Here is a 70,055-nt window from a genome sequence, read left to right on the forward strand (position 1 = left end):
GTGGCTCGATGGTTCCCCAGCAGCTGCTGGAGGTGGCATTTTAACCAAGGGCTGCTCACATTTGCTTTCCTCAACTCAGAAAGTGAAACCCAGGCTCTGACCAGGCCTCCCCTCAGTTACCACTCCATATTCCAGAGGGAGAAGCTAAAAAAAACAAAAACCACTGTTGGTGAGTTGTTCATTTTTTGGGGATTATTTGGGGGAGTGTCCACTCACCTCCTAGGCCCCTGTTGAAACAGCAGGGGTTTCATTTTTATTTTGTGTAATCCAGTGGAAGATATTCCTGTTATCCATAAACAGGAGTGCTGGGTTCTTCTTAATTGCTGGACTCCATCTGTGGGATTCACACAAATCTAATGCAAGAGGAAATTTAAGAGGAAAAAGGACTGGAAAAGGCTGTACAGGGTTTGAGCCCATGGTTCTGGGGGGTCTAGCTGTGTCAAATTCAATTCTTGGAGCACTAAATCCAGCTTCATCCTCCTTCCCTGGCTTGTCCTTGGGATTATCAGGACCCTGAGGTCCTTATCTGTTGCATTTCCATCTGACTGATGTGTTTTCTCTGGCTGTACTTCCCTCTGCCACCTTTCACCCGGGGAGGGCAGGTTGGAAAACTGTAACACTCCAAAATTAAACAAACAGAGCTGCGTGTCTGTCCCTGAGCTGAGCACAGGGGGACACTGAGCACGCACAAACTCCAGTCAGCAGCAGAACTCTGCAGCCTCCATCAATGTGACATCACCAACATGTCCCTCCTGTCACCTCCCCAGCCTGACAAACAAAGGCTTTTAAGGTTTAAAAGCTGCACTGAAGCCTGTGCCCACATTTGGGACAAGGCCAGGTATTGAATAATGCCCAGGATCAATATCCATAACCAAGCACTGCGCCTCAGCCCTGCCCTCTATAGCTCCCCATATGTCTCACTGGAAAAACCTTTCAGAAGCTTAACCAGGAGAGTGTTGCAGTGAACGTGGAAAAAAAAAATAATGGGAGGATAAGCACAAATGCTCCAGAGGCCTCGTAGGGTCTCTGCTCTTAAAGTAAGCTCTGGGTTTTAATGGGATCAGATGAAACCCTCTTGGTGGGGGAGTGGGACAGCTGGTGAGCAAACACCCCCAGCATTCCTGCTGCCAAGCACTGCCCAGACAGCAAGGACCTGAAAAATCAACAGAGAACTGCAGCTCTGGGCGAAACTGGGCCCAGCTGGGGAGCACTTTGCCATCCACTCGGGGCTGCACCTTGATGAAACAGCAGCAGGGCTGGGGGAGAGCCCAGCGATATCAACGTCTCCCCAAGGACAGCCAGTGCCAGGAGGAAGGGCAGGAATCAGCCCCGGGGCTCGGCCCTGGCTGCCCACAGCAGCCCTGAGCAAGGGACGGAGCCACGGCTGCTGTGCCTGAGAACTGCACGTTCTGGGAAGGGCAGGACACACATTAGAGCGAGTTAACGTTGTCAGAGGCCATTAGGGATGTCAGATGTTGCCGAGAGGGACGTGAGAGAGGCACAGTCCGGAGCTGGGTACCGGAGCTGCAGACGTCAGCAGAGCCTGAGAACACCCAGCTCTGTGGGCTGGGACGGGGATGTGTCACATTTGTGTCACATTGGTGTCACATTGGTGCCACATTTGTGCCACATTGGTCCTGGCCCCCACCAGAAAACTGGAAATCTCAGAAAAATGGTGCTTGCAGATGTGGTGGAGGTACGCCATCTTTTAGGAGACTCAACTTAGCCTCCTTCAGTACAACAGGGGAGGTTTAGGTTGGCCATCAGGAGGAATTTCTTCACAGCAAGGGTGATCAGACACTGGAATGGGCTGACCCTGGAGGTGTTTAAGGAATGACTGGATGTGGCACTCAGTGCTCCGGTCTGGTTGGGATGGTGACGATTTGGCACACTGATCCAACCCTCAGCGTTACACAGCACATCCCAACAATCCCACCATGATCCTGAGAGCCTTTTCCCATCCCTCCTGGAGCTCTGCCATCCCTGAGGCCATGACCATTCCCAGGGGAGCATGTTCAGTGCCCCACTGCCCAGACAGGCTGTGGAATGTCCCTCACCAGTGATATTCCAAACCCGTCTGGACACAATCCTGCGCCATGTGCTCTGGGATGCCCCTTCCTGAGCAGGGAGGCTGGACCCGACACCCCACTGCAGTCCCTTTAAACCCGCCCCATCCCGTGACTCTGCAATTCGTGTCCTTCACGTATAAACCCTTCACACATCCCTGCAGCTGGAGCCTCCTCACCGTCAGGGAACACGCGGCTGTTTCCCCCTGCCGAGCACCGGGGCCGCCATGGCGGCCGAGCCCTGAGGCAGCGGGGCCGGGGCCGCGCCATCTTGTCGGGGGCGGAGGAAGAGCCCGTCCCGCCCCGTGCTCTGCCTGCCGGGGCCGCCCGGCCCCGCCGCACTCGCCGCGGAGACCGAGCGGAGCGGAGCCGCAGCCCCCAGCGCCATTGCCGCCCTCAGCCCGCCATGGCAGGTGAGCCCGTCCTCCCGCTGCCGCCCGGGGGGAGCAGCCCTGAGGGAGCGCCTCGCCGCCGCGCTCTCCCTTCAGCGCTCTCCCGCCGCGTTCTCCCGTCATCGTTCTCCCTTCAGCGCTCTTCCCTCGGCGCTTTCCGCCCCTCGCCTCCCGCCCGCTGTCAGCTCCGTGCCATCCCCGCTGCTCGCCCCTCGCTGCCGCGGGCCGGAGGGTCGCGGCTCCCCGCAGCCCCCACCATGTTCGCCGGCCGCGCTTCACCTTGGCCGCCGCGCCGTCCGCACCTCTGCGCTCCTCCTCTCCCTTTCATTTCGCGTTTGCGGGTTAAATAAATAAATAAATAAAGCTTCCCCCGTGCTCCGCGCCGCCGTGTGCCGGCTCGGCAGCGTCTCCAGGGGATGGGGAAGGGGCGCGGGGGATGCTCGGGCTGGCACCTGCGGCGGGGTCACCTGCCCGGCCGGCAGCACCGCTGGGCATCCATCCCGGGGTGGGGGCTTCTCTCTGTGCCGCTGAGGTCATTATATTTTTTTAATTAATTTTTTTTCCCCTTTAATCGGAGACAAAATGGGTGGCAGAGCCGTAAGCTTGCGGATGGGATGGAGAAATGCAGGTTAATTCTCCCCTGGTCCTGAAGGGGTGGCCTCGCTCTTCCTTGATCCTGTTCTCGTGATGTGCTTTAAACCTTTTTTTTTCCCTCTTTAAAAAAATTATTTATTTGCCTTTTTATTTTTATTTTCCAGTGCACGTCGAGGCAGGAAATATTTAAATTTTCTGGTTTTAACTTGCAAGCCCCGTTCGATACCGTGTGTGGTTTTCTTTTGTTTTAAGGTACATTTTGGGTAGGAAGAAGTGATGTAGGTAGTGCAGGAAAATGCCTGAACAAAGCTTGTTGCAAGCCGTTTAGGGTTCCTAGAATAAGGACTAACCACTGTCATACACTCCTGTTATTGGTGCCTTTTTCCTTTTATCCATAAAAGCTGCGAATGAGGCAGAGGCTTTCCAGTTCTACTCCCATCCCTTCATTTTGGAGCCGCGGTTCTCATTTTGTGTGCAGGGAAGGGCAGCCCCTGAGGCACTTTGGGGCTCTCCTGGCCAGGTGAGTGCGGGCTGGGCTGACCCCAAAGGCAGCACAGGGCCGGTGGAAGATTCTGGCAGGGGAGGAAATCCCCCGAGGTGTTTCAGACAAGGTAAAGACCTGGCCTGTTCGTTTTTTCCGCCTTGTCATTTCCCACACGCAGCTGACTCTTGGTGTGAGTTCAGTGCCAGGTAAACGCCAGGCTCTCTGTTCTGCTGATGAGCTTTAATTTTCGATAAAAACACCAAATGCTCTGTATTCATGGGGAACATAATATGTCTGTGTGTCCTCACTGCAGTGTAGCACCGCCAGGCTTGAGCAGGCTTTAAATTACCAGTTTAAGCTTGAAAAAAGAGCTGGTTTGGGTGGTGTTTTTCCTGGCAGGTGGAGTTTGATGCAGGCTCTGAAACGAAGTGGAGAAGCAGAACAAATGCTGGAGTGATGAGCAGCTGATGGGCTGCACGGTGCCAGAGCCAGGCTTAACTGCACACCTCCTCTGCCAGGTGATTTCAGTGTAGATAAAGGATTATTGCAGCAAGGAGCTCAGGTTGGCAAGCTGGAAAATAATCTTGAGATGTGCGGAACAATTGGATTAATTGAGGAGCTCCTGCACCCCTACTCCTGGCTCCCAGTCATGATCCAGATACCTTGAAATTAGAGCAGTGTTAACACGGAGATGCACTGAAACAAATTCAACCTTGGGCTAGCAAGGAGGTTAAACAAGCCCTGAGATTTCTATCATGGATTTAAACAAGCCTTTGGTTTAGTCAAGATGCAGAGAGAACCTGAAAATGTCGTGTCAGAGCCCCGGGGACAGGAGGAGATCACTCAGGGGTGGTTGTGCTCCTGCTGGGGCTTAACAGGCCGAAATCAAATGGTTTAAAATCCATGCCAGGGCTGTGAGCCCTGCCCTGAGCCAGGCTTAGCTCTGCTGAACTCTCTGGAAGCATCACACAGCTCTCAGCAGATGGAAGGAAGGAAGGAGCAGGATGGGATCCGCTTCTCAGAGCGCGGGCCCGTTGCTTCTTCAGCATTTTCAGCACGGAAAGAAAGGATTTGGAGGAGAAGCAGCTGCTCAGTCAGTGCAGGATTTGGTGGGTTCATGGGTGACAGCTCCCATCCCTCAGCCCCTGGCAGTGTCCCCTGGGTGCCCACAAGAGCCTTGTGTTCCTATGGCAGCCACGTCTGTTCAGGGAATTTTCGTGCTCTTTGCCCTCCCTGGGCCCAGGCAGACCTGGGTGCTGTGTGGGTGCATTTAAACCTTGCTGGTATGAGAATTTCTGTCTCGAGGTCGTCTCGCAGGGAGTTGAATTCCAGTGGAGAAGTAGAAATAATTTCTTTGTTGGTATTACTTGGTTGGAGACTTCTTCAGGGGAGGCTTGAGATAATGGCAGTGTTGGAGGAGTATTTCTTTCTGGACAGAAAACTTTGATTGGGAATTTCCCCCACACTGTAAAAAACGCTGCATGGGTATGCAGCTCCTATTCCAAATGCTTTTTAAAAACTAAACTGAATTTTTAATCTTCAGTTCTGCCTGTGTGTTCTGGTTCTGCTGGGGCTGCTCCTGTCAATGTCTCTGTGTGAGCCTCCTAAGAAATCTCATGCTCCAGAAGTTTCTGTTTGGGCCATTTCTTCAATAGGTTTATTTTGCTTTCAAACACTTCTTTATGTGTTTATCCTTACAGGAGAAAATGCAGATGGCTGCACACAACCCTTCTACTTCCATTGGAGCTGATGGTTTATGTGTTGCTGGAAAATCTATTTATATCAAGTGTTATTTATGAAGCCTCAGTGGTCCTGACATGGCCTGACAACAGTTACCATGGGGGTTATTTTACTTAAAAGCTGCAGGAAGACAATATTGACAGACAGGATGAGTAAGAGACAAGCATCCTGATGCAGGGAAGGCAGGAGTAAAATAAATCATTACAAATGAAAGTTCCTGCTGTGTTCTGCAGCCTTCCCGGGGGTGAAGCGTGTTCAGCTTCGTGGGGTGCACGAAATATTTCTGTCACTGCCTGGGAACACATTTGCTTTATGGGCAAATGTTTTACTTGTTATGAGCTGTCTCAGGACAGGGTTTCTTTGACGGCAGGAAAGAAATCCGATGATATTTGGCTGTTTTCAGGTTGTGGGAAGGAAATGTTTGCTGCCTGGATGTTTTTCTGCTGGAGATGAATCTACACGGGGATTTCTTGCCATGGTGATTTGGCCCGGAAAGGAGCAGAGCTACTTCCTTGGAAAGGCACTTGGGGTGTTGGGACATCGCTGGCACTCGCTGGGGAAGGGAGGAGGAGGGAGAGCTGGGCTTGGAGAGCTCCTGGTGTAATTTCATCCCTTCCACTCTGAGTTCGGCTCAGGGGTTGTGTTTTGGGATCATCGGGAATTCCCGCAGCTCTGGGGTTTCTCCAGGGGGACCTGGAGCAGAGTTTGGGTTTTGTGTCCCCACTGTTGTCCCCAGTGAGTCACCCTGGGGGCTGTGACTCTTCCTTGGCCCCGGGGCAGGGCTGGGCTTTGAGAGCTCTGGGGTGGCTTTGGGAAGGGTGGATTGGCCCCAGGCTGCTTTTGGGAAGGATGGAATTGGCCCCAGGCTCTTTGGGAAGGATGGATTGGCCCCAGGCTCTTTAGGAAGGGTGGAATGGCCCCAGGCTCTTTGGGAAGGGTGGAATTTGCCCCAGGCTCTTTGGGAAGGGTGGAATTTGCCCCAGGCTCTTTGGGAAGGGTGGATTGAGCCCAGGCTCTATGGAAGGATGGATTGGCCCCAGGCTGCTTTTGGGAAGGATGGAATTTGCCCCAGGCTCTTTGGGAAGGATGGAATTGGCCCCAGGCTCTTTGGGAAGGATGGAATTTGCCCCAGGTTCTTTGGGAAGGATGGATTGGCCCCAGGCTCTTTGGGAAGGATGGAATTGGCCCCAGGCTCTTTGGGAAGGATGGATTGGCCCCAGGCTCTTTGGGAAGGGTGGAATTTGCCCCAGGCTCTTTGGGAAGGATGGAATTTGCCCCAGGCTCTTTGGGAAGGGTGGATTGAGCCCAGGCTCTTTGGGAAGGGTGGATTGGCCCCAGGCTCTTTGGGAAGGGTGGATTGGCCCCAGGCTCTTTGGGATGGCTGGATTGGCCCCAGGCTGCTTTTGGGAAGGGTGGAATTTGGCCCAGGCTCTTTGGGATGGCTGGATTGGCCCCAGGCTCTTTGGGAAGGATGGAATTTGCCCCAGGCTCTTTGGGAAGGATGGAATTTGCCCCAGGCTCTTTGGGAAGGATGGAATTTGCCCCAGGCTCTTTGGGAAGGATGGATTGGCCCCAGGCTCTTTGGGAAGGGTGGATTGGCCCCAGGTTCTTTGGGAAGGATGGAATTTGCCCCAGGCTCTTTGGGAAGGGTGGATTGGCCCCAGGCTCTTTGGGAAGGATGGATTGAGCCCAGGCTCTTTGGGAAGGATGGAATTTGCCCCAGGCTCTTTGGGAAGGATGGAATTGGCCCCAGGCTCTTTGGGAAGGATGGAATTTGCCCCAGGCTCTTTGGGAAGGATGGAATTTGCCCCAGGCTCTTTGGGAAGGATGGATTGACCACCAGGCTGTGCCCAGGGGCTCCCAAAGCTCCAGGGTTGGGTGTTTCCCTCCTGGGATGAAATTCTCTGTGTTCCCATAGTTTGATTGCTGGGGAATGGCTGGGCTCGAGGTAACTGTAAAACTAGTATTTTAATGAGTTTATCATTAGAAATTCAATGATCTGATTCTCCCCGTGTCTCAGTTCTCAGGCCAGAAGATGCAGGTGATGGTTAAGGAGGGGACAGGGAATGCTCTTAACATCCAAGTGTCTACCCTTACTTATTTCATTTTAATATTATTTTTAAATAGCAGCTTCAAGCGAGAATAAACTTTATCCCGTTTCACTGAAAGGGAATTTCCAGAGTTCCTTCTCAACACGTTTGGGCAACCAGAACATTTAATTATTCCCCCAAAACATACATTACTAGGAAGTAATGTATGTTTTGGGGGAATAATTAAATATTCTAATAATTAAATAATTAAATATATTCTAATAATATTTTCTAATAATATATTATCTTATAATATATAATATATATATTATATATATAATATATATATTATAATATATATAATATATATAATATATAATATCTTCTAATAATATATTCTAATAATTAAATAATTAAATATATTAAATATAGGAAGTAACAAATAAATGTGTGTTTTTAAGAGTGTCCCAGGCACCTTGGGATGGATTTTGGAGACTGATACATCTCTGTCCTCGGAGCCAGGAATGTTTTGATGTTGGACTTGTGTCGGCAAACAAGCTTTGTGTGATAGTTGTGTTTTTAGGAGCAGAGGAGTGCGGTTGTTGTGGTGGAGGAGCTGAGCTGTCCCACAGTACCTGGGAGTATTTCCCAAGCTCTGATAACAACATCTGACCTGCTTTCTGTGTGTTTGGGTTACACAGCTGTGCCCTTCCCCACCAGAGGGGCTCTTTGCATTTGTCACCCACTCCGTGCTCACTGCAGAGTAAAGCTGCTGGAAGAATGGCCTCAGATGAGCACTGGTGGGTGATGCAGGGGCACTGACTCATTATTTGTTGGTTTTGACTGTTGGGAAATGTGAGTCACCGAACTGATTCGGAATTTGATTCTGAATGGCTCCGTGTCCTTCAGTGCTTGTCTGAATTTATATTTAAATCAAACTGTTGCAGGGCTCGTTGGCTGAAGCATTTTGGGAATGCAGGGCAGTGGGAAAGAAAGAAAAAGAAAAAGAAAATCGATTTCAGGGGGGCTCTGAGATGCTCTGACATTCCTGGGCATTAACCTGGGTGTGAACCCAGCGCTTGGCGCTCTCAGTGGAGCGACACATTTTAATGGGCTTTCCTCGTGTTTTGCATGGCCGTGAAACGGCAGCCCAGGGCAATCATGTCCATTTTAGTGCTTTGCTGGCTGTTACCCGCTTGTGAGATTGTAAAAGTTAACAGAACAAAGTGCAGCTTTAATAGGAAGGCACCTTAAACACCAGTGCACTTGGCAGTGTTTATGTGCTGGGGCGGTTCATGGGAATTATCCCAGCCCTGTGCAAATCATGGGTCTGCAATGGCAAGGAAATGCTGGAAGCTTTGCCCACCAAGCCAAATTTGCTGATTGCCCTGTTTTCTAGCCCAGAACCCACCATCTGAAGGGCTTCCTTTTTTTGTGACCTGTTTCCACTTACCTGGAGTGGTTTGGATTCAGCCTCAAGCTGAGTCAGGTGCTGCTGTGTTGTATTTTTACAGGGAATTGTGTGTAACTGTGCTTTTATTGTGTGTAGCTGTGCTTTTACAGGAATTGTGTGTAACTGTGCTTTTATTGTGTGTAACTGTGCTTTTACAGGAATTGTGTGTAACTGTGCTTTAATTGTGTGTAGCTGTGCTTTCACAGGGAATTGTGTGTAACTGTGCTTTTATTGTGTGTAGCTGTGCTTTTACAGGAATTGTGTGTAACTGTGCTTTTAGAGGGAATTGTCCTTTTACAGGGAGTTTTGTGTAACTGTGCTTTTACAGGGAGTTGTGTGTAACTGTGCTTTTACAGGGAATTGTGTGTAACTGTGCTTTTACAGGGAATTGTAACTGTGCCTTTACAGGAGTTGAGTGTAACTGTGCTTTTATTGTGTGTAACTGTGCTTTTATTGTGTGTAACTGTGCTTTCACAGGAATTGTGTGTAACTGTGCTTTTAGAGGGAATTGTCCTTTTACAGGAATTGTGTGTAACTGTGCTTTTACAGGGAATTGTAACTGTGCCTTTACAGGAGTTGTGTGTAACTGTGCTTTTATTGTGTGTAACTGTGCTTTTACAGGAATTGTGTGTAACTGTGCCTTTACAGGAGTTGTGTGTAACTGTGCTTTTACAGGAGTTGTGTGTAACTGTGCTTTTATTGTGTGTAACTGTGCTTTTATTGTGTGTAACTGTGCTTTTATTGTGTGTAACTGTGCTTTTACAGGAATTGTGTGTAACTGTGCTTTTATTGTGTGTAACTGTGCTTTTATTGTGTGTAACTGTGCTGTTACAGGAATTGTGTGTAACTGTGCTTTTACAGGGAGCTGTAGCTGTGCTGTTACAGGGAATTGTGAGTGAATGTTCTCAGCAGCACCCAAGGTCACCGAGGGGATCTGATGAAACGGGCACGTGATTCCCATGTCGTGACTTTCACTTTTTATTTAGGGGCTTGGGAGGGAAATAAAACCCTGCCCTGCAAAGTTAGCAGCCTTTCCTTTTGTGTGCTGGGTGAAACCAAGCTGTCTCGGAGCTAATAGCACTTAGTGGACTCTGCTCTGGGAAGGTTTGAGTTTTTGTGGGGTTTAGGAGTTCCTGTGACAGGAAAAAACAAATTTTGCTCTGTTTATTACTTGTCCTTTTTGTGGAGAATCCTGTATCCAGGCGCTCACCATACCCAGGCAAAGGAAACACATCCTTGTTTTTGCAGGCTTTAAAACACCAGCTCTTCACAAGTTACAGCAGATTTTTCTTCATTTTTTGTGCAGAATGAATTGTTTCTGGAAGGTAACTAAGTCTTCTTGATGCAAGCAGCATTTGCTTGGTCATATTTTAGCAGGTTGGGGTTTTTGATAAAAGCTGACAGATCATGGTTTCCTGACGAGCATTTTGTTGTGTTGAGACCAAACCTAAGGAGTCGTTTGGATTGAGACTGGCAAGAAAGGAATTGGAGCTGCAGGTCCCTGTTCATAGGCTCAGAGTGCAGGGAGTAATTGCTGTGTTCTCACACTGTTCTGTGTCCTTTCATCTCTGGGAGCAATAACAGTTAGCAGTCATTTGCTGATATTGGATGTATTTGCATGGGTGCCATTTAATTTGGTGTGTGTGGGATTTTGGGAGGTTGTGCTGAGCAGGGTCATTATTACCAATATAATTTCACAGGGCTCTGGTCTGCTTTATTCGGCCTGTTGGACACTTGTTATTTGTAATTATTTCAGCTCACCGAGAGATGCTTTTAAAGCTAAAAAAAGAAGAAAAAAGGGGGGGAAATGAGGGAGAGGATTTGGGTTTTTCAATACCCGAGTGTTGGGGGTTTGTTGTAGTCCTGTCAGATGTTTTCCTTGTCCATCTGTCCTGTTGGCAAATAGCGGGAAAGGCAAAGGATGGAGGGCTGAGCTCCTCCTGGTGCAAACACGGTCTGCAGCCCCCTCCTGCAGCATCCCTGTAAACATCGCTGCTAATGAGCTGCTCTGCCTTGGAGGGGATCAAACGCTGCTGATGCTGCTCGTGGAGATGCCTAATCAGGCACAATAGAGCCCGGCCAAGCTGTCAATTAAAGCTCCTATGAAATTGCTGGCTGTAAATGAGCCCGAAGGCACAGAGCTGTCTGAGCTCCCCTCCTTGCCTGTGGGGCTTTGGTAAAGATTTTGTGATCAGTGCTCGCCCGGGTTTGGAGCTCGCTTAGGTGCACTCCATCTGCATTGGGCTTTTTTCCTCATTATTCAAAGGGCAAAATGTGTGCTCGAGTGCTGTTCCTTCGGAGAGCAGCAGCTAAGAAGTCTTGCATTTATCTGATGCCAATTAAGTACGAATAATTGAGATGATTTTGTTAAAAGCAGTGCTGAAACACATCTGCCAAAGAGCCCTGAAGATGAGGCAGCCATTAAGGCACGGTATTAAACCCACAGTATATTGGTTAAAAAGGATTGGTTTACTGGCAGAGATCACAAAGGTAAACTAGAGGTTTATTTTACTAAATTTTCCAAAGAGCTTTTTTAAAAAAAGTCTTCCCAAACCCAAGACATTTTCCTTCAATAACCTATATCTGTTATAAATATTATTGTAAGCAGTGTGAGCTCTGAAAATCCTACAATTCTTTGTGCTTTTCCTGAGCAGCCAGCTGGGTGTTAAACTGCCTGTTCCATTTCTGTCCCTTCGCTTGGAGAAGCCACTTAACCTCCTTTACCAGTTCTGATGCTCACAGGGACATTCAATGCATTAATATCTATTTATTGCATTAATATCTATTTAATGCATTAATATGTATTTAATGCATTCTTAATTACCCTCTCACACAGGGAAACCTTCAAAGCCATGCACTGAGGGACATCCCCGTGTCTGCCTGGTGGCAGCTGGGTCCTGTCCCCTCCAGCTGCCCCATGGAGTCAGGGCTGCAATAAAGAGTCAGGGCTGCAATAAAGAGTCAGGGCTGCAATAAATGCACATTTCTGAGGGGGCTGGTGCAGGAGCTGCTCTCACCTGAGCCTGCCCAAAGGGGAGTGACCCAGCAGGTCTGGCTGAGCCCAGAGCCACTGCCAGGCTTGTTGGGAAATTAATAAATTAGTAATTGCTTGGCTGAACGTGTGGGAATCAAACCCAGGGCTGCTTACGGTTGTTTGCTGTGTGGGCAGGGGAGTAAGGAGTGCTGCTTTGGCTTCAATGTCATTAATGGCAGTAATGATTTAATTTTTCCCCAGTGCCTGTGGGAAACCAAGCTGGGCTTGGTGACCAGAGCTCCTGGGGCAAACAGCTGGGCACCAGTTAGTGCTGGCAATATCAGTTTATTATTGCTAATGCAGTGAATAATGGCATCTGTTGCTGCCGTGTGACCCCAGAGATGCCCTGCCCGTGCCAGCTCCAGCTTCTGCTGCTGCTTTGGGTTTGGCTCCAGGTGAGAACCCCAAAGCCAGAGTGCTCTCAGAGCAGGGACTGCACAGCAAAGGATGAAACGTGACATAGTGATGATGTTTGCCATATGGAAATTGAATTTTGTAACTTTGGCGCTGCCCAGAAAATTCTGTTAATTTTTTTCTTCGCATGTTGGGCTGCTCTCTGAATGAGCATTAGTTTTTATTTTTAATGGTGTACAGGAACCCTTCAGTTTTAGGTTTTTGAAAGGCTGGATTGCAGGAAAAGCAGAGACTCCTGAGAGTCCCCCTGGCCCTGCCCTCAGCCCCAGGAGCCCTGGGACGTTTCCTCTGGAAGTGCTGTGAGTTCCCTGATTATTCCCAGGAAAGATTGTGCAGTAAATCCCAAAGGAGCCAAAGGTCACTGAGCAAGAAGGGCACAGCTCTCCCAGCTGGATAATTAAAACGAAAATTAAAAAGTGTGCTAAGTTGAGATTGACTTGTGGCCATGCTTTGAAGATTAAAAGGGCTTTTTTTCATTTCGGATGCAGGAGGTTGGGATTGGTGGGAGGAGGAGGAGTTGGGCTGGGAATTACTGAGCTGTGAATGCCAGGTTCACTGCCCAAAAACGATGGATATCTGCTCTTTCCCCCCTCTTTTTACAGCATTTAGTCTTGCAGCTGGAGCTTTCAGCCTGGGTGATGCAGGGTGGTTTTTAGGCATCCGAGCAAATGACGTCTTGAATGAAAAAGTAAAGAAATGATTGTGCTCAGAAGTGTTTTGCCTTTGGAAAATTAAACCAGCAGCGGCTTCTGCTGAAGGGTGGCACTTCCCATGGTCTTTGTACTGCCTGCTGGATTTTTCTGTGCAGTTCTGAAGCAAAAGTAGGGGCAGAAAGGTGAAATCTGAGTGTGCAGAGTGACCGTGTGCGGGATTTGGAACGGGAGGGAGCTCCGAGCCCATCCAGACCCACCCCAGGCTGGGCAGGGGCAGCTCCCACCGTGCCAGGGTGCTCCAGGCTGCCCTCGGGCACTGCCAGGGCTGGGGATTCCGGGAATGGAGGGTAATGATGTGTTCAGGCTAATCTGGGAGCACACACGGTAATGAGTTCAGGTTCACTGCCCTCGCCCTGCCTGCTGCTCGGGCTTTGCTCCTGTCTTTTCCTGCGTTTGAGCTTTTGCCTGTAATTACAGGAATACCTGGAGCTCCAGGAAAGGAGTCTGGCTTAGTTTATGCACAGGGTGGATACAATAACAGGTCCCAAAAATCACAATTCTCTCCAGTAATTTTGGAAGTGCTTTGATCTGTGCCTGTGGAGTGCAGGGCTTTGGCTTCACTATTCTTCTGTTGTTCTTTCTTGACAATGATTCTTTATTTCTTGCCCAGAAATCAGCCACAGGTATTCTTAAAGGCACTTCCCTCTTGTAATGACCTTTTTTACACGAACTCTGTGTGTGCTTTGATGTACATCTCAGATCCTGGGTTCTTCTTACAAGCATTTAAAAATGTACTGTGGCAGGAAAAGTTAAAATAAACACCTTAACAATGCAGGCTGTAGATGAATTGGGGATTTAGGAACTGAAGCTGCATTGTCCAGCTGGAAACGTGGAATTCCTTGGCCATGGGTTGCCCCAAGGTGTCCTTTCTCTGGGGAGGGGGATTTGTGGGTTCAGGGGGACAGGGCTGGGCATCGCTCCCTGCATTACCTGGGGACTCTCAGAGCAGTTCCAGTAATTCTGGTGTCGATTTGAGTCAGCACTAGGGAAGAGCAGTGATGTTTTCATGTTACGGCAGATCTTCTGGTAAGTGCTTTTTCAATTCGTAATTCAATAATTTATAAACACCACTGGAAATTCGAACTCAATAGCAGAGTCTTTCTGCTGTTCCCAGTTGTGGGTGGAAGTGGATCTATTTATTGTCTCGTGTGTGATGCTATTTTCTGGCTGTGCTGTGTTATGTTAAGTGTGTTCTGGAGGATGTTCAGGGGAGGCTGCTGATTAAATAAGCTGATGTAAAAGATCACGAATTTGCCGTGGCTTTGGGAGGAAGGATCCTTAAATTGGGAGATGGCTGCAGGGCTGTAGTGAGGGGGCTCATTGAGCTGTCAGAAAGGAAAGCTGTGCCTCTCCCCAGCACTGCTGGCTGCATCTCCCTTCCTTTTGGGGCTTTTTCTTGTTCTTTCTGAAGGATCAAAGGAGGGGTTTGGTTGTCAGCTGTTGGCAGTGCCTGGCTTGCACTATGGTCGTTTTGGTGCCACCCCTGTGCAGGGGGAATAGGGGACTTCAGAGAGGGATTTTGTCTGCCCAAATGCTGCAGAACTGCAGAGAAGAAATCCTCAGAATAACTATTCCAACTCTGAACACTGAGTTGGAAAACCAGAATTTTCAGCTATTCTGGTTTAGAATTTTCAGCTATTCTGGTATAGAATTTTCAGCTATTCTGGTTTAGAATTTTCAGCTATTCTGGTTTAGAATTTTCAGCTATTCTGGTTTAGAATTTTCAGCTATTCTGGTATAGAATTTTCAGCTATTCTGGTTTAGAATTTTCAGCTATTCTGGTTTAGAATTTTCAGCTATTCTGGTTTAGCATTTTCAGCTATTCTGGTTTAGCATTTTCACTAGTTTACCAGTGTGTGTCCAAGAACGAACAGAACTTGGCTGAAGTGTTGGTTCATCCTCAGAATGAACACTTGAGTGTCTGAGAAGAAGGCAGAAAATTGCATTTTCTCATCATCATCAAAGTGAACTCCTCCTAGGAGTAACATTTCCAAGCAGTAGAAGTGCTTCCAGCAGTTTGCATTTCAGGTATTGAGCAGGAACCAAAAGCGATGAGCAGGGTGGGATAAATGCTGTGCTGTGCAGCCCCAGAGCCCCGAGCTGTTCATCCCCACCTGGCTCCACACTGTGCAATATTCAGTGCATTTTGGATGAGCATTCCCTGCAGTGAGGGCAGCCCCTGCTCACTGCAGGGAATTATCTGTCCCCACATCAACCCTGGCAGCTGGGATTGGAGTGGAGGCACCCAGATTAGCAAGTGGTTGCTTTGGATTGAGTGTAAATGCAGAGTAATCAGAAATTAATTGTTTGAATGTTGAAACTCTCTCCGCTCGCTGATGATGAATTTTGGAGCGATTAGTTTTAATTGCAAGGTAAATAGACGAGTCTTTGATTGCATACTGAAGAATTTTAATTGCATTGAACTCAGTTATACTTTGAACTGTGATGTTCAGGGCAAGAAGTGTTTGAGCCCCTGGCATTGTTTAATCCAGCTATTAAAAAAAACTAGTTGGATTAAACAGCAGTTGAACGTTGGGGTAAAAAAGCAAATGGATTATTACTTCTTTCAAAACCTAAAGCTTTCCTCTTGCTGTTGATCACTCACTTCTTTAGCTCCCTGTGAGCACATCAAATACCTTGAATCTAAAACAATTTCCAGCACTTTTTTCCCTAAAGTGTTACAGATCAGTGCTCTTCAGCCAGTCTGGGTGCAGCAGTTGGTGTTTTGTGGTCTTAAAGTTTGGTGATGTTTGTGTTAAGGTCTCTAAGGTTTCTGAATGTTGAAATTGAGATATCTGTGTGAAAATGTTTGGGAGTCAGAAGGAGGGAAGGGGAAGGAGAGGAAAGGAGGGGTGGTGGCCTGTTCTGGTTATGGCCTCAGGATCAGTTGTGGGGTGATGGTGTCTCATTAATCCTTTGGGAAGGGCAATGGGGATGAGGGAAATGACCCAGTGATGTTCAGGAGTGTAAGGACAGCCCGAGGCAGGGCTGTGCTCCCACACAAGAGTAATGGGGCAAGGAGATCCATGGGAAGCAATTTTAGAATGCTGGAATTGTTTAGGTGTCGCTGAAAGACACGAGAGAACACAAGCACACCACCACTCAAGGTGAAGGGAAAAAAAGGAAGTTTTATTCTCTGACTCTAATATTTATAGCTTTACAAAAGTGACAGTGGATTGGAAGGTGACATTGACACCTCTGCAATGTCACTGGTCAAACCAACAGTCTATCAACTCTCTCTTCCTCCATAAAGGAATGTAAAACAATGAGTTATTTACAGAAAGTGTGTGAAAAAATTCACTCCAGGAATGTCAACATCAGAAGGCTTAGAAAATCTTAAAAAAACAGGGTGACATTTAGGTTGGAAAAGCCCTTGGAGATCAAGCCCAGCCATTAAGGCAGCCCTGAGCCATGCCCTGGATGCCACATCCCCAGGGCTTTTATTCACCTCCAGGCACAGGGACTCACCCACCTCCCTGGGCAACCTGTCCTAGTGCTTGGCAACCCCGGTTTCATTTCTGGCTGGTTTTGTTGTTGCTCCAGGCTTTCCCCTCTGCTCCATCTCGCTGTGCCATCACTGTTACTCAGCGTTTTGCCCTGGGGAAGTGGAGGAGCCCCAGAGCCCTGAGGTGTTTCGGTTCCCTGGGAGCCTGTGGGTCACTGACCCTGCTGAGGGTTTGTGCGGTTTGCTGCTGCAAACATCCATCGGGAGGCTCGAAAATCAAATCCCTGTCCTGATTGCAGCTGCTGCTGGGAATCCTTGTGCCATTTTCGGGCGCTCTGCCGGGGTGCCCTCCCCAGGATTCGCCGCTTTGCGTAAACCCAGCGGAGGCGTGGAGTAACGGGGGAGTAACCGAGGAGTAAGCGGGTGCTGCCTCCTGCCCTGCCCTTGTGTAAGCGTGGGCTGGGAGCAGTTACACAATGGGCAGGTACAAAGAGAGTATAAAAGTGCTCCTGGGGGATGGATGGATGTCTGCATCCTCCAGATGCTGCTGCTGCTGCGCCTCCGAGAGCTCGCTGCAGGTTTGCCTTGCTGGGGATGGTTTGGTTGCAAAAATTCACTTGGTTTGGTGTCAGCATTATGAAATAAGAAACTTAAAAATGTGTGTTTGCTGGTGTTAATAACTAACTTTGTGTGTCTTAAAGTTTTAAAGGCTTAATTTCTCATTTTAATAAGAGATATTTACTATTTCCATAGTATTTGCTTTTTTTCTGTCTATCTGTAAAGTTTGCTTTCCTTTTAATCTTTAAAACGGGAAAAATTTATATGATATTTATAAAAGAGATTTTTAAGGATAAAGATATTTATTTTTATAAATATCTTTAAAAAAGATATTTATAAAAGAGATATGATATTTAGTAAAAGAGATTTTAAGGAAGCTTGAGCACAAAGGTACAGCATCTTGGTTAGTTTCTGAAAGTTTGTTAATTCCATATCTAATAAGTGATGCTAAATGGAAGTGTTTATTTCAGACAGGTCTCACTGATAACTCGGTGTAAAACTCCTCAAGTGTGGGATCAGTTGCTGGGTTTGTGTTGATTACTGGGCTCAAGCTGTTCCCTTTCCAAAGGAGCCACAGCGATGCCTCAGCCCTTGGGAAGAGCTGAAAAATTGGCACATTACCTCGATTTACTTAATAAATGGAATTTTCCCTGGATGAGTCTCCAACTCCACCTTTGTTTTAACGTGATTAAAGTCTTGGAAAGAAGGGAGCTTTCATCAAAGTGCCAAGTCCAAGTACAAAGCAGGCTGAGAAAGGAGCCAGTGTGAGCTCAGGTTGCTTTGAGGGCCGTGAAGGAGCTTAACGAGCTGTGCATTAATATTGGTAATAACAGCGAGGTATTGGAATGCCCAGATTATTAATTCTCCCCAGGGACACCATAAGGACTCCATAGCATTATAAATAATCAAATTACTGTGTGCCATACACTGAGGTGTGCTGAGCTCCAGGGCACTGAGACAGGATTTAATTTTTATTTACCCTGTTCTTTGGAATTTCATCATTCCTGCCCACTGGAGGGGTCTCTGGGAGGGTGGCAAATGCAGTGCACAGAATTTGGGCAAAACTGCTGCTTTTGGGCCAACAAAATGGGAATAATGGGGTGAAAGATGAGTGGGAGCTGCTTGGCCAGCAGTGCTCTGATCAAACAGGGTGGGTGATGCTGGAAACAGCCAGTTTTGTTTAGAATCACCTATTCTGGTTTAGCATTTTCAGCTGTTCTGGTTTAGAATTTTCACCTATTCTGGTTTAGAATCAACTATTTTGGTTTAGCATTTTCACCTATTCTGGTTTAGAATCACCTATTCTGATTTAGAATCAGCTATTCTGGTTTAGAATCACCTATTCTTATTCAGAATTTTCAGCTAGTTTGGTTTAGAATTTTCACCTATTCTGGTTTAGAATCACCTATTCTCATTCAGAATTTTCACCTAGTTTGGTTTAGAATTTTCGTCTATTCTGGTTTAGAATCACCTATTCTCATTCAGAATTTTCACCTAGTTTGGTTTAGAATTTTCACCTATTCTGGTTTAGAATCACCTATTCTCATTTAGAATTTTCACCTATTCTGGTTTAGAATCACCTATTCTGATTTAGAATTTTCACCTATTCTGGTTTAGAATCACCTATTCTCATTTAGAATTTTCACCTATTCTGGTTTAGAATTTTCACCTATTCTGGTTTAGAATCACCTATTCTCATTTAGAATTTTCACCTATTCTGGTTTCGAATTTTCACCTATTCTGGTTTAGAATCACCTATTCTCATTCAGAATTTTCACCTATTCTGGTTTCGAATTTTCACCTATTCTGGTTTAGAATCACCTATTCTCATTCAGAATTTTCACCTATTCTGGTTTAGAATTTTCACCTGTTCTGGTTTAGAATCCCAGCCTAACCAAGCTCTCAGTTAATAACTTGACTAACCAAACCTCAGTTTTTGGAAGCTGTGAGATCCTTTGGTAAACTCCTCATTCAGCTGGATTTGAGTCCCCTTCTCAACAAGCTCATTCACACAGGGAGTTAATGAGATTTAGCTAATGTGCTTTAAATACGTGGAAGGTTTGAGCTCGGCATAACTTTGCTGCTTAGCTTTGTGTAGACTTGCCCTAATAACGTTGGTCAGTTATTAAAGCACCGCTCTGGATGGCAGTCAAAATACCAACTACTTAAAAATTCATTAGTGCCTCCAAAGAAAGAATTTGTTTGTGCTTTGAAGAGCTGAAGAAAGAAGCTTCTTAAAGCGCCCATCAACTCTTTTTAAAGCCTGAATTGAGTTTTTTAGGAGTCTGATGTTAGGAAGTTTGGGTGTGTGGCAGCATTTTATTGTCTCTGCAGCAGGGAAAGATGAACTGTGTGGTGTTAGGGTGCCCATCAACTCTTTTTAAAACCTAAATTGAGCGTTTTAGGAGTCTGATGTTAGGAAGTTTGGGTATGTGGCAGCATTTTATTGTCTCTGCAGCAGGGAAAGATGAACTGTGTGGTGTTGGGTGAAATTTGGAGTCTGCTTTTCTTGTGGATGTGGTTCAGTGCCAGGGGAAATCTCGGAGCAGGTAGGATGTGCTGGTGGCATTTCAGTGCAGCTTCAGGTGGTGGGAAGGAGCTGGAGAAGTCCCTGCTAAAGATAAATCAGGAGAGAGGTCCCTGCTGAAGATAAATCAGGAATTTCCTGGGGCCAAAGAGAAGAGGCTGCTCCAAACTCCCTCCGAGACTGAAGCAGGAGGGTGGCTTTTACACCAATAGAAAATGAAGTGTGTGGGTTCTGGGCACCCTTTTCACATGTGTGAGATGGGGAAAATGCCCTGGAAGGCAGGGAAAAGCCTTTGAGGCGCTCCTTGGGTGTGTGGGCAGCGGGTGGGAGCCCACAGGTGTCCAGGCACAGCTCTGGGATGGAGCAGTTTGGATTTGTGGCTGTGGCTCTGCAGGCAGGACTTGGATTGCATCCTTTGAGTATTTGTCGGGCTTTTTTCACCTGGGTGATGGGAGGTTTGTTAAAAATTGTGGAATTTTTAACTGGGGAGAGCCGTTTTTCCTAGGCAAACACGCAGCACCTTTGGGCGCCTGTGAGCAGCAAAGTTCTCCTTTAAGGGAGTCGCTGTCCCTTTGCGTGTCTGCTGCCAAAAACACAATCTCACACCTTGGCTGTGTCCAAACACATCCTGTGAGTCCCAGAGGTGCCAAACACCTGCAGGTGCCAGGGAGGTGCTGAAATTCCTGAGGGACAGATGCTGGCTGAGCATCATCTCTGCTTGCGGGAGAAAGTTGGTCTGTTCACACCAGCCTGACAGCTCATTAAAATAATAAATTGATGATGGTAATTAAGCAGCGACCTTAATTTGATTCTAATCTCCTCCGTGGGTGCAGCAGCCAGAGGATTTTTGGCTCCTGAGCCGTCTGTGCCAGCCAGGAAGGTCCTGCTTGGCTGTGACAGGGGACAGGGCCAGCGTGGGCTGTGCCACCCCAGCTGCTTTTGTCACCACGCTCCTTGTGCTTCCTTTGGGAATATTCAGTGTGCAGCAGGAAGGGCCACCAAATCCAGGCCAGGGTTGTCTGAAGGGACAGGGAAAGTCTGAATTATTTTGGTTGTCGCTGGGTGGTGGGAATTTAGGATCCAGCTGGAATTCAGCCTTTGTGGTTTTAGAAGGGTTTTGGTTTGAGTTTGGCAAATAAGGGAACACACGGGGCTGGTTTCGCTTTGGAAAAACTGTAATTTCCAGGGCTGGCAGTCATGGGGGAGCCTGAGCTCCCTCCAGAGGGTTGAACTCCAGGTCTGCTCATTGCAAATGAGCTTTACAGCAGCACTGCCATGTCCTGGGCATGGCCACGGCCCGTCCTGCTGCTGCCAGGCCAACAGCACCTGGCAAAGCATTGACCCTTCTAAGAGGAGTTAAAAATCCCCAAATCAACCCAAAATGAGAGGAGAACCCCAAGAACTTCCCAACTGCCTGGAGGTCAGGTGGGCTTTGTTTTTGCCAGGCTCTGGATTCCAGTATTGATGTTGAAAGCCTTGAGCAGGGCAGGGAGGAGCTGCCGCAGCCTGAATCTGATCCAGGGAATGTTCTGGGTGTGCTTTGAAAGGAAACAGTGCGTGCAGGGCAGGTGTCAGTGTCCCCCTTATGGCCACTTTTCCTGCCAATGAACTCTTTGTGTCCGTCTGCACCTTCTGTCCTGCCCAGTTACCCCTTGGGCCTGCTGAGGAGATGATGAAAAAGGATTTGTACTGACTCACAGGCAGTTGGTACCTGGGGAAGTGGGAGCTTTGCTTTTCTGGGGCGGATTTTCCTGTAGGAAAACCTTTGTGCTCCAGGGCTTGTTTTTATTTGTGGTGGAGGTTCCAGAGCAGAAACTTGCAGGGAGAAAAAGAGCATTTAAACGCATTGTAGATCTCCAGATCTCTGATGGGTTTCATCCTTTTTCCACGAGCTTTGGTTTCAATGCAATAGCAGCAGCCTTGGCAAAGGGAAGGTGTGGAGGGTGGTCCTGGGAGCATGAGGAGGGGGTGTTGTGTCACACCAGACCCTGTCCCCTCTCCTGTCCCCTCCTGCTGCCTCTGGGGCTGGAGGAGCTTCGTGCTGATGGTGGAGGTGCAGGGTGGCCTCTCCCTGGCCTGGCTTTTCCTCCTGAACTTGCCCCTTTGTGTAAAGCCCAATCTTATCTGCAGCTCTGTAAAGGCCTGGCCTCTCCTGGGGTGACCCATGTGGGAAGGGAGTCCTGGCAGAAATTCCACTTCCAGCTTCCCATTGGACCCCAGCCTGCAGGTGGTGGCTTGTGCTGAGTGTACCTGCCCCGTGCTCAATGGGCTTTCTCTCTTTTGTGTTATCTCTTTTGTGTTATCTCTTTTGTTTTATCTTTCTCCAGGACTTTTCAGCTCCCGAGGAGCTGGATTTGCTCTGGAGGGCTGTAAAAGCTGACTCATGGTGGTGGGAGCTGATAAGGAGTGATCTCTGAGAGAGCTTCAGGCAGCAGCAGAGTTTATCTTCACCTCTCTGACACTCCTGATTGCAGAATCAAAGCATTCCCGAGCCCTCTGATGATCATTCAGTGCAGTTTTAATTGCCGGGGAGCAGCAGGAGGAGCTGGTTTGTGTTGGAGCAGCCCCTGGGGACACAAACCCTCCCTGTCCTTGGGAGGGCAGCCCTGGGGTTCTGCCTCAGTTGGGAGCTGTCTGTTGGGGCATTGTTATTTCAGCTCTGGAGCCAAGGCAAGCTTTGCAATTCCCAGGGCACCCTGGAGCACATCCTGGCAGCTCCCCTGGCTCACTTTCATTTATTGCTCCTCCTGAGGGAGGTGTCCTGCTGCCCCTTCCCTTCCCAGCCTGACGAACTGCCAGACTCAGCCTCGCCCGTCTCCAGCTCTGATTTTCTTGGAGGATGCACCACGTCTGCACTGGCAGAGAAAGGCAGATTCTCCTCTCTGGTGTGCTAGGAAAAAAAATAAATCCTCATTGTTGTGTGAAAGCAAACAGAAAAGCCCTCCAGAAATCCCAGCCCAGTGCCCCCAAACCTTTGAGCAGTACCTGTCTCCTGTGCCCTGAGCTGCTCTGTGAAAATGGACATTACAGCATTACAGGCTTTTTCCAGAGCAAGAACAGTGAGTGTTCAAACCAGTCTCCTTCACTCTTCAAGTGAGAACTAATTAATTATGTGCCTTAATATTTACTCTCATAAACAAATCTTAACTCTGATTTGCAGGCACTGCCTTCCATTCCATGTTGATTTAATTAATGCTTCAAGGGATCCCAGTGCCCAAATTGTCTTTTTTTATGGAACTTTTCAGGAGATGCCTCCATTGCTTTGAAAGTTTTAATGTTTCTTTCACCTCAAGGAACCAGAGTTTTCCAGCAAGTGGGCAATTAACAGCTATTAAGAGGTTCTAAAATATTAGTATTCATATATTAGTACAGTCCTGAATTGCCCTCAGCAGAAGAGTCTTTCTCGAGTTCAGTTATTATTGCAATTACAGTAGACAGGAGCTGTGGGCATTTCCTGAGCACCATCTGGAAGGGAGACTTCAGGAAAAACCCAAATTCTGCTGCTTTTTTCCCAATCCAAACCTGTATTTGAGTGTCCCTGAGCTGTGTTCCACCTTGGGGTTCAGCTGAACCCGTCATTAACTTGCTTTTGAATTCACACCAGTGTGAGTGGGTTCTGCTGCCTGGACGGGTGCAGAAAATTCCACTTTTTGTGCCTTTCAGGAGCCATTTTTGCAGGTTCTGTCCTGTACTTTCACCTGTACCTGACCTGCTTTCACCTGCAGGTGCTGGCAGCTGCATTCTCTGTTTAAAGCTCAGTAAGCACAGGCTGCAAAACTTGGATTTTCTGTGTGTCCTTCTTCTTCATAAGTTTGGGTGGTATTGTGTAATTGGATAAAAAAGCCCACATTGCAGACTTGGAGTGATCAGTTACTGGGTTAAAAGTCAAAATAATTTGAGTGTCATCTCTTAATTGAATAGAAAGAGAGTTCACCATTTTGTGACTTGTTAGTAGAATGCTGTAGAACTCAGAACTTGAACTCTCATCTCAAGTGCCTTTAATCCCAATTTAACCAGAAGTAAAGAGGCCAAGAACCATCATATGGTGAGGAGCAAACTCAGGACCCTTCAGATGATGAGCCTGACTTATTTCCCTCCTAAAAACTCCAATTTCTCCCTTCCCTCGCAGGAGCTGTTGATGGGAAGGACGCGCTGATGTCCCAGCTGGATTTCTGAGCTCCTCAGTGACTCCTGGAGCTGCTGCTGCTGCTGCTGCTGGAACAAGGAGCTGTCCTTTGCTCTTGGGCTGTCCCAGAGGCACCTCCTGGGTGCTGCATGCAGGTCCTGGACGTGCTGGACACCATGGGGATTGGCAAGAACACCACGGCCAAGTCGGTGGAGGCAGGAGGGGGCTCCACGGAGGGCAAATACGAGGATGAGTCCAAGCACCCCACCTTCTTCACCCTGCCTGTGAGTGAGCCCAGGGCAGGGAGCAGAGCTCCAGGTGTACAAACCCTTCATTTCCATGAGCAGCCAGTGACAAAGCTCTGAATATTTGTATATAAACACAGCCAGCCCTGCTGTGTGTGCTCATTCCCTGTTCCCAGGACAGGCAGCTCCCCATGGTCAGAGCAAATACGAGGATGAGTCCAAATAATGCTCCAGGTGTAAAAACCCTTCATTTCCATGAGCAGTCAGTGACAAAACTGTGAATATTTGTATATAAACACAGCCAGCCCTGCTGTGTGTGCTCATTCCCTGTTCCCAGGACAGGCAGCTCCCCATGGTCAGAGCAAATAGGAGGATGAGTCCAAATAATGCTCCAGTAATGCTCCAGGTGTACAAACCCTTCCATTCCATGAGCTGTCAGTGACAAAACTCTGAATATTTGTGTGTAACACAGCCAGCCCTGCTGTGTGTGCTCATTCCCAGGACATGGAGCTCCCCATGGTCAGAGCACCACAGAGGGCAAATACGAGGATGAGTCCAAATAATGCTCCAGTGATGCTCCAGGTGTACAAACCCTTCATTTCCATGAGCAGTCAGTGACAAAACTGTGAATATTTGTGTGTAACACAGCCAGCCCTGCTGTGTGTGCTCATTCCCTGTTCCCAGGACAGGCAGCTCCCCATGGTCAGAGCAAATTGAGAGTGAGTCCAAGCACCCCACGTTCTTCACCCTGCCTGTGAGTGATGCTCCAGGTGTACAAACCCTTCATTTCCATGAGCAGTCAGTGACAAAACTGTGAATATTTGTGTGTAACACAGCCAGCTCTCTGTGCTCTCTGTCCCTGCTCTTACAGAAGTGATGCCTTGCCATGCTCCTCTTGTTTTCTGACTAAATGTCAGAGCCAGATCTCAAGTACCCAGAGAGAAAATGATATATGAGGTGTGATGGCAGAGGAAATGTTGATTTTACCTTCACCTATTTCTGTTTTTGTTGCTTTTGAAGGTTGTGATAAACGGCGGGGCCACGTCCAGCGGTGACCAGGACACAGAGGACACGGAGCTGATGGCCATCTACACCACGGAGAACGGCATAGCAGAGAAGGTACTGGGGCTGAGTTCCTGTGGAACAGGCTGCCTGGGGCTCCCTGCTGCTGGGAGCTCATTGTTGGTGCTTTGCTTTCCTGTCCCAGAGCTGCTGACCTGCACATCCCCATCTCCCCAGGCCCTGCTGCCCTCGTGACTCCTGGTCACACTCTGTGGCTGCAGCCCTCGGGCCGTGACTCAGGAAGTGGTGGGAGCAGTCCGTGCCCTTGGGTGGGATTTTTCCAGCTTTTTTCTCCATTCTTTCATTCCCTGGGTCTGTTCAGTGATGATCCTGCGAGCTGAGATGGTGTGAGTCTGAGCTTTGTTTAAAAAAAAGGATGAGGATTATGGTAAACTGAACTTCCAAAATGTTCGGTCCAACTGGCTTTTTTGTCTCTGAAAAGCCTCAGCATGACTCAGGTTTCTCAAATGCCGTGATTGAAACAGGAACAAAACTCCTGGTTCCAAGCAGGGACACCATGATGCTCCTCCCTTCAATCCATGGTTTCTTTGGGTTGTTTTTGTCTCTGAAAAGCCTCAGCTAAGTTTCTCATGAAACTTCATGACCTAAGTTTCTCAAATGTCCTGATTGAAACAGGAACAAAACTCCTGGCTCCAAGCAGGGACACCATGATGCTCCTCCCTTCAATCCATGGTTTCTTTGGGTTGTTTTTGTCTCTGAAAAGCCTCAGCATGACCCAAGTTTTTCAAATGTCCTGATTGAAACAGGAACAAAACTCCTGGCTCCAGGCAGGGACTCCATGGTGCTCCTCCCTTCAATCCATGGTTTCTGCTGGGCCAAGGATGGCACCAGGGGATGCAGTTCATGTTTTCCCTCCTGAATTTCAGATCTAAACCATCCCCTGAGCAGCCAGAGGTCTGTCAGGGCCTGGAGCCGCCCAGCTCAGCCTGCCCAGGTGCCTCTCTCACATTTCATGGGCAGATTTTTGTTACCTCTCAGGGGTTTGAGGGCTGGTGTTTGGAGCATGCTGGGGCTGGAGTGGAGAGGCACAATCTGATAAAGCCTTGGGCCAGAGGTGTTGGGGTGAATTGTGCAATGAGATAAGCCATCTCCAGACACCTCAGTGTTCCTGCTTGGCCCAAGCTGGGGTCAGAACTGGGGTGATGGAGAATAACTCACCTCAGAGAGACCTGGAGCTGTGGAGGAGGCGTTTCTCCTGGAGTGAAAGCTTTGCTGTGGCTCCCAGTGCAGGAACAGGGTGGGCAGCCTTGGCACAGGAGGTGCCCAGTGCCAGCCTGGAAGGGGCTTGGAGCACCCTGAGACAGTGGAATTGTTGTTTTCATTGTTGTATTTTCCAGAAATCTCAAAAAAAGCCCTCAACCCACAGCCTAATCCAAAATAAACCCCTCAGTCAGCTAAACCATCACCCAGTTCCTTCCCTCATGGCAACAAACCAGTTCTGGCTTCTTGTACTATTTTAAATTTGTAGGATATTGTTTAATAATAAATCCAAAACTACCCCATAGGACAGAAAATGAAAGACACAGTTCCTAAATGTGTGGGAACTGTTCAGCACATGAAAGGAATGTGTGGAGTGGCACTGGGCCCTGAGGTCCTTGCAGCCCGGGCAGGGCAGGGCCAGGCTGGACATCTTTTTATTTATTTGGGAGGAATTTTCCTGTGGAAAGGGTGGTCAGGGGTGGGAAGGGGCAGTGGTGGAGTCCCCATCCCCAGGGGTGTTGAATTGGAGATGAGGTTGGTGATGCCCATGGTGGTGCTGCTGGTCAGAGCTGGGCATCTGAGAGGGCTTTTCCACCCTCAGCTGTTCCATGGCTCAAATTCCTGTTTTTTATTTCACGTGGTTTTTTTAGAGAATTGTCTCAGGAGAAGGTTGGTTCCTTTTCCAGCCCATGGAAAGCTGTCACTGGTGCTGCAGGAGGGGAGAGCATTGCCCAGAGTGCTTTCAGGAGTTCTCTCACATGAATTTCTGCATTCTGCACTTCTGTGCAGCACCCTCAGCACTGTGCCCGCTTTCAGCCCCCAAATGGGAATTTTCCCAGTGGATTTGTTCTCCCAGCAGCAGGCTGGGGTGGGAGGGCAGTGCCAGGCCCAGTTTGGCTGCTGGCAGGGCAGGTGGCACCGAGAGCAGCCCAGCCCTGGCTGTGGTGGGCATTTTTGGGGAAGTGGAGCCCATTTGGTGGGCATTTTTGGGGAAGTGGAGCCCATTTGGTGGGCATTTCTGGGAAATGGAGCCCATTTGGGGCAGTCACGAGCGTGGCAGAGCTCCCAGGCTCGGAGTGAGGCAGCCCCACGTGGGCTCACAGCGTCCTGGGCTGGATTAGGGCACAGCAGCTGTTGTGCAAGGTCATTTTTGAGCTGCTTGCTCTGAAATTACAACATCTGATACTTCCTCGTGCTTCTGTTGTTGTGCTGGGGCTTTGCAGCGTTGTGGGTTTGTTCTCAGGAATTCCCAAACCAGATTTTTCAGTTATTTGTGACAGAGAAAGGGCAGAGCTGGCCCTTGTTTCGCTGGGGTGTTGATGTGTGAATGGCTGTGCTCACTTCTCCACTGGCACTGCCAATGGATTCCTGGGGGAATTGAAATTCCTGGGGGAATTCTGCCCGGCTGGTGGAAATTGGTTGGGGATTAATTTGGGTGTAATAAATAATCAGCATTTTTCCTGACTGCATAAATGAGGGGGAAGAAGGGAAATGATGAATTCTTTGGCTAAAAGTGGTTAACCAAGATGGAATTGGGTAAGAGCAGAGCAGGGAAGCAATTATCATAATGAGGATTTATTTTTGCCAGCGATTTTGGTCTCTGGTGCAAGGACAGAGCTCTTCTCCTTAGTTCCAATTCTTCCCTGTCTTCTTTTTCTGTTTGTTTTTGTGGTTTTGGGGTTTGGTGGGGTTTTTTAACAGCCTTGTCATGCTGAATCCATTTTTGGGCACCTTTTGGCTGCCAGATCAGTTCTGTCAGAAATCAGCAATTATAAATAAATAAGCAGGGAGTGTTCAGAAAGGAACATGCTGGCTACAAATTCAGGAGCTGGATGGGAAAGGCTTTGAAATTGTCCCAAACCAGAGTGGCTGAAGCAGCCTGGGGGCTGAAATTCCCTTTATTCTGTGCTGCACTAACCTGCTGTGCCCCTGTTCCTGCAGAGCTCCCTGGCAGAGACCCTGGACAGCAGCGGCAGCTTGGATGCCCAGAGGACTGACATGATCTACACCATTGAGGATGTTCCTCCCTGGTACCTCTGCATCTTCCTGGGCTTGCAGGTACATCCCCAGGCAGAGGCAGCTTTTCCTTCTGGGGCTTCCAGATTTATCGAGGATTTTCTGTGCAGGTCATTGTGTTTGTGAGGTTTATCCTTCTCCACTCTCGCCTGGGTGAGGAAGGTGTTGGGAGGTTTTTTTCTGAGGCTGATCACACTCAGATCATTGCTCTGAGAATGATTTGAAGGAGATGTTAGGAGGTTTTTTCTGAGATTTTTCACACTCAGATCACTGCTCTGAGAATGATTTTGAAGGAGATGTTGGGAGGTTTTTTCTGAGGTTGTTCACACTCAGATCACTGCTCTGAGAATGATTTTGAAGGAGATGTTGGGAGGTTTTTTCTGAGATTTTTCACACTCAGATCACTGCTCTGAGAATGATTTCAGTTTTCAGCTCATGCATTTGTGAGAGTCACTCCAATATTTATTGAGCTAAAAGCTGCTGTTGGTAAATGAGTGAGCAGAGGCTCAGTGGAGGCCCTCACAAGGGACATTGGGCACCTCTGGAGATAAAGATGGGGAAATACACGGGTTTAGACCTGAAATGCTGAATATTGAAGCTGCTGCTGCAGTTATTTCAGTGCTGAGAGCATCACCCTGCACCTGGCTTGCCCTTGGAGCAGCAGCAGGTGCTTCCTGCAGCTCAGCCCCTGCTCCAGCGCCACCTCCTTCCTTCCCTCTGCAGTGGCAATAACATCTGGCCCACAGGAATGCTGAGAATCTGGTAATCTCTGTGAAGGACCTGGAGATCTCCAAACAAACACATTCCAAAGCATCCTTTTTGTTGCTGCCTTTTCCTCAAGGACGGGCAGTTCTGTAGGAATTCTGTTTTCACTTGTGTGTGGAGTTTGGTGAAAATTTGTTGGGTTTGATTTGCTTTTGGTGTGCTTGGGTGGAGGAAGAATTGAGGAGTCCTTTGTGTGTGAGTGGAATTATTTCTGGGCTGGGGGCTGCTCTCAGCACAGCGACCTGGGTCAGGAGAGCGGGGTGTTCCAGGAGCCTGGGACCCCCCAGAAATCCCAAAAATCAGAAATCCCCACGTGGGGATCACTGAGAGCAAAGCTCTGGGAGGGGAGCTCTGCTGGGGCTTCAGAGGCAGGAACAGAAGCTGCTTGATTTATTAAAAATGTGGATATTGATCTAGTGCTGATACCCAGCTGTGATGGACAAGAACTCTCTGACAGTTTAGAGTTAGAAAGGGAATGTTCATTGTGGGATAACTCTCAAATACACACCCAATTTACAGGTGATTACAGAGCCCTTTTATCTGTTCATGTATTGAATAACCAAAATACAAATGCATATTGGTAACTTTGGTACATCCCATTCCCAATATGGATATTGATCTGGTACCAATATCCAGAAACTCTCTAACAGTTTAGAGTTAAAAAGTGAATGTTTATTGTGGGATAACTCCCAAATACACACCCAATTTACAGGTGATTGCAGAGCCCTTTTATCTATACAAATATTGAATATCCAAAATACAATTGCATATTCATAACATTGGTACATCCCATCCCCTGCTTCATAGGGTAATTAGTTCAGAAGCCATTAAGCATGGTAATTAGTTCAAAAGCCATTAAGCATGAGTAGTTTGTCCCTTGAAATGGGTCCCTTTCATGGGGAGGGAGTCCCAAAATGAGGAAGTAAATGAAATCTTCCTCCTTCTGACCTTTCTGCCTTTTCAATGCAAATATGACAAATGAACCCTTGCTAGAACTCCCATTCCTTGTCTTCAATTGGTTTCAGAAGAGAGGAGGCCTCCAACTGTCTTATGTTCCTAAAAACAATTGTCTTACATTTCTAAAAACAATTGTCTTATGTTCCTAAAAACAATTGTCTTACATTTCTAAAAACAATTGCCTTATGTTCCTAAAAGCTACTTATCAGTTTCTATATTCTTCTATAAGAATATAGAATATTCTATTTATAATTCTATATTATAAACCCAGCTAACCAAACATTCTGTTGACATGCAATCAGTCAACTATTACAGCGTAACTTCATCAAGACCTACCCATTTATTTTGATTAACTCCTAAAAAACTCATCTCTGCCTGAAGCCTGAGATCCCTGAATTGCTCTGAGTGCGTGTGTGGTGCCGGGGTGGGCTGGAAGGATGGCTGCAGCACTAACCCTGTGCCCCCAGCACTACCTGACGTGTTTCAGCGGGACCATCGCCGTGCCCTTCCTGCTGGCCGATGCCATGTGCGTGGGCTTCGACCAGTGGGCCACCAGCCAGCTCATCGGGACCATCTTCTTCTGCGTGGGCATCACCACCCTGCTGCAGACCACCTTCGGCTGCAGGTGAGCCTGGCAGCGGGAGTCTGGGCCTTCCTGGGCACAGGGGGCAGGAAGTTCTGGAGAGGAGCAATCCATTCACAACCTTGGTAAAGAGGGGCTGACTGAGGTGGTTTTATTAATTCTGCTCCAGACCACCTTGGGCTGCAGGTGAGCCTGGCAGCAGGAGTCTGGGCCTTCCTGGGGCACAGGAGGCAGCAGAGTTCTGGGAGAGGAGCAATTCATTCACACACCTTGGTAAAGAGGGGCTGCCTTGGTAAAGAGGGGCTGACTGAGGTGGTTTTATTAATTTCTGCTCCAGACCACCTTGGGCTGCAGGTGAGCCTCAGAACAGAAATTTAGGGGTTCCCAGAACAGAGAAGGTAGGGGGGTTCTGGGAGAGGAGCAATTCACATATCTTTGAAAAGAGGGGCTGACTCTGGTGGTTTTATTCATTTCTGCTGCAGACCACCTTCGGCTGCAGGTGAGCCTGGGAACACAAACCCAGGGCTTCCTGGGGCAGAGGAGGCAGGAGAGCAAAAATCCATTCACACACCTTGGTAAAGAGGGGCTGACTGTGGTGGTTTTATTCATTTCTGCTCCAGACCACCTTGGGCTGCAGGTGAGCCTGGGCATGGACACAGATCCAGGGCTTCCTGGGGCACAGGAGGCAGGAGAGCAAAAATTCATTCACACACCTTGGAAAAGAGGGGCTGACTTGGGAAAGAGGGGCTGACTGTGGTGGTTTTATTCATTTCTGCTGCAGACCACCTTGGGCTGCAGGTGAGCCTCAGAACAGAATTTTGAGGGTTCCCAGAACAGAGAAGGCAGGAGTGTTCTGGGAGAGGAACAATTCATTCACACACCTTGGTAAAGAGGAGCTGACTATGTTTGTTTTATTAATTTCTGCTCCACCCAGACTCCATTGGGTTCGAAAACCAGCGCGAGGCTGGGGTGAGAATTTAAGTGTTCCAGAAACAAGGAGAACAACACAGCAGGCACAGTAGTTAGGGTGAGCAAAATCATTCAAAGAAAAGGTGGATGTGTTCCTGGGGTGAAAAATCCACAGGAGGAAAAAGGGAAGTGTTTAGACAAATTCACACACCTTGGAAAAGAGGGGCTGACTGTGGTGGTTTTATTGATTTCTGCTGCAGACCACCTTGGGCTGCAGGTGAGCCTGGGCACAGGCAGAAATCCTGCTTGCCACTAGAAAATTCCACATTTTTAAGGATTTAGTTAAGAGCCAGAATCTTTAGGTGGTTGGTTACCTTTACTTCACTTTTTCCTTTGGGGAAAAAACCCTTCCCTCTATTTCTTTTGTCTTACTGGACTTAGGAGTTCACTCCTCTGTCTTGAAAAGTTCACTCTGATGGCAAAACAGCAGAGTGGAAGCTGTTGGAAAAGCAAACTTTCTTTCCCCAATGTATTTTCTTTAAGTAAAGACTCCCCAAGTCAATAATCTGATTTCCAGCCTGGCTGGCTCTTTGTGCTGTAACCATAAATCCTCATGTACCTTGTCTGGAAGTTTGTCATATTTGGGGTTTTTTTTTTTTTTCCCTTAATAATCTTGGGTTTTTATCACTTACTAGAGAGGGATTTGGGGCTCATTCAGAGAGAAGGGTGCTCAAAATCACAGTGCCAAAATCACCGAATGTTGAAATTCTCTGTTCTTTCTGTGTAATCCCAGCCCTGCCCTCCACCCTGCTGGGATTTTTCCCTTTTCAGTGGCTCCCAACTTGCATTGTACTTACATTTCCATATCCCTGAAGGCCAAATTGTGTTTGGGTCTTAAAATAACTTGTGTTTGGGGAGGAAATTTCCACGCTGGGATGTTTTATAACTCTTGCCCATGTGATGGGGGGTTTATGTAAGGCTGGGAATGGGATACAGCAGCTCAGGCCTCTCAATGAGATTTGCAAGTATTCATTGGCAGGTCTGTCAACTGCAAAGTATTTCAGCAAATAAAGGTTTCAAAAGGTCAAATTCCACGGTTTAAGGGTTCTTAAAGATGGATTTAGCTCAATTACGGGGTGGAGTTGGGGTAGGTTGGGTACCCAGACCAGTTCTAGGAATTCCAGCTATTCCCTGGCTTGTGCAGTGAGCCCCGGCTCTGGCAGGGGTTCATTAGTGGGTAATTAGTGGCACTGAGCTAATTCAGCACAGCTTTAATCGGCCAGGGGGGCAGCTCTGCTGCTGGGCCCTGCTCTGGCTCAGCTCTCTCACACCTGTGGGCCATGGGAGCCCAGTGAGGCATCTCCAGGTGCCTTTGCCTGCAGAGAACTCCTGTCTTCACCTCAGTCCGTGCCAGAATGGAGCAGCTGGATGGCTTAGACATGGAATTGAAATAAAACCCCACTCAGGGGCTTTGGTGCTTTAGCTGGCTGGCACTGAGTGGCTGCCTTAGAATCTGTAAGTCACTCCCAGACTGAGAAGGAGACAGAGCTTGCTTGACTGATTTTGAACAATTTGTTTAAAAAACTTAAATATTAAATTACTCTTTTTTTGCCTGGCTTAGGGGGAAAATCCCCCCTATTTTGGGAGTTAGCTGTGCCACACAGCAGTGGAGCAGGGCCAGGTGCTGGGCTGTGGTTTCCCATCCTGGCTGGTGCTCCATGGATGCAAACAGCCCAGTGAGCTCAGCCCTGGGGAATGTGTTTGCAGTGAGTGTTTATTTACCAAACCTGGGAGGGCGCTGTGTAGGTGGGATGGAGCAGTAGCAGCTTGTTCCAGGTGTTGCAGCCCTGCCATGGGCACCAGCTCTGCCTGATGGGCTGAGTCATCCTGAGCCACCAGCCCTGGCTTCCTGGAGCTGGCATTTCTGCATGGGCAGCTCCCAGGGCAGTTCTGTCCAGCCAGCCATGCTTGGGTGCCTCATGGAGTTCATGAAGTTTGAGTTCATAATGCAGCTGTCAACATTTGGTGGCTTTGAAGTTGCCCAGACTGCTCCTGTGAACTTCCCAACTCCATTAATAACTGGTTTGATCTTTTCTGTGCTCTCTGTTCGCCATTTCCCCCCACGCTTCTCCTCCTTGTGAGCATTTTCTGCTCTTCACCTGAGCAGTTCTTTTTCCTGCCCTCATTCCCTGTGTCACACCTTGGGGTTTCCCGTTAAAGGGATCTCCTGGCAATGCATTCCCGTCAGTGTTTGTGGAATAGTTCAGAGTGCATCTGCAGTTTAGTAACCTTGGGATATTTGTTACACAAGGTACAGTGAGGTCAGCAAATTCATACCTGGTGCAGGTAGATCCTCTTCAGATCTCTCGAATCTTTCGGGAAGTATAAACATCAATGCTAAGAATGCCATCTTGAAATTCTTGTGGTGTTTGTATTTATTGGTGGCAAGCACTGGGAACATCTAATCTGCTCCCATCAGCCCAGCAGTTATTGACACATGCACTCCAGAATGAGTGAGCTCAGAGTCATGCACAGGGGAGGGAAGGAGCCTGCAGGCTGCACCTCCAGAGAGCTGGGATGGTGAAAACTGCATCCCAGAGAGCTGGGAGGGTGAAAACTGCATCCCAGAGAGCTGGGATGGTGAAAACTGCATTTCCAGAGAGCTGGGAGGGTGAAAACTGCACCTCCAGAGAGCTGGGAGGGTGAAAACTGCACCTCCAGAGAGCTGGGATGGTGAAAACTGCATTTCCAGAGAGCTGGGATGGTGAAAACTGCATCTTAGAGAGCTGGGATGGTGAAAACTGCATCCCCAGAGAGCTGGGATGGTGAAAACTGCATTTCCAGAGAGCTGGGAGGGTGAAAACTGCATCCCAGAGAGCTGGGAGGGTGAAAACTGCATCCCAGAGAGCTGGGAGGGTGAAAACTGCATTTCCAGAGAGCTGGGAGGGTGAAAACTGCATTTCCAGAGAGCTGGGATGGTGAAAACTGCATCCCAGAGAGCTGGGAGGGTGAAAACTGCATTTCCAGAGAGCTGGGAGGGTGAAAACTGCACCTTTGCCTCAGTGTCCCCCTGTGTCCCACGCTGCTGTCACACCTGCCTGGCCCCGGAGTCCCTCCAGGCAGGTGCTGTCAGCTCTTTGCCTTGTGAAGTCTTTGTGTTTCTCTGTCTGGGTTGTTTCTGGTGAGAAATCCTGTTATTTCCCAGTTTTATAGCTCAGCACAGGGTGGTTTTGTGGCCACCCCACAGGATGTCACCGTGTCTCCTCTCCTCCCCAGGTTACCCCTGTTCCAAGCCAGTGCTTTTGCATTCTTAGCACCTGCCAGAGCAATTCTCTCCCTGGAGAAGTGGAAGTGCAATAACACAGGTAATTGTTGTTTATCCTTTATGTTTAGGTGTTGTTTAGGTGACAAATGGCCCAGCTCACCTGGAGCGCGGCTGCCAGAGCCTCTGATGTAAAAACTGGGACTAAAGAGCAGGGAATGTGGAAAACCTCTCTTTTTACAGTGTTAAAATATCTGCCACAGAAGATTCCTGAAATTGTCCTTGTGGAGTTCAGTTTCTGGGAATTTTTAAATATAAAAACGTTGACAAAGGAGCTGTAACTGTGGCATGAAGTAATTCTTGTGCTCCATTTGCATTCTGCAAATGTTCCTTCCCGGAATGTTCCCAGTGTTGGGAAGCAGCGAGTCCAAGTGAGCCCTTTGAAGTGGTGAGTGGGAGGGAGTTTGAGCAATGAGCAGCATCACCTCCAGACCAGGGTTTTCCCCTGCTGGAGTCATACCTGACAGGTTTTGACAGGATTGGGATGTTCTTTTTCACTCTCTTCTCTGCTGCTGTCGTCATCCTGGGAGGTTTGAGCTTCAGAGGGAGGGGATTCTGGTTGGGATGGGAGCTTTGGCTTCAGCTTGGCCTGGGGATGGCTCTGGCAGCTCTGTGTGTTCAGCGAGGGGTGGTTATTCAGCACCAAGGCTGTGGGCACTGGGAAGCAGCAGCACAGGCAGTAATCAGGCTGCTCACTCCTTCCTGACTGGAGCTCTTCCCAGGGCTCCTTTGGACTCTGATAATTTAATTTCTATTATTTGGGTGTTCATACATCTCTGTTATCTCATATTCAAATTGTGATTAACACCCAGCTTGGTGAAATAAACTCTGACATCCCTGGGTGGCAAAGCCATTTTCCCAGGACTGCAGATTGTCACCAAGAGCTTTGCTCATCTTCCTCCTGAACCTTTCCCCCCAAATTGTCACCAAGAGCTTTGCTCATCTTCCTCCTGAACCTTTTCCCCCCCAAATTGTCACCAAGAGCTTTGCTCATCTCCCTCCTGAACCTTTTCCCCCCAAATTGTCACCAAGAGCTTTGCTCATCTTCCTCCTGAACCTTTCCCCCCCAAATTGTCACCAAGAGCTTTGCTCATCTTCCTCCTGAACCTTTCCCCCCCAAATTGTCACCAAGAGCTTTGCTCATCTCCCTCCTGAACCCTTTCTCCCCAAATTGTCACCAAGAGCTTTGCTCATCTTTCTCCTGAACCTTTTCCCCCCAAATTGTCACCAAGAGCTTTGCTCATCTTCCTCCTGAACCTTTCCCCCCAAATTGTCACCAAGAGCTTTGCTCATCTTCCTCCTGAACCTTTTCCCCCCCAAATTGTCACCAAGAGCTTTGCTCATCTTCCTCCTGAGCCATTTTCCCCCCAAATTGTCGCCAAGAGCTTTGCTCATCTTCCTCCTGAACCTTTTCCCCCCAAATTGTCACCAAGAGCTTTGCTCATCTTCCTCCCGAACCTTTCACCCCAAATTGTCACCAAGAGCTTTGCTCATCTTTTTCCTGAACCTTTCCCCCCAAATTGTCACCACGAGCTTTGCTCATCTCCCTCCTGAACCTTTCCCCCCAAATTGTCACCAAGAGCTTTGTTCATCTCCCTCCTGAACCTTTCCCCCCAAACTGTCACCAAGAGCTTTGCTCATTTTCCTCCTGAATAATTTTCCCCCAAATTGTCACCAAGAGCTTTGCTCATCTTCCTCCTGAACCTTTCCCCCCAAATTGTCACCAAGAGCTTTGCTCATCTTCCTCCTGAGCACTTTCCCCCCAAATTGTCACCAAGAGCTTTGCTCATCTTCCTCCTGAACCATTTTCCCCCCAAATTGTCACCAAGAGCTTTGCTCATCTTCCTCCTGAACCTTTCCCCCCAAATTGTCACCAAGAGCTTTGCTCATCTCCTCCTGAACCTTTCCCCCCCAAATTGTCACCAAGAGCTTTGCTCATCTTCCTCCTGAACCTTTCCCCCCCAAATTGTCACCAAGAGCTTTGCTCATCTCCCTCCTGAACCTTTCCCCCCCAAATTGTCACCAAGAGCTTTGCTCATCTCCCTCCTGAACCTTTCCCCCCAAAATTGTCACCAAGAGCTTTGCTCATCTCCCTCCTGAGCCTTTCCCCCAAAATTGTCACCAAGAGCTTTGCTCATCTCCCTCCTGAACCTTTCCCCCCAAATTGTCACCAAGAGCTTTGCTCATCTTCCTCCTGAACCATTTCCCCCCCAAAATTATCACCAAGAGCTTTGCTCATCTCCCTCCTGAGCCATTTCCCCCCAAATTGTCACCAAGAGCTTTGCTCATCTCCCTCCTGAACCTTTTCCCCCCAAATTGTCACCAAGAGCTTTGCTCATCTTCCTCCTGAACCATTTCTCTCCCAAATTGTCACCAAGAGCTTTGCTCATCTCCCTCCTGAACCTTTCCCCCCAAATTGTCACCAAGAGCTTTGCTCATCTCCCTCCTGAACCTTTCTCCCCCCAAATTGTCACCAAGAGCTTTGCTCATCTCCCTCCTGAACCTTTCCCCCCCAAATTGTCACCAAGAGCTTTGCTCATCTCCCTCCTGAGCCTTTCCCCCCAAATTGTCACCAAGAGCTTTGCTCATCTTCCTCCTGAACCATTTCCCCCCCAAAATTATCACCAAGAGCTTTGCTCATCTCCCTCCTGAGCCATTTCCCCCAAATTGTCACCAAGAGCTTTGCTCATCTCCCTCCTGAACCTTTACCCCCCAAATTGTCACCAAGAGCTTTGCTCATCTCCCTCCTGAACCTTTCCCCCCCAAATTGTCACCAAGAGCTTTGCTCATCTCCCTCCTGAACCTTTCCCCTCGCAGAGCTGCCGGTGGGGCTGTGCCCAGGGCTCAGCTCCTTCAGTGGGTGAGCTGCCCTGGGGAGCAGCAGGCCCTGGGGTTGGGCATTCCTGGGGTGCAGCTGAGCAATTCCCCACTGGAGTGGGGAGGGAGCTCCTGGCTGACCTTCCTGTCTGGAAATCAGGGCATTTTCCTGTTGCAGCCCTGGTTGCTGGGAATTTTGGAGCAGAGGGAGAAGCGAGGGGTTGGCTGTTTGCCTTCCTTTGAGCAGAGCTTGCTCTCTGTGGGATTTGGGGCTCCTTTATCAGCCCCAGCCTGGGGAGGGGTTTGGTTTGTGTGGGATGGGGCAGAGTGGCTGGGCAATGAAAGAAACGCCTGTTTTTTGTCTCTTTGGAAGATGTAACAGTTGCAAACGGAACAGCAGAGCTGCTGCACACGGAGCACATCTGGTACCCCCGGATACGAGAGGTAATGTGGGGCTTGCCTTTTGCTGTCACTCTCTCCAGCTCCAGTTAAGTTCCTCACTTTATCATCTGTGTGTTCTTGTCTTTAAGTTGGTGATTTCTTGTTTCACTGCGATCTCCATGTGAAAATATCCCTTTGCTCATTTCATGGAAGTCTTCATCTTTTCCACCTGTTCATTGCTGGACAGCAAATCCCAGGAGTTAGTTACCACATCCCAAAAGCCGTGCAGTGAAATGCTCGAGAGAGACGAAAACTCTTCCTGTAGCCTTGATCTGTGCAGCAGTTCAGCTGCTGCCAGGCCCCTTGCTGCTGTCCCTGTGCGCTGGGGCTGCTGAATCTGCACTTAGGAAATCTGGTTCCTTCCCAAGTGTTTAAGTTGGAGACTCTTGTGATAAGAGGTCGATTCTCCCCCAAAGGCTTGTGAGATACCTGCAGCTCCTTCTCCACCCTCAGCACTGCAGTGTGAAGTCGTGGTGCCCTGCAGGGCAGGCTGAGGGCTGTGCCACGCCAGGGTGGCAGGTAGAGTAGTCCAAATGAAGGCGTGTGTCATGGAATTGATCTCCCATCCCGTTGCTTTGGGCTGCCGACTTTTTCTTAATTAAAAACAACCCCTCTCTCTTCCCCATGTTCAAACCATAGCTACATCCTGCCAAGAGCCCTGCAGCCAAGAGGGCTGACAGTCTCCTGAGACCACAACGCTGCTCTAATCCAGCTTCTAAGGAGCACTTGTGACCAATGCAGCACACACTCTGCCCCTAGGAGCTAGGAGCATCACCTCGTGGCGCACCAACCCTTGCCGTTCGATCTGAGAGCTTAAAGGTTAGCCTGGACCCCAGGTCTCCTGTCTGACAGTGTGATGTGCTTTCCACACAGCTTCCAGACTGGCCCACTGGTCTGTTGTGTAATAGTTTTGTGGAGAAAACCATAAGTGTTATGCTTAAAGCGATAAGTCACGTAAACATAATGAGCTGTTTTATGACGAAAAAAAAAAAAAAAATTTGCTGAGTTCTTCTGTGTCACTGAATTCTTTTAACTGCAGTTTGTAATCCAGAGCAGAAAAACAAAAGGCGTTTGGCTTTGGCCGTCAGATGGCACTGAGCTGGCTCTCTGCCCTGTTGTGTGTTCAGATCCAAGGTGCCATCATCATGTCCTCGCTGATCGAGGTGGCGATCGGGCTGCTGGGGCTGCCCGGGGCCCTGCTGCGCTACATCGGGCCGCTGACCATCACCCCCACCGTGGCCCTCATCGGCCTCTCGGGCTTCCAGGCCGCCGGGGAGAGAGCTGGCAAGCACTGGGGCATCGCCATGCTGTGAGTATGCCCCGAGGGTTCCTGCTGGGCATGCGGGGTTGGGGGAGCGCTGGGGGCGGCTGCGCTGTGGTGGTGAGGAGAAACACACACTGTGAGAAACACACACCATGAGAAACACCATGAGAAACACACACTGTGAGGAGAAACACCATGAGAAACACACACCGTGAGGAGAAACACCATGAGAAACACACACCGTGAGAAACACCATGAGAAACACACACTGTGAGAAACACACACCGTGAGAAACACCATGAGAAACACGCATAACAAACACCATGAGAAACACACACCGTGAGGAGAAACACCATGAGGAGAAACACACACCATGAGAAACACCATGAGAAACACACACTGTGAGAAACACCATGAGAAACACACATAACAAACACCATGAGAAACACACACCATGAGAAACACACACTGTGAGAAACAGCATGAGAAACACACATAACAAACACCATGAGAAACACCATGAGGAGAAACACACACCATGAGAAACACACACTGTGAGAAACACACACTGTGAGAAACACACACTGTGAGAAACAGCATGAGAAACACACATAACAAACTCCATGAGGAGAAACACCATGGGAACCAAATGCACACACTGTGAGGAGAAACACCATGAGGAGAAACAAACACCATGAGAAACACACACTGTGAGAAACACACACCGTGAGAAACACCATGAGAAACACACACCGTGAGAAACACCATGAGAAACACACACCGTGAGAAACACCATGAGAAACACATACTGTGAGAAACACCATGAGAAACACACACTGTGAGGAGAAACACCATGGGAACCAAATACACACACTGTGAGGAGAAACACCATGAGAAACACACATAACAAACACCATGAGAACCAAACACCATGAGGAGAACCAAACACCATGAGAGCCAAGTACACTATGAGGAGAAACACATGAGAACACCATGAGAACAAAACACCACAAGAAACACCATGGGAAACAAACATCGTGAGAAACAAACACCATGAGACCCAAGCACCTTGAGAAACAAGCACCATGAGAACCAAACAGCGTGAGAAACACACATCATGAGAAAGACACCATGAGGAGAAACACATGAGAAACACCATGAGAACAAAACACCATGGGCAAGAAACACCATGGGAAACAAACACCATGAGAAGAAACACATGAGAAACACCATGAGAACAAAACACCATGGGAACCAAACACCATGGGAAACAAACACCATGAGGAGCAAACACCCTGAGGAACACCCACCACGAGACCCAAACACCATAAGAAACAAACATGGGAAACAAACAGCACGAGAAACAAACACCATGAGAAACACTGAGAGTCTGAATGAGGTCAGCTCATCCAGAAGTGTGGGAATCAGGGCAGAGCAGCTCAGGGCAGTGGCCTGGAGCTTTTCCCTGTCAGCAAATCCTTCCCTGGGAGGGTGGGGAGGCCCCAGAGCAGCTGTGGCTGCCCCTGGCAGTGCCCAAGGCCAGGCTGGGCAGGGCTTGGAGCACCCTGGGATGGTGAAAGGTGTCCCTGCCCATGGCTCCTTCATGGGCCTGCATGGGCTTTAAGGTTCTTCCAGCCCAAACCATTCCATGGTAACGTGAGTTTGAGCAGAGAGGAGAGGACAGTGGCCAAAAATGAGGTGTGGAGAGCAGAACTTCATAAAGGAGGAGCCACTGGCTGGGTGGAGTTGAGTGCTGTAGAAAAGGTGGTTTAACAGAACACCAGAGGGAGGAAATGCAGTGAGCAGTTTGTGTTTCTGGGCTGAACCCCACTGGTGGTGCTGCTCCCTCTGCCTTCCTGTGCCCAAGAGGAATTTGTGTGTGAGATGGAGAGGGCACAGGGGTGGCCATGAACCTCTCCAGAGGCTGAGCCATGAGCAGAGATCCCTGCCAGGGGACAAAAAGGCTTTGAGAGGGAATTCCAGGGCCTGGGACCTGTGTGCCATCAGGGAAATGAAGGAATGAAAGGGAATAAGTGAGGGAAATGAAATGAAGAGAAAAGCTCCCTGTGTGGGTAAGCAGCAAATGAGGCTGGAAACCCCATTGTGGGGAGAAAAGAGGCTGAAACAGCTCCATTAAATCCCCATTTTAGTGAGAAAAGAGGCTGAAACGATTCTATTGAAACCCCATTTTAGGGAGAAAAGTTGAAACAGTTCTATTGAAACCCTATTTTGGGGAGAACAGAGGCTGAAGCAGCTCCATTGAAACCCCATTTTGGGAAGAAAAGAGAAACAGCTCCATTGAAACCCCATTTTGGGGAGAAAAGAGGCTGAAGCAGTTCATGTGAAACCCCATTTTGGGGAGAACAGAGCTGAAACAGCTCCATCTGAAACCCCATTTTGGGGAGAACAGAGGCTGAAACAGCTCCATTGAAACCCCATTTTTGGGAGAAAAGAGGCTGAAACAGTTCCATTGAAACCCCATTTTTGGGAGAACAGAGCTGAAACAGTTCCATTGAAACCCCATTTTGGGGAGAACAGAGCTGAAACAGTTCCATTAAAACCCCATTTTGGGGAGAACAGAGACTGAAGCAGCTCCATGTGAAACCTTATTTTGGGGAGAAAAGAGGCTGAAACAGTTCCATTGAAACCCCATTTTAGGGAGAACAGAGAAACAGCTCCATTGAAACCCCATTTTTGGGAGAACAGAGCTGAAACAGCTCCATTGAAACCCCATTTTTGGGAGCACAGAGGCTGAAACAGCTCCATTGAAACCCCATTTTTGGGAGAGCAGAGCTGGAGCTCTCCATGTGCAGCCCCCGGCTGTGCTGGCTCTGGGAGCAGAGCAATGCCTTGGTGAGGTCAGATTGTGATCTCACCAATCTGTTTGCACAGTGCTTTGAACATGTAAAGTATTCTGTAAGTGCAGCTTATGATTAAAAGGGCTCTTTAATTCTGTTTTGTCTTGCATGTTGGCATCAGGGGTATTTTTGTGATTTTATTGTATTAAGCAGCTGATCCAAAGGAACGTTTTATTTGTCTGTAAAACAAATTTCTCTGCAAGTTGGGGCTAACACGAAATGATTCAAGCACATCTTTGAATTGGACATGGAAATGTGTAATTAAAGTTGACATTTTTGCAGATTGAAAAAAAAAAAAAATCAATTCAGGAGCAGGATTTAAATGTTAGCCAGTCAATAAAGTATTTCTGGCTTCTGCAGAAATGTGCAGGGGATTGATGGAATCAGCTGTGGGAGCCACTCAGGAGTGGCTCCTGGAATTATCCTGGATATTCTGGGGGTATCCAGGTGCTGAATTTCTCCCTGGCCCTGCAGAATCACCTGGGGGCCTCTGGGAGCTGCAGGATCCCCAATTTCCTGACCTGGCTTGTTCCATGGCTGCTTTATTCCCTTTAGCAGACATTTGCATTGATATAATATATAAAAATAATTATTATTTATAAATATAATTTATAAAATATAATTTATAAAAATAATTATTCCTGATTTGCCTGTTTATCCAGATTTTCCTGGGGCGTTCAAGGCTTTGGTGCTGTTTCGCAGCCCCTCTGCCGTGCAGCCAATGGAAAATTCATTGCAATAATTGAATATTGTATTTTTTTACAGCTCTGTGCTAAATCAAATCCAAAGCTCCCTGTCCTCGGGGCTGGTGTGGGAGGGAGGGGAGCCCGTGGTGGGTTTTGGGGAGATCCTGGGGTTTCCTGCATGGAAAAGATGGATATTCTGCTTTTCTCGTGCCCTGCCGAGGGCTGTGAATGCCCCTCCTTTTCCTGGAGCCTGAGGGAGAGGAGAACTGGTTTGTGTCTGATCCGGGGCAGAGGAGAGGCTGAAAATCCTCTCTTTATTTTTCAAGTCAGCTGATAAAAACATAATCTCAGATTTCAGCAGAGCTTTGCTCCTTCAGACAGCTCCGGCCTCTGGGAGGCCCTTGCAGAGCAGAGCTGGGTGGAGAATTGGGAATTGCTCCTTCAGGGTTGAGCAACCTGCCCTGAATTCGAATTTTTCAGGACAGTGGGGGTTTATTATCTGTAAAAATAATTTTTAATGTCTAGAGGAGCTTGGCAGTTTAATTGATGGGGGAAAATGAATAATAATTATCTAATACTGATGGACTGCTCTGGCAGCAAATCTTGGGGCTTGGGCTCCATTCTGCTTCATTTGCAGCTGTTTAGTGAAAGATTCATTAAAAAAAAAAAAAAATCTGAATAAAAGAAAAAATTTCCCTGACAGAAATTTCTCCAAGTGCTTTGGAGTTTGATGATGCGAATTTTGAAATGTAAAAATTCCTGCCCACAGCCCTCCAGTTTCCCTGTTTGCTGCCAGGTGCTGGCAGCAAGTTTTGTTTTGTGTTTCACAGACAGCCCTGGACCCCAGGTGGAGTTTGGGGGGAACGAAGGGGCAGCGCAGGAATTTAAACTGAAAATCCCCCTTCAGGCTGGGCCTGTCCCTGACCCCTCCATCTCCTTGCAGCTGCCGAGTTTTGCAGCACTTCAGAATTCAAATTTGGCATTTGAGGAATAATAATTTAAATCCTTTTTGCTGCCTAGTCTTCTGCTGAAATTGAAGTTCTGCAAAAGGTCTGAAGAGGTTTGTGCTGAAAAGAATTTATGATATATTGGTGCTAATGACATTTCTCTCTTGTCCCACCCTCCTCATCCTCCTTTTTTCCTCAGGACTATTTTCCTAGTGCTGTTGTTCTCCCAGTATGCCAGAAATGTCAAATTTCCCTTGCCCATTTATAAATCCAAGAAAGGATGGACAGCATACAGGCTGCAGCTTTTCAAGATGTTCCCTGTAAGTCGTTGAATTTGTTCTTCCTTAGGCAAAAAAAAAATATTCTGGTTTTTTTTTTTGGGGGGGGAGGGTGTTGTTGGTTTTGATTTTTCTTCACAATACAATACTCACAAAGGGTGAGATAAATCTTAAATGGATTTATTGGAAATGTAATGGATTGTGGGCCACAGGAAATATTCAGATTTTGTGGCCTGTGCTGAGGAGCTGTGGGAGTGATGGGGAGGGGAAGGGATGTTTGTGCACACAGGGCACAATGGCTTTTCGTTATTTTATTTTTGGGTTAGAAAAAGGGTATTGTCCAACAAACTAGACAAAACACTATAAACATTTCTTAACCTATCAACTTTTTACCACACTATACTATAAATACCTCAAAACCGATCATCTAAAACTACCCCTCATAAATCCTACTGCAATACATCTTTCATAATTCTGTTTCTCAAAAATATCTAATATTATTTACAAAACCATGCTTTAAAGCTTCATTCCAACTCCATTTCTCAACAACAGCTATCCTGTTCCATAACATTGCTAAATCAACTTTTATCTCAAAGTATGTATAGTATGTATAATATATAGCATGCATTTTACACACTACTTACATACAGCATATATGGTGTGTATTTTATATAATATATACATGCAGTATCTATACATAATACGTATTTTATACACAAATACATAATCTATATATAGTATTTTATATACTATTTGCATACAGTATGTATACCTGTATATGGTATGTATTTTACATACTATTTACATGTAGTGTATATATATAATGTCTTTTACATACTATTTATATACAGTATCTATAGTATGTATTTTACATATTAATACATACAGTGTCTCTACATAATATGTATTTTACATACAAATACATAATCTATATATAGTATTTTACATACTATTTGCATGCAGTATGTATACCTATATATGGTATGTATTTTACATACTATTTACATGTAGTGTATATATAATGTCTTTTACATACTATTTATATACAATATCTATAGTATGTATTTTTACAATATCTATAGTATGTATTTTACATATTAGTACATACAGTATCTATATATAATATGTATTTTACATATGAATACCTACAGTATCTATATATAGTATGTCTTTTACATACAATATCTAAATATGATATGTATTTTACATACAAATCCATTCAGTATCTGTATATATGTATTTTACATATGAATACATACAGTATCTATATATAGTATGTATTTTACGTACAATATCTATATATAATATGCATTTTACATACAAATCCATACAGTATCTGTGTATAGCATATCTTTTCCATACAGATCCATACAGTATCTGTGTATATAATGTATTTTACATACAATATCTGTATATAGCCTGTCTTTTCCATACAAATTAATACAATATCTGTATATAGCATGTTTTTTCCATACAAATCCATACAGTATCTGTATATAGCCTGTCTTTTCCATACAAATCCATACAATATCTGTATATAGCATGTTTTTTCCATACAAATCCATACAGTATCTGTATATATCATGTATTTTATATACCCTATCTGTATATAGCCTGTCTTTTCCATACAAATTAATACAATATCTGTATATAGCATGTTTTTTCCATACAAATCCATACAGTATCTGTATATATCATGTATTTTATATACCCTATCTGTATATAGCCTGTCTTTTCCATACAAATCCATTCAGTATCTGTATATAGCATGTTTTTTCCATACAAATCCATTCAGTATCTGTATATATCTTGTATTTTATATGCACTATCTGTACATAGCCTGTCTTTTCCATACAAATCCATACAATATCTGTACATAGCCTGTCTTTTCCATACAAATCCATACAATATCTATATATAGCATGTCATTTCTGTACAAATCCCTGCCATACAAGCCTCCCATCCAGCCCCCACAGCTCCATCTCCCCCAGCTGGGGCTCGGGGCTGTTCAGCACCCCCCGAGAGGCAGCTGTGCTCTCACTGCCCGCTGTCCCCAGATCATCCTGGCCATCCTGGTGTCGTGGCTGCTGTGCTTCATCTTCACGGTGACCGACGTGTTCCCCCCGGACAGCTCCAAGTACGGCTTCTACGCGCGCACGGACGCGCGGCGCGGCGTGCTGCTGGTGGCGCCCTGGTTCAAGGTGCCCTACCCGTGTAAGTGTGTGCTCTTTGGGGTGCCCTACCCCTGTAAGTGTGCTGGTTTGGGGTGCCCTGCCCCTGTAAGTGTGTGCTCTTTGGGTGCCCTACCCCTGTAAGGGTGTGCTCCTGGGGTCATTGCTGCTGGTGGCGCCCTGGTTCAAGGTGCCCTATCCCTGTAAGTGTGTGCTCTTTGGGGTGCCCTGCCCCTGTAAGGGTGTGCTCTTTGGGGTGCCCTATCCCTGTAAGTGTGTGCTCTTTGGGGTGCCCTACCCCTGTAAGTGTGTGCTCTTTGGGGTGCCCTGCCCGTGTAAGTGTGTGCTCCTGGGCCCAGTGCTGCTGGTGGCGCCCTGGTTCAAGGTGCCCTACCCGTGTAAGTGTGCTGGTTTGGGGTGCCCTGCCCCTGTAAGTGTGTGCTCCTGGGGCCAGCAGGGTCATTGCTGCTGGTGGCACCCTGGTTCAAGGTGCCCTACCCCTGTAAGTGTGTGCTCTTTGGGGTGTCCTGCCCCTGTAAGTGTGCTGGTTTGGGGTGCCCTATCCCTGTAAGTGTGTGCTGGTTTGGGGTGCCCTGCCCGTGTAAGGGTGCTGGTTTGGGGTGCCCTGCCCCTGTAAGGGTGTGCTCTTTGGGGTGCCCTGCCCGTGTAAGTGTGTGCTGGTTTGGGGTGCCCTGCCCCAGTAAGGGTGTGCTCCTGGGGTCATTGCTGCTGGTGGTGCCGTGGTTCAAGGTGCCCTATCCCTGTAAGTGTGCTGGTTTGGGGTGCCCTACCCTGTAAGTGTGCTGGTTTGGGGTGCCCTACCCCTGTAAGTGTGCTGGTTTGGGGTGCCCTGCCCCTGTAAGTGTGCTGGTTTGGGGTGCCCTGCCCCTGTAAGTGTGTGCTGGTTTGGGGTGCCCTGCCCGTGTAAGTGTGTGCTGGTTTGGGGTGCCCTACCCCTGTAAGGGTGTGCTCTTTGGGGTGCCCTACCCCTGTAAGGGTGTGCTCCTGAGGTCAGCAGGGTTATTGCTGCTGCTCCAGGATCCTGCTGCCTTTATAAGGGGTTTATTCCTTAGCCCTGGTTCCCCAGAACCCAGCAGGGCCAGTGTTGCTGCTCCAGAGCTCTTCTGGCTCTTTCTGGGGTTTGTTCCTTAGCCCTGGTACCCCCAGAACTCAGCAGGACCAGTGTTGCTGCTCCAGGGTTCTCTTTCCTCTGTCTGGGGTTTGTTCCTTAGCCCTGGTGCCCCAGAACCCAGCAGGGTCATTCCTCTGGTTCCCCCAAACCCAGCAGTGTCATTGCTCCTGTTCCAGAGCTCTGCCGCTTCTCCGTGGTTTATTCCACAGCCCTGGCTCCCCACAACTCAGCAGGGCCAGTGCTGCTGTTCCACAGCTCTGCTGGCTCTGTCTGGGGTTTATTCCATAACTCTGGTGCCCCAGAACCCAGCAGTGTCATTCCCCCGAACCCAGCTCCTGTTCCAGAGCTCTGCTCCTGTTCCAGAGCTCTGCTGCTTCTCCGTGGTTTATTCCACAGCCCTGGCTCCCCAGAACCCAGCAGGGCCATTGCTGCTGTTCCAGAGCTCTGCTGGCTCTTTCTGGGGTTTGTTCCTTAGCCCTGGTGCCCCAGAACCCAGCAGGGTCATTCCTCTGGTTCCCCCAAACCCAGCAGTGTCATTGCTCCTGTTCCAGAGCTCTGCCGCTTCTCCGTGGTTTATTCCTTAGCCCTGGTTCCCCAGAACCCAGCAGGGCCAGTGTTGCTGCTCCAGGGTTCTCTTTCCTCGGTCTGGGGTTTATTCCTTAGCCCTGGTTCCCCCAGAACCCAGCAGCGTCATTGCTCCTGTTCCAGAGCTCTGCTGCTTCTCCGTGGTTTATTCCACAGCCCTGGCTCCCCAGAACGCAGCAGGGCTGAGGTTCTGCAGCTGCACTTTGCAGGGCTGGTCTGGGTGCCTCTCCTGATCAAAGTGACTGCCCCTGTACCCTGGAGATCAGGGCTGGCTGAGTTATCAGTCCTTGGCAGTGCTGATAAGGCTGCGCAGTGCCAGGGACGGGTTTGCACAGCTCTGCTGCCCTCCCTGGCCCTCACTGTCTGAAGGATCACTTCTGTGGGGAGTTTGTGCATTCCCTGCCCCAAACACACCCATTCAGGGTGAGCACAGCTGTTCTGGCAGGACAATGCCCTGACATGCCAGGGCACTGCTGGCACGGGCAAGCCAGGGAGTGCCAGGCCCTGCTTATCAGAGGGCAGTGACTTCATTTACAGGAGAGCACCAAACACTTCACACAACGTTTTGGATGTAATTTTATGTCGGCCAGCTCTGAGTTTAAAGCTGTTAAAGGCTGGGTTTATGGTGTGGGATTGCACAACTGGCTCACCCTTCAGAAGTTAACAGAGTAATTAGGGAATAATATTATTTATTTTAGAATAGAAATACATCAATTATCAGCTGTGCCACCACACTGTGATGAGGCAGCTTCATTGTGGTTTCCCATATGCTTTGGTTCTTAAAAGAAAGCACTTCTAAAGCAGCAGATGAAGAATGGAAGCTTTTGGGAAAGAAGAGGAGGAAAACTTCTCCACCCTGATCAGCCCGTTTGTATTTGTGAGGTTCATTCACGCCTGTGTGACTGAAGATCCCTTTGTTGCAGGAGGCTCATCTCTTTCAAAGAGATAAAAGCATCGAGGCAATTGCTGTGGAAAACCTCCAGGCTTTTCTGCAGGCTTAAATTAATCTTATTTTCTCTACTACAAAAATTTGGAGCTGGGGGGTGTTTGTGCAGTGATCAGAGCTGGTTGTTGCCATCCTCTCTGGTCGACTAAACCTGTGACCAAAGGGACTTTTTGGAGCCATAATAATACAGAGGCATTTGCCTCACTGGCCAGGATTGTTTTCTCATAAGCTGTATCTCAAATTCCTGATTCCTGAACAGGAGGAATTTTTTTTTAGTGAGGTTTTATGATTCCCTGGGATTTCTCCAAGTGTGATCAAAGCAGTTGGTTTGGCAATTGTTCCTTTGCTCCTTTCATCTCCTTGAACTTGCCAGGCTGCGTCAGAGTGAGGGGGGTTTGTTGTTCCCATCCAGATAAATAAACAGTGCTGGGCACTGGGGAGGGCCCCCCTCAATGCCAGGGTCACCTCTGGGCCCCAGGACAAGGACATGGAGGGGCTGGAGCCTGTCCAGGGCAGGGAATGGAGCTGGGAAGGGGCTCAGGGGGAGAAAATGGGATCAGGGGCAGAGAATGGGATCAGGGGCAGAAAATGGGATCAGGGGAACTTCTGGCTCTGCACAGCTCCCTGACAGGAGGGGAGAGCCAGGGGGATTTGGGATCCTATCCCAAACAGGGATAAGGGACAGGAGGGTTTCGGGAGCAGGGACAGGAGGACAGCAAACAGCCCCAGGCTGTGCTCAGGGTGGATTTTGGTGAGTATTTCTTGCCCAGCCCTGTTGCAGTGCTGGAGCCCATCCCTGGGGCATTGAGCAGCAGTGTGGATGTGACACTTGGGGACACTTCCAGCAGTGACCTGGGCAGTGCTGGGGGATCCCAAAAGCCCTTCCCAGCCCAAAGCACTGCACAGTTCCCCCAGGTCTGTGTGTGTTTGGTAGCCAGGCTGTGTGCTGGGGTCTCAGCTGCTCACAGTGACCCCAGGATGTGTTAGAAAGTCTCTTTTCCTAGCCTGGTGCTCAGAGAAGGAGTCAGAGCTCTTCTGTTCTCTTAGCTAGCCTTCTGATGAAATCCTTTCTTCTATTCCTTTAGCATAGTTTTAATGTAATATATATCGTAAAATAATAAATCAGCCTTCAGAAACATGGAGTCAGCATTCCCATCTCTTCCCCCATCCTGACCCCAGCGATCACCCCCTCACAGGGCACCCACAGGGTGTCCTGAGTCCCATTTGTGGGCAGGAAGGTTTCAGTTTTGCTCTCTCCACAGTCCAGTGGGGGCTGCCCACCATCTCGGCGGCGGGAGTGATCGGCATGCTCAGCGCCGTGGTGGCCAGCATCATCGAGTCCATCGGCGACTACTACGCCTGTGCCAGGCTCTCGTGTGCTCCTCCTCCTCCCATCCACGCCATCAACAGGTCTGTCCCGGCCCCCAGCACCTCCTCTGGCTCAGCCCCTTGGGTTTTTGGCTTTTTTTCCCCTTTTGGCTAAGCAGGGATGTGCTCTGGGGTGAAGTGTTGCACTTTGGTCACGCTGCGTTTTGGTCACTTTGGTCCTCAAGGACCTGAAATGCAGGGTGGAAATGGCATCTGGGGTTGTTCTGTCACATTTGAACCCCAGTCCCGTTCCTGCTGGAGTCTGTGGGAGTTACCAGCACAGTTTCCACAGGGAAAGAGCTCTGAACTGGTTCTGGAATTGGGGTTGTCAAAATCGCCCAGAATGCAGTTTAGAAACAAAGAGCAGCTCTAAAGTTTTATTTGAATTTTTAATATAAGTTTCCTCAATTTAAGAGTGTGGGGATCTAAGACTCACCTGGAGTGCAGTTTAGAAACAAGGAGCAGCTCTGAAGTTTTATCTGAATTTTTAATATAATTTCCTCAGTTTAAGAATGTGGGGATCTAAGACTCAACTAGAATGCCGTTTAGGAGCAGAGCAGCTCTGAAGTTTTATCTCAATTTTTAACATAATTTCCTCAGTTTAAGGATGTGGGGATCTAAGACTCACCTGGAGTGCAGTTTAGAAACAGCAGCTCTGAAGTTTTATTTGAATTTTTACTAAAATTTCCTGTGTTTAAGAGGATCTGAGGCTCAGGAAGCAGAACCCCAGAGCGTTTCCCAGGGGTGCTGGAGCCTGAACCTGAATTTCAGTGACTCCATGGGGAGCAGATGCCCCTGTGGCCCTCAGGAGCACCCCAGGGAATGGTGCCTGCCCCAACGTGGCTCTTGTGTTCTCTTTGGGGTTCCAGGGGGATTTTCATCGAGGGGCTCTCCTGCGTTCTGGATGGAGTGTTTGGCACAGGGAATGGATCCACCTCCTCCAGCCCCAACATTGGGGTCCTGGGCATCACAAAGGTGAGAAGTGCATTGCTCTGAGCCCTCAGGGGTTCCTTGTGTTCATGATCCTCTTCCATTCCTGTGCACACAAACTTCCCAGACCATTCTGAGTGTCTGTACCGGCTCTTGTCCGAGGGAAATGCATTTTTGTACATCAGGACCTCAAAAATCCTTTTATTCAGACTAAAATGCAGTTAGAATCCCCATAAAGCAGATGCTGCTGCATAAACTCTCTTGGAAAACCCAGGCAGCATTCCAGGGCTCTGGGGTGTTTGAATTGAGGCATAAACCCTGTAAACTGTGCAGAAATTGCTGCTTTTTGGGTGTCTTGCTCTGAATGCATCAGCAGGAAGGGATTTTTTAATGCCTCACACAGAGTAAAATGCAGCGTGAGGTGCTTGGGCTTTACCTGAGTCTGTACTGGGCCAAGGTCATTTCAGGGCTAAAAGGACCCTCAGTGTTTGGTTTAAGGCTCAGGGGTTTGTGTGTTTCTGGTGATGCTGCTCAATAAAATGTGTGAGTGCTTGAGGGGCTCCTCTGCTCTCGTGTGGGGCTGGGTCTGTGCCTGGCTGGGCTGGGAGGCCTTGGCTGCACAGAAATCTGCCTGACAATGTTAATTTAACCTTGGTAAGGAACACCAAGAGTGATTTATGTTGTACATAGTTCCACCTTGCTGGGTGTCGAACGTGGGAGCCATAAATCCTTCGTGCAAGGATAGAAATTATCTGATCACACATAAATGATGTATTTGTCCCCAGCCCTCCCTTGTGCTGCACAAAGGGTGATTCTGCTGCTTTGGGGTGCAGTTCAGCACTAACAGCACCATCTGCTGTCTGTACCAGCCACCTCCCAGCTGATGGAAATCTCCTAGGAGAGAAGTTGTGCTCACAAAAAACCCTTAAAGAAAGGTTTATTCTGTTCTGCTGCCTTCCATTGTTACTTGATGGGGGTTGAGATGAATTAACAGCGCATTTTTTGTGAGCAGCCCACAGAACTGAGTGTGCATTTCATGCTGGGGCAGGCAGTGGAGCTGCCCAGGCTGTGCTCCTGTTCCTTCTCTGCACTTCCATTCCCCAAAACCCAGCAGTTCCTCAGCTCCAGGTAGAATTTTGGCACAGAATTTTGGCACAGAGATGCTCTGCTGTTGGTTTGGGACAGGAGATCTCCGGTGCTGCATCACCAGGGCTTTTCCCTGCCTTGAAATCGGTGTGTAATTGCACTCAGATTTAAATCCTGCTGGATGGAGGTGCTGCAGAGCCTCTGAGCTTTGTGTGTTTTACTTGATGAGAGCAAGATAATTAACTCTGATTAGCTGGGGCTAAAGCAGCTCCTGCCAGGGGGGTGATGCTGAAATGCAGGCTCCAGGTACCATTTGATGCACTCCAAAATAATCACTCCAAAATAAGTGTGTGTGTGCTGGGAATAAATCCAGAGCCTGAGCTGAATGCTGCCTGGGATGTTTTCAGTAGCTTTAATTTGTTTGCCTAAATAAATGTCACTGTCATGCAGCTTTTCAGAGGATTTGCCTGTTTCTGGCAGGAAGAGAATTGTAGGGCAGGATCTCATTGGTTCAACAGAAATGAATATTTCTATAAAGAGCAGAGAAAGGTGCCTGCTAAATCCTGTTGTAATTCCAGTTATGATGCAGCAGAGCTCTGTTTGCAGGGGAGGGAGCTCACCTGGAGCTCAGCACTGAGCAATGGGGGCAAGGAAGGATTTTCCCCTCCTGTTGGATCTGCAGTTTCTCATTTCTCTCATTCAGCTCAGTCACACACGATGAACAAAGGATATTTCCTTTTTGAACCCTGGGGACCTGCAAAGGGCTTTTCCAGAAACCACCTCAATGTAAAGGAGTTTTTGTTGTTCCTGGGGCACCTTTTGTGGCAGTGGAAGATGTTAAAGTACCAAGTTCAGGTTTATCCAGTTCCCCTGCACCACAGAGAGCCTGCTTGAATCTTGGGTGCTTAAAATAAAACTGGGAAGGAAGTGCAGGCCTTGGTTTCAGTGTTAGCACAGCCCTGATTTGCATTCAGCCCTGCTCTCTGGGGGCGTCCCAAAACCAGCTGCTAATCGAAGCCTAAAAATCCTGCCCCTCCTTCCCACAAACCCTTTCATCTGTTCCAGTGTCCCAGGGCAGCAGCACACAGGATTTATTTGATATATTTCCACTTCCATTTTGTGTATAATATATATATAGCATAGTATAATATATATAGTATATACAGTATATACCATAGTAAATATACTATAGTACATATCATACATATATTTACACCTGCGAGTACACTTAACCCCGGCACCAGGAAGGAGCTGCAGTGGAACCTGAGCCGCAGAAGCCCCAGCGGGTGTGGGGCTGGGCGGGGCAGCCCTGACCGTGCCCTGTGCTGTTCCTGCAGGGGCAGCCCTGACCGTGCCCTGTGCTGTTCCCTGACCGTGCCCTGTGCTGTTCCCTGACCGTGCCCTGTGCTGTTCCCTGCCCTGACCGTGCCCTGTGCGTTCCTGCCCTGACCGTGCCGGCTATCCCTGACCTGCCCTGTGCTGTTCCCTGACGGGTGTGCTGCCCTGCCCGTGCCCTGTGCTGTTCCTGCAGGGCAGCCTGACCATGCCCTGTGCTGTTCCCTTGACCGTGCCCTGTGCTGTTCTCCCTGACCGTGCCCTGTGCTGTTCCCTGACCGTGCCCTGTGCTGTTCCCTGCCCTGACCTGCCCTGTGCTGTTCCCTGACCGTGCCCTGTGCTGTTCCTGCCCTGACCGTGCCCTGTGCTGTTCCCTGACCGTGCCCTGTGCTGTTCCCTGACCGTGCCCTGTGCTGTTCCCCTGACCGTGCCCTGTGCTGTTCCCTGCCCTGATGTGCCCTGTGCTGTTCCCTGACTGTGCCCTGTGCTGTTCCCTGACCGTGCCCTGTGCTGTTCCCTGCCCTGACCGTGCCCTGTGCTGTTCCCTGACCATGCCCTGTGCTGTTCCCTGACCGTGCCCTGTGCTGTTCCCTGCCCTGACCGTGCCCTGTGCTGTTCCCTGACCGTGCCCCGTGCTGTTCCCTGCCCTGACGGTGCCCCGTGCTGTTCCCTGACCGTGCCCTGTGCTGTTCCCTGACCATGCCCTGTGCTGTTCCCTGACCATGCCCTGTGCTGTTCCCTTTCCCGCAGGTTGGCAGCCGCAGGGTGATCCAGTACGGAGCTGCCTTCATGCTGCTGCTGGGCATGGTGGGCAAGTTCAGCGCGCTGTTCGCGTCCCTGCCCGACCCCGTGCTGGGCGCGCTCTTCTGCACCCTCTTTGGTAAGGCCTGGCCTGCCCGCGCTTCTGGGGGTGTTTGATGGTGGGAACCTCTGTGCTCCTGCAGGCGGGGTTGGCAATGGAAAGGATGGGTCATTTATCTAAAAAAAAAAAATATATATATATATATATAAAACATAAAATATACATATAAATATATATAAAAAACAAAAATATAAATACACACAAACCACAGAAATAAAAATATATAAATATATATATATAAAACACGTAATAAAATATATCCGTATAAAAATATATATGTCACAAAAAAAAAATCTATAAAACACAAAAATGAAATATATATGTATAAAAATATATATAAATCACAAAAATGAAATATATATATAAAACACAAAAATTATATATATAAATATATATCAAACACAAAAATTATATATAAAAATATATATAAATCACAAAAATAAAATATATATAAAACACAAAAATTATATATATAAATATATATCAAACATGAAATATATATGTATAAAAATATATCTAAATCACAAAATTAGAAAATATATATAAAACACAGAAATTACATATGTAAAAAATATATAAAACACATAATGAAATATATATGTATAAGAATATATATAAATCACAAAAATAAAAAATATATATAACACAAAAATTATATATATATAAATATATATAAAAAATAAAATATATATGTATAAAACTGTATATAAATCACAAAAATAAAATATATATCAAACACAAAAATTATATATAAAAATATATATAAAGCACAAAAATAAAATATATATGTATAAAACTATATATAAATCACAAAAATAAAAAATATATATAAAACACAAAAATTATATATATATAAAACATAATAAAATATATATGTATAAAATATATATAAATCACAAAAATAAAAAAATATATAAAACACCAAAATTATATATATATATATATAAAAATAGATATAAAACGCAAACATAAAATATATATGAAACACAAAGCGATGTTACTGACTTGCTTAACAGAAGGAAATCCTCAGAGGAAGGAGTAACAGTGCTTTCCTAATAATCTACCAAAATCTTCCTTTCCTAATAATCTGCCCAAATCTTCTCTTTCTGGTTGCACTGTGGTTTCCTGGTGCACTGATTCCCAGGTTTGCTAATTTCTAAAAATACAGATTAAAAGGAAAAAGAAGAAAAAGCAGTTGCTGTGCTATTAAGAAAACCCCATGCACTTTATGACAAATTACCCCAAATGCACTGGGGGGTATCTCCAGGGGTATTTTGCTGGGTTTTGGGGTTTTTTGAAGAGAAAAAGTTACCTGACAGCTGCCCTTGGGCTGTGTTGCTGTGCCCAGGGATGATCACGGCCGTGGGTCTGTCCAACCTGCAGTTCATCGATCTCAATTCCTCTCGCAACCTCTTCGTGCTGGGATTTTCCATCTTCTTCGGCCTCGTGCTCCCCAGCTACCTGAAACAGAACCCCCTGGTCACAGGTGCGTGTCCTGCTCCTCCCTCGGCCCTTCTGCCTCCTGCTCACCTGGAAAACCCATCGGGCACGGGGGGCGGGAGGAGAAACCCAAACTGGGGGGGAAAACACCAAATTGTGGGGGGAAAACCCAAATTGTGGAGGAAAAACCCAAAATTGTGGAGGGAAAACCCCAAATTGTGGAGGAAAAACCCCAAATTGTGGAGGAAAAACCCAAATGATGGGGGAAAACCTCAAGTGGTGGAGGAAAACCCCCAAGTTGTGGAGGAAAAACCCCAAATTGTGGAGGAAAAACCCAAATGATGGGGGAAAACCCAAAATGGTGGAGGGAAAACCCCAAATTGTGGAGGAAAACCCCAAGTTGTGGAGGAAAAACTCAAATGATGGGGGAAAACCTCAAGTTGTGGAGGAAAACCCAAATTGTGGAGGAAGAACCCCAAATTGTGGAGGAAAAAAATCCAAATTGTGGAGGAAAAAAATCCAAATTGTGGAGGAAAAACCCAAATTGTGGAGGAAAAACCCAAATGATGGGGGAAAACCTCAAGTTGTGGAGGAAAACCCCAGTTTGTGGAGGAAAACCCAAATTGTATAGGAAAAACCCCAAATTGTGGAGGAAAAACCCCCAAATTGTGGAGGAAAAACCCCAAGTTGTGGAGGAAAAACCCAAATTGTGGAGGAAAACCCAAATTGTGGAGGAAAAACCCCAAATTGTGGAGGAAAACCCCAAATTGTGGAGGAAAAAATCCAAATTGTGGAGGAAAAACCCAAATGATGGGGGAAAACCTCAAGTTGTGGAGGAAAACTCCAGTTTGTGGAGGAAAACCCAAATTGTATAGGAAAAACCCCAAACTGTATAGGAAAAACCCCAAATTGTGGAGGAAAAACCCCCCAAATTGTGGAATTCACTGGGAAGCTTTTCTGATTTCATGTGACCCTCACGCCAGTGTGTGTCACCAGACATGGGCTCAAAGGAAATATTTCACTGCTTTGGGCTTGTCTGGGGCCTTTTAAACCAAATATTAACTGACTTTTCTTTCCACTCTGCCTTCAGCCCAGGATTTAAGGGCATGTCTGTCCTGCTGTAAGTGGTTAGAAAAGCAGATCCCTCAAGCTTTGTGTGGTTAATGCAGCGTTCTTCCATAGCTGGGGCTGGGAATCCTTGCCCCTTTGAAAAGTAAAAAGGATTCTTTGTAAAATATTGATCAAAGTAATTATTATCATAAAGATTTATAAAGGATTTATTATATAAAAATTACGATTTTACAGTCTGAACGCTTTTGCACTCCACGGTTTCCTGCTTAGCTCGGATTAGCTGTGCCTGCAGTAGGAACTGAAACGGTGCTTTGTGACATTTCCTGAAAATTGCATTTTTGGGGAACAATGTCCCGTGCTGGTGGCCTGGGGAGGGCTCTGCATCCCCCCTGTGAGCAAATGGGGGGCTCGGGGGGTGTGGGGGATAAATCCCAGCAGGTTTTCCTCTGTTGCTGCAGGAATTGCAGGCATTGACCAGGTGCTGAACGTGCTGCTCACCACGGCCATGTTCGTCGGGGGCTGCGTGGCCTTCGTGCTGGACAACACCATCCCAGGTGAGCCTGAGCCTGGGAGCATCCCTGGGAAGGGCAGGAACCCCTGGGAGAAACAGCATTCCCTGGAGAATGGCTGAAATCCATTTGAAATGGCTGAAATCCCTGGGTATAAACAGCATTTCCTGGGGAAGGGCAGGAACCCCTGGGAGAAACAGCATTCCCTGGAGAAAGGCAAAAATCCATTTGAAATGGCTGAAATCCCTGGGTGTAAACAGCATTCCCTGGAGAAAGGCAGAAATCCATTTTAAATGGCTGAAATCCCTGGGAGAAACAGCATTCCCTGGAAAATGGCTGAAATCCCTGGGTATAAACAGAATTCCCTGCAGAATGGCAGAAATCCATTTGAAATGGCAGGAACCCCTGGGAGAAACAGCATTCCCTGGAAAATGGCTGAAATCCATTTTAAATGGCTGAAATCCCTGGGTGTAAACAGCATTCCCTGGAGAAAGGCAAAAATCCATTTTAAATGGCTGAAATCCCTGGGTATAAACAGCATTTCCTGGAGAATGGCTGAAATCCATTTGAAATGGCAGGAACCCCTGGGAGAAACAGCATTCCCTGGAAAATGGCTGAAATCCCTGGGTATAAACAGCATTTCCTGGAAAATGGCAGGAATCCCTGGGTAGAAACAGCATTCCCTAGAGAAAGGCAAAAATCCCTGGGTATAAAGAGCATTCCCTGCAGGAAGGCAGAAATTCCTGGGTAAAAGCAGCATTCCCTGGAAAATGGCAGGAATCTCTGGGATAAACAGCATTCCCTGGAGAAAGGCAGAAATCCATTTTAAATGGCTGAAATCCCTGGGTATAAACAGCATTCCCTGGAAAATGGCAGGAATCCCTGGGTATAAACAGCATTCCCTGGAGAAAGGCAGAAATCCCTGGATAAAAGCAGCATTCCCTGGAAAAAAATAGAATTCCCTGGAGAAAAGCAGAATTCCTAGAAGAAAAGTAAAATTCCCTGGGTAAAGGCAGAATTCTCTGGATAAAAGCAGAATTCCCTGGATAAAAACAAGAGTTCCCTGGGTAAAGGCAGAATTCCCTGGGTATAAGCAGAGTTCCCTAGAGAAAAACAGAATTCCCTGGGTAAAAGCAGAATTCCCTGGGGAAAGGCAGAACAGCAGCAGCAGATCTCTGCTTTTGAGCCATTTCCACAGCAGGAGCAGAATCCTTACCTGCCCTCCCTTCCCCGAGAGCACCTCAGGTTAAAATCCCGTCCTGTAAAACACCTGAAAACCCTGATAGAACCAAACCAGTCTCCAGGAGACACAGTAAAACCGGGATGGAGATCCAAACCTGCTTCCATTCCAAAGGAAAAGTTTGCATTGACTTCCAGTTAGAAAATAAAGCAGATAATGTGATTTTTTTTTCCCTTTTTGAGGAGCCTGGAACATCATCCCAGAGCTTTGTGTCCATGTCAGGGTACCCATATGAACATAAACCCATTTTCCTTCTGATTCCCAGGAAGCCCCGAGGAGAGGGGAATTCGGAAGTGGAAGAAAGGGGTCGGCAAAGGCAGCAAATCCCTGGATGGCATGGAAACCTACGATCTGCCTTTTGGCATGAACTTCATTAAAAAGTACAGGTGTTTCAGCTTCCTGCCCATCAGCCCCACCTTCGTGGGCTACACGTGGAAAGGCTTCAGGAAAAGCAGCAGCTGCAGGAGTTCAGATGAAGACTCAGAAGCTACAGTATAGCCTTAGCTGAAATTATATTATCTAGTTGTAGTCAGAGATGTATTTGCAGTTTCTTGCTGATTAAGAAGCATTAAAATATATGTTTTGTATATCTGCATTTAAATTCTGGAACCAGAGCTGAGACGGATTTAAAAAAAAAAAGAAAAAAAGAGAAAAAAAAAAAAAAAAAAAAAAAAAAAAAGCTTTTCCTGCTGTGGGTGCTGGGAGCCAGGTCTGGTGTCTCTGGGGCAAATCCTGCTGGTTTTGGGAACTTGGAGAGAGCTGTGCCCCTAATGATTCTGTTGGGAACTTGGAGGGAGCTATGCACCTGATTCTGTTGGGAACTTGGAGAGAGCTGTGCACCTGATTCTGTTGGGAACTTGGAGAGAGCTGTGCACCTGATGATTCTGTTGGTTTTTAATGGCTTTAGGTGGAGTTGTGGAGGTGCTGCTGCAAATTTTTGGTTTTTATTGTGGTTTTATTGGAGCCCTCGGCGTTGGTTACGCCAGGAGAGCTGGACCTTGGAGAAGGAGGGAGGGAAAAAGAGAGAAAAGGAGAAATCTTTCCCTCAGCTCCTGTTGGGTGCCGTGGGTGCTGCTCAGTGATGGAAGCCCCTGGAAAGGGCCCAGCTGGTGCTGGCAGCTCGGGAGAGCTCCATTCTGTGCTTTCAGTGACCCAGCAGAGCTCGGGCAGGAACTTTCTGGAACTTTCTGCCTCTGGAGCCGCGTTTGGCTCGGGCTGCAGCAGCCCCTGCCTTTCCTGGCAGCATCTCCCGTTTCTGCACCTCCACCTTCCCCACCAGGGTTTTTCCGTGGGGAGCCCCAGGGATGGCACAGCCGGGCTCCCACAGGATTCCTGTGCCCTGGCCAGAAATGTTAATTAGCTGAGCAGCTCCAAGCAATTAACAGTTGTTCCCTGCAGGGAAAGCCGCGCTGGGCTCTGAGCAGGGTTTTGGTTTTTGTTTTGCTGATGGCTCCTCTCCTCTTGTGGGGCTTCTCCAGAGGCTGCTGGGAGGGCTTAGGGAGAGCAGAGACACCGCACCTGCAGCCTCAGCCACCCACGGCTTCACGGGTATGTATTGGGTCCAATCAGGGCACCACTCAGAAATCCTTTCCTTTTTCCTGGAGTAGTCTCAGCTCTGCTGTTATGTGGGTGTTCACGCTCATCATGCATTCATGATTAACAGTTTTATTCCTGTTTAATGTTCTTACTATTGCAAGTTAGTTTTAGACTTCAGTGTGGCCCCAAAAGCATTTTCAGCTGTGGAGATCATCAGGGAAATGTCGTGTAATGTAATTTCAAGGCCAGTAACGCTCTACGGTGCTTGCATTTTGTATTCCTGGGAAACCCATACCAGTAGATCCTGTAACCCCCTGATCTATTTATCCACGTGTGACTACTGGACAGGAGCTCTGTTTTCTCTCCGTCTGCTCCCAGGGGAATTTGTTGTGGGTTTTTGAAGCATGGGCGGGTTGGGGTGGGGAGGGCGAGGACGGAGCTGGGTAGTGTAGAGTGGGAATGGCTCGTGGAGCTCGTTCTCAGCATGCCGTGGCTGTTGCCAGAAACTGTTTTCCCCCGTTGTCCCCGTGCCCAAGCATGCCTTTGTTCCCGCTTCCCTCGGGGAGCGCTCGCTGGTTCGCAGCCCTGGTGTCACTCGGAGCTGCTCCCAAGTCGTCGTGTGGTAGACGAGGTTGGTTCGCCTGTGAAACAAAAAAACAAAAAGTCATTTTTGCTCATTTTTCGGTGTTTTCCTCCCCAGGGAGCGAGGTGTTGGGCTCCCCTGCCTGCCTGCACGCGGTTTTGGGTGTGGGCAGATTGCAGATCCCCCAGCAGGGGTGGAGGATGAGGATGAAGCTGCAGGTTTGGGGAGCATTAAAATCCAAAATTCAGGGATTTGGGTGCCAATGCTGAGCAGGGCTGGAGAGGATGAAGCTGCAGGTTTGGGGAGCATTAAAATCCAAAATTCAGGGATTTGGGTGCCCATGCTGAGCAGGGCTGGAGAGGATAAAGCTGCAGGTTTGGGGAGCCCTGAAATCCCAAATTCCAGAGATTTGGGTGCCCATGCTGAGCAGGGCTGGAGAGGATGAACCTGCAGGTTTGGGGAGCACTAAAATCCCAAATTCCAGAGATTTAGGTGCCTGTGCTGAGCAGGGCTGGAGAGGATGAACCTGCAGGTTTGGGGAGCACTAAAATCCCAAATTCAGGGATTTGGATGCCCATGCTGAGCAGGGCTGGAGAGGATAAAGCTGCAGGTTTGGGGAGCACTCAAATCCCAAATTCAGGGATTTGGGTGCCCATGCTGAGCAGGGCTGGAGGATGAGGATGAACCTGCAGGTTTGGGGAGCACTCAAATCCCAAATTCCAGGGATTTAGGTGCCTGTGCTGAGCAGGGCTGGAGAGGATAAAGCTGCAGGTTTGGGGAGCACTAAAATCCCAAATTCCAGAGATTTAGGTGCCCATGCTGAGCAGGGGTGGAGAGGACGAAGCTGCAGGTTTGGGGAGCCCTGAAATCCCAAATTCAGGGATTTGGATGCCAATGCTGAGCAGGGCTGGAGGATGAGGATGAAGCTCAAGGTTTGGGGAGCACTCAAATCCCAAATTCCAGGATTTGGGTGCCAATGCTGAGCAGGGCTGGAGGATGAGGATGAAGCTCAAGGTTTGGGAAGCACTCAAATCCCAAATTCCAGGATTTAGGCGCCTGTCCCAAGCTCTGGCAGGGCTGGAGAGGATGAAGCTGCAGGTTTGGGGAGAATTAAACACAAATTGTGTGTCCAGGTGCAACCCGAGTGCCAATGCTGGATTTTCCTCCCTGTCCTTCCCTGCCTTTTCCAACCCCAAGCACCCAGGGGAGTTGGCAGCTGAGAGGTGAGTGAAGAGGTGATGAGAACTTTCAGTCAGATTTGGAGAGGGAAGGGCAAATATTCATGGTAGAAATCTCATTTTGTCATATCAGAGGTGGCATCAGTGTATACAAACAAAGAAACTTGGGATTTTTGTAATTGATATTCTCTTGTATTTTTTTTAGGTTCGATTAAGGGTTCTTGCTGACATGTTGAAACACGTTTTCTAAAGCAAATACTTGCAAATTATGCCTCTAGAAATTTAGGTTTCGTAGCTGACAGCTATGACTGATTCACGTTGTCATATTGGAGGGACTTAGCTCAGAAAGCTCAAACCTTTTCAACCCCAAATTTGCTTTTATTGCCTTTTAATACTGACTTGAAATATGACAACTTGGTTTGTACATGAATATTGCAGTATTTTATTTCCATATATTAAGAAAATAACATTTCCACTCAGGACAACAGCGGTGTTTTCCTGGGAGGGAGTGGTATGAGTGTCATGACAATGTCATGTGATGGTAGAATTTCTTCATTGACGAATCTATAGTGGTTGTGTATACTTTATTTACCCATCTTTGTGTTCCTACCCAAAACTGGAGCCTTTTGTTGTTTCCTCCCTGCTGAGCCCTCCGGGGGCAGAATTGGAGAAAACCCCTCGCTACTGGGTCACTGGCACCCCAAAAATTGTGCAGATCCCGACGTTTTGGGTACGAGCAGCGCTGCAGGCCCGGGCGGTGGCAGAGCCCGAGTCTGGCTGAGCCTTGGACGCCTCCCCCAGCTGAGCAGCCTGGCTGAGACCGGCACCGTCCCCTCCTTCCCCGTGGCCTTCTCCCACCAAAATCCGCTTCTTTCTCCTTTTTCCCCCATTTTCTTTCCTGTTCCGAGCAGGGCTGGTCGCTCGCTTTGTACAGCAGAGCCCGCGGGTGCAGTTTGGTGGTTTTGGGGGCTGAGATTTGGGATGGGTTTGGAGCCACCCCTGGGTGCTCCTGGATGGGATTTGGGTGACACCAGGGTGGCTCTGCCATCCCCAGGGTGGCTCTGCCTCCAGTGGCTTGACCCCAGGGTGGCTCACCAGGTGCACTCCCCAGGGTGGCTCTGCCTGCCCAGGGTGGCACTGCCCCTGTACCATCCCAGGGTGGCACTAGCATGCCCAGGGTGGCTCTGCCATCTGTGCCATCCCCAGGGTGGCTCTGCCCTCTGTGCCATGCGAGGTGGCACTGCCATGCCCAGGGTGGCATGCCATCCAGGTGGCCTGCCCCTGTGCCATCCCAGGGTGGCTCTGCCCTCTGGGGCCATCCCCAGGGTGGCTCTGCCCTCTGTGCCATCCCAGGGTGGCTCTGCCATGCCCAGGGTGGCACTGCCATCCCCAGGGTGGCACTGCCCTCTGTGCCATCCCAGGGTGGCTCTGCCATCCCCAGGGTGGCACTGCCCTCTGTGCCATCCCAGGGTGGCTCTGCCATCCCCAGGGTGGCTCTGCCATCCCCAGGGTGGCACTGCCCTCTGTGCCATCCCCAGGGTGGCACTGCCCTCTGTGCCATCCCCAGGGTGGCACTGCCATCCCCAGGGTGGCTCTGCCCTCTGTGCCATCCCAGGGTGGCTCTGCCATCCCCAGGGTGGCTCTGCCCTCTGTGCCATGCCCAGGGTGGCACTGCCATCCCCAGGGTGGCTCTGCCCTCTGTGCCATCCCAGGGTGGCACTGCCATCCCCAGGGTGGCACTGCCCTCTGTGCCATCCCAGGGTGGCACTGCCCCCTGTGCCCTCCTGAGCCCCCCTGTGCTGCCAGCCCCGGTAATTCCCGTGTTTGTCTGTTCAGAACAACCTCTGGCATAACAAACTATTGACTGTTCTTAGGCGGTGGGGATAAATTTCCTTTTTTTTTTATTTTTATTTTTTATTTCTCCCATGACTTTTCGTGACTGACTTTGGCTGTAAAACTCTTTTTTTTGGGGGGGGTTTTTTTGTTCGATTATTTTTTGTTGTTCTCGTTCCAAGATGTGTAATTCTTTTACGGATTTTTTTTTTTATTATTCCTTTTTTTTTTTTTTTTTTCCTAACATTGCTTCATTAAACAACTAAATATTTAAAAATGTAATATTTGGACCAGATGTTGTGAATAATAGTAGATAAAGCTATTTTATTCTGTATTTTTAAAGCTGTTCAGTATAAATAAACGCGGGCATAGATGCAGTGGTTGTTCCTTTGGTGGTGAATTGTGCAGTTACAGGATCCTGGAGTGGTTTGGGTTGGAAGGGGAGGATTCCTCCCTAATTAATCCATTTCTTCCTAATGGATGATTAATTGATTAATGGATTATTAATTTCAGAATCCAGGTGATGATGGCGAGACCCAACCCAGAGTCTTCCCTTTCTTGGGATTTCCTGCCTGTTCCTTTTGATTCCTGCCCCTTCCTGGGATTCCCTCCCCATTCCTGGGGTTCTTCCTGGGATTCCTTCCTTCCAGGACATGGCAAAAATCAGGATTTAACCCCAATTCCACAGCCGAGATCCCCCTGTGCTCCCACAGGTCCCCACTCCAAACCCCTTATTTCCATTTCCATCTCTATTTCCATTTCTATTTCCATTTCTATTTCCATTTCCATCTCTATTTCCATTTCCATCTCTATTTCCATTTCTATTTCCATTTCCATTTCTATTTCCATTTCTATTTCCATTTCCATCTCTATTTCCATTTCTATTTCCATTTCTATTTCCATTTCTATTTCCATCTCTATTTCCATTTCCATTTCTATTTCCATTTCTATTTCCATTTCTATTTCCATCTCTATTTCCATTTCCATCTCTATTTCCATTTCCATTTCCATTTCCATTTCTGTTTCCATTTCTCCATTTCTATTTCCATTTCCATCTTTATTTCCATTTCCTCTATTCCATTCTGTTCCATTCTCCATCTCTATTGTCCAGTCCATCTTATTCCATTTCCTCTCTATTCATTTCATTTTCCTTTGCCTCCCCATCATTTCCATCTCTCCCGTGTTTGGGCACAATTCCTGGTTTTGGTGCCGCCCCATTGTCCCTCTCCCCGTGTTTGGGGACAATTCCTGGCTTTGGGGCCGTCCCCATTGTCCTCTCCCCGTGTTTGGGGACAATTCCTGGCTTTGGGGCCGCCCCATTGTCCCCTCTCCCCGTGTTTGGGGACAATTCCTGGCTTTGGGGCCGCCCCCATTGTCCCCTCTCCCCACCACACAGGGCCTCCCATCCCTGCCAGCCCTGGAGATGCTGCTGGAATATCAATCCTGACCCAGCCCCGCTCCCTTTCCCCGAGCCAGGCCTTCCCCGAGCCAGAACTTCTCATATTTTACACAGAAATCCAAGAAAATCTGGGAGAAAAGGCCCATTCCAGCCTGTGCTGCCTGTTTGGCTCAAGCTTTGATTATTTCTTTGTTTTGGGGTTATTTGGGTTGTTCTTTTTTCCCTCTCCCTTTCGTGTGGGCTGTTTCTAGGCAAATTCCTTCAAAAGGAAAAAAAGCCCAGAGGAGCCACAAAGCTCTGGGAAAGGTCAGGGCAGACAAAGGAGGAGGGACACGGCTGCTGCTGCTCTGGAATACTGAACACCCCCAAGCTCCCCCAAATTACCCCAAATTCCCCCCAAACTCTCTCTAAATTCCCCCAAACTGTCCCCAGGGTGCTGGGGCTGGACGGGCAGGATGAGACCCCGATCCTGGGAGCGCTCCGTGCTGCAGCTGCTGCTCCAGGCAGGTTTAATTTGAATTTCTCTCCTCCTCCATCCCTGCTCGGGGGCGGTTTTGGACCCGGGTGGGATCCCGGGGCCGAGGGGAGCAGCCAAGTGCGTGTGCTCTGTGCTCGGCTCTGGCACTGGATTTCCCAGGATTTGGGGCTTTTTGGGGCAGAAAAAGCGCTCCAGCCTGGGGGATGCAGCCCAGGAATTCCCTCTGGGGATTCTGGACAAAGCTGGAGCTGATGGTGGGAGCATTTCCAGCCCGGCTGCGTGGGATGGGGATTCCTTCGGGATTCTGGTCTTGGCAGTGGGGTTGGAGAATCCCTTGGGATCCTGTTCCTCACATTGGGAATGGGGCTTCCTTTGGGATCCTGTTCCTCACCTTGGGAATGGGGAACGTTTTGGGATCCCGTTCCTGACACTGGGAATGCGGAACCTTTGGGATCCAGTTCCTGCATTGGAAATGGGGAATCCTTTAGGATCCTGTTCCTGACATTGGCAGTGGGGCATTTTTGGGATTCTGTTCCTAACACTGGAAATAGGATTTGCATTTTTGGGATCCTGGCTGTGACAGTGGGGACAGGGCATCCTTTGGGACTCTGCCCTTGGCACCGGGGATGGAGAATCCTTGCAGACCCCGCTCCTCAGGTGCACCCGGGCTGGAGCCGCGGTGTCCTTGGGGAGCGCAGAACCTGCCCGGGGACGTTCCCGGAGCGTCCCTCGGGATGTCCGGGCGGGGACAGCGCCGCTCCCGGAGGTGCCGTCCTTTGGGGCACCGGGAAGGGAGCCGGGATGGGATGCGGGATGTGCTCCGGGCTGCGGGTTCCGGGCTGGCCCCGGCTGCGGGAGAGAGGGATGGGGAGAGGGATGGAGGGAGGAGGGGAGCGATGGGGGGGGGGAGAGGGATGGAGGGAGGATGGAGGGAGAGAGGGATGGAGGGAGGGATGGAGAGAGGGATGGAGGGAGGGATGGGGAGAGGGATGGAGGGAGGGATGGGGAGAGGGATGGAGGGAGGGATGGAGGGAGGGATGGAGGGAGGGATGGAGGGAGGGACGGGGCCGTCCCCGCGCTGCCACCCCCGGCCCCGCCCGCGCCCCTCCCCGTCCCGCCCAGGGGCGGCCTCCGGGGCACCGGCTGCGAGCGGAGCGGCACCGGCACCGGGTGAGTGCGGGCGGGACGGGGCATCACCCCCATCCTCATCCTCATCCCCATCCCCATCCCCATCCCCGTCCCCCGCGCCGGGAGCGGCCCCGGGGCTGAGCGCGGCTCTCCCCGCAGCCGGGAGCTGACGGAAAACCTCCGCCATCTCCGCCATCTCCGGGCTCCGTCCCCCACCCCGGTGTCACCTCAGCCCCCCCAGCATCGCCCCCGAGCGCGGCTGGAGCAGCCGCGGGCTCCGCGGTTCCTGCCCGTGTTCGGCACCTTCTCCTCCCGTCCCGTCCCGTCCCGTCCGTCCGCGCTGTCCCGGGCCCGCCCCAGCCCCGGCTCCTCCCGAGGCTCCACCCGAGCGCGGCCCCTCCGCGGGCGCTGAGCGCTCCCTCCCTGCCCCGTTGGTTCCCGCAGGACGGAGCGGCCGGGCCGCAGAACAATAGCGGCGCTGGGAACAATGGAGCGGCCGCCGCTCCCCGCCTAGCGATGCGGCCGAGGGCAGAGATCGCAGCCCGGGAGTAGCGCAGGAACCGCGGCCAGCGCAGGATCCGCGGCCCGGGGTGAGCGCTGGGCTCGGTGCCCGCTCCGCCCGCGCCCGGCGCCGCCTGCGGGCGATGCTCGGGCACCGGGGCGGGCTCGGGCCGGGAGCGGCGGCGGGGAGGGAGCATCGCGGCCTCTCCGGGGATGGGATATTCCCACAATGCTCGGCTGCGCTCCCGCCCCAGCCGGGGATGCTGCCGGGGCGGGGTGGGACCGAGGCAGCAAAATAACCCCAAAAACCGCAGATTTCTTTGCAGGAGCAGAGAAGAATATCCCTCTCTTGGTAAAACCGCGGTTTTGGGGGGTTTGGCTACTTTTTGTCCTTGTTTTGTTGTGCTGGAGCCGGGCAGGAGCTGTGGATGCGGCCGGGCTGGGCTGCGGGGCTGCGGGACGGGAGGTTAGAACCTTAGGGGGGTTCTTTTTGGGGAGGGGAACAAGTCCGAGCAAGAGGAGGTGGAGGGGCCCGGAACCCTCCCTGGTTTGCCCCGGAGCTGCGCTAAAAGCGCTTTTCAAAGCACCAGGAGAGGCTCGGGCCGGGCCGGGCAGGGCGGAACCGAGGGGGAAACTGAGGCACGGCGGGTGCCGGGAACGGAGCCGGCCCAAACTGCCGGGGTTGAGCAATGCAGCGACTTCCACTTGGCCAGCGCCTTGATTTGGGTGATTCCCAGCCTGTCCCGGGTTATCCCAGTTTTTCCTGGGTTATCCCAGCCTTTCCCGGGTTATCCCAGCTTTTCCTGGGTTATCCCAGTTTTTCCCAGGTTATCCCAGCCTTTCCTGGGTTATCCCAACCTGTCCCGGGCTATCCCAGCCTGTCCCGGGTGATTCCCAGCATTTCCCGGGTGATTCCCAGCATTTCCCGGGTTATCCCAATTTTTCCCGGGTTATCCCAACCTGTCCCGGGCTATCCCAGCCTCTCCTGGCTGATTCCCAGTTTTTCCCAGGTTATCCCAGCCTGTCCGGGTTATTTCCCAGTTTTCCCAGGTTATCCCAGCCCTGGGTTTCCCATTCCCAATGTTATCCCAGTGTCCGGCCGGGCTAATCAGCCTGTCCGGGCTATCCCAACCTCCCTGGCTGATTCCCATTTTTTCCCAGTTATCCCACCTGTCCCGGGTGATTCCGCATTTCGGGTTATCCCAATTTTGCTCCGGGTTATCCCTAGCCTGTCCCGGGTTTATCCAGCTCCCTGGTTACTGATTCCCAGTTTTTCCCAGGTTATCCCAGCCTGTCCCGGGTGATTCCCGGTCTCTCCCCTCCGCCCCCAGCCCGCTTCTCTCCGCAGCCCCAAAAAAGGAAGAATTTGCCCCATTCCCAGCAGAGGAAGGGGATGTGATGACGGAGGAGGCCGAGGTGGCCGGGCCGGGGCGTAAACAGGAAACTCCTCGGCACGGGAGGATGAACCTGCACGCTGGAGCTCCCCTTTCCACCCCAAAACGGGGATTTTTTATGGCTCCAGTTCATCCCCGTGTCCCCTTGGAGGGATTTGGGGTTTTGGGAATTGGGATTGGCCCGGGATGCTCTGGAAAAAAGCTCCGAGTGGTACCAAAGGCTCCACCCTGGGCTCTGCTGCTCCAGGAGGGATTTCCCACTCCCTTTGATGATTTTACTGAAAAACTGAAGGTTTTTCGCTCACTTTTGTGGTTTTCCTACTCTAGGAAGGTTTTTTTCCACTCCCTTTCATGATTTTGCTGCTCTAGGAAGGATTTTCCCCACTCACTTGGGTAATTTTGCTGCTCCAGGAAGGTTTCTTTCACTCCCTTTGGAGTCTTTGCTGCTCCAGGAGGGTTCATTCCACTCTTTTTGGTGATTTTGCTGCTCCAGGAGGGTTCTTTTCACTCCCTTTGCTGTTTTTGCTGCTCTAGGATGAGTTTTCCCACTCACTTTTGTGGTTTTGCTGCTCCAGGAGGGTCCTTTTCCCTCATTTCGGTGTTTTTGTCACCATTTTCACATCTGCCACGTCCTTTAATCCCCCCTGAACCTCCCCAGGGCTTTTCCTCCCCCACCAGGGGTTGCCCCTCGTGCCCCTCACACCTGGAACCCCAAATTTGGGACCCCACACTCAGCTGCTGCCCCAAAACCCCATGGATTTGTCCCAAACCCTTGAGCCATCTGCAAAACCCCCTCCTGGTACCATTTTTGGTGGATAAATTGGATTATTCCTGTGGGAGGATGCATGGAGGCGGCTGCAGGGGGAAGTTTGGTGCCGGATTTTGCTGAATTTTGCCGAATCTGACCCGATTTTTACCAAAATACTCAGGCAGCTCCTCAGGAAACCCAAAGCTTTGTCAGCTCTTCCGCGATTTCTCTTCTCCTTCTGCTTTTTCTCTGAGCCCCAGGGCTGGGCTGGGCCCATTTCCTGCCCTTCCCCTCCTGCCACTGAGGAGTTTCTGCTGCTGAAAATCAGATTTTCCCCATTTGTTTATCCCAACGTGTGGGATGGAGCCCCCAGGATTGCTGCCCTGCAGGGTTTTAGGGTTTGGCTGCATCCCCTGGCACGTTTCACTGCCCTGGCCTGGATTTTGGGGCGAATTTGGGGTTTTTCTTGCAGGAAAAGGGGAATTTGTGTCCCAGGGGGATGGGAGGAAGCACATGGAGAGGTGGGAGGAAATCAGAGCCTTGAGGAGCAAACGCTTTTTATTCACCTCAGCTCCTCTTCCAGGAGGAGGGAAGGGAGGGAAAAGACCCTGAAAATTAAAGTTTTCCATCCGAAGATAAGCACGGCCCCAAAACC

General features: G+C 48.8%; 2 protein-coding genes across 4 annotated transcripts in view; both read left to right on the forward strand.

Moving 5' to 3' along the window:
• Positions 1-2,372: 2,372 nt before the first annotated feature.
• On the forward strand, positions 2,373-59,488 carry SLC23A2 (solute carrier family 23 member 2). 2 transcript variants are annotated; one of them, XM_064730937.1, is made up of 16 exons: positions 2,373-2,479; positions 23,580-23,860; positions 24,842-24,940; positions 28,046-28,162; positions 30,310-30,467; positions 34,611-34,699; positions 37,847-37,917; positions 39,042-39,223; positions 43,869-43,989; positions 46,005-46,161; positions 50,044-50,191; positions 51,019-51,124; positions 54,251-54,380; positions 55,711-55,848; positions 57,332-57,427; positions 58,888-59,488. In XM_064730937.1, exons 2-16 carry the CDS (start codon positions 23,726-23,728, stop codon positions 59,118-59,120), a joined length of 1,980 nt encoding a protein of 659 aa, XP_064587007.1. In that variant the 5' UTR covers positions 2,373-2,479; positions 23,580-23,725; the 3' UTR covers positions 59,121-59,488. The 2 variants fall into 2 exon arrangements, with proteins under 2 accessions (XP_064587007.1, XP_064587008.1); XM_064730938.1 differs by lacking the exons at positions 2,373-2,479; positions 23,580-23,860 and adding an exon at positions 24,548-24,575.
• A 7,215-nt stretch (positions 59,489-66,703) lies between these two features.
• Positions 66,704-70,055, forward strand: part of RASSF2 (Ras association domain family member 2) — a 17,789-nt gene continuing 14,437 nt past the window's right edge. For both annotated transcript variants that reach the window (XR_010442637.1, XM_064731171.1), the window contains exons 1-2: positions 66,704-66,799; positions 67,202-67,347. The gene's annotated coding sequence lies outside the window, so the exon portion shown is untranslated. The remainder of the gene's footprint in view (positions 66,800-67,201; positions 67,348-70,055) is intronic.

This window comes from Zonotrichia leucophrys, chromosome 22 (genome assembly GCF_028769735.1).
Source record: "Zonotrichia leucophrys gambelii isolate GWCS_2022_RI chromosome 22, RI_Zleu_2.0, whole genome shotgun sequence".
Taxonomy (NCBI): Eukaryota; Metazoa; Chordata; class Aves; order Passeriformes; family Passerellidae; genus Zonotrichia; species Zonotrichia leucophrys.

Bases quoted from the DNA above. Each gene is read 5' to 3' on its own strand.
- SLC23A2 (XM_064730937.1), top strand. From the start codon at position 23,726: ATGCAGGTCCTGGACGTGCTGGACACCATGGGGATTGGCAAGAACACC. The intron at 24,941-28,045 runs GTACTGGGGCTG...CTGTTCCTGCAG, and splicing joins AGAACGGCATAGCAGAGAAG to AGCTCCCTGGCAGAGACCCT. The intron at 51,125-54,250 runs GTGAGAAGTGCA...CCTTTCCCGCAG, and splicing joins GGGTCCTGGGCATCACAAAG to GTTGGCAGCCGCAGGGTGAT.